General features: G+C 43.4%; 1 protein-coding gene across 7 annotated transcripts; it reads right to left on the bottom strand.

The window, feature by feature from the left end:
- Window positions 1-203: 203 nt before the first annotated feature.
- ZFAND6 (zinc finger AN1-type containing 6) lies at window positions 204-49,686 on the bottom strand. Of its 7 annotated transcripts, XM_054588976.1 has the most exons (8): window positions 48,699-48,838; window positions 34,457-34,558; window positions 33,042-33,103; window positions 13,507-13,677; window positions 12,123-12,231; window positions 10,980-11,080; window positions 3,299-3,412; window positions 204-1,143 (listed from the first exon to the last, which is right to left on the bottom strand). In XM_054588976.1, exons 4-8 carry the CDS (start codon window positions 13,658-13,660, stop codon window positions 995-997), a joined length of 627 nt encoding a protein of 208 aa, XP_054444951.1. In that variant the 5' UTR covers window positions 13,661-13,677; window positions 33,042-33,103; window positions 34,457-34,558; window positions 48,699-48,838; the 3' UTR covers window positions 204-994. The 7 variants fall into 7 exon arrangements, with proteins under 7 accessions (XP_054444951.1, XP_054444935.1, XP_054444900.1 ...); XM_054588960.1 differs by lacking the exons at window positions 33,042-33,103; window positions 48,699-48,838 and adding an exon at window positions 38,581-38,960; XM_054588925.1 differs by lacking the exons at window positions 34,457-34,558; window positions 48,699-48,838 and adding an exon at window positions 33,227-33,440.
- Between the last annotated feature and the right edge of the window lie 4,557 nt (window positions 49,687-54,243).

Below are 54,243 nucleotides of genomic sequence, written 5' to 3'. Positions count from 1 at the left end.
TTTAAAGAAATATTGACATCTTCAGCTCATAGGAATGTAAGATCATAATATATCATCGTGAGATTAGTCACAGACAGATGTGAGACGAACAACAGTTCTCTTACAAAATTAGTGAAGTAGAAAACTACAGGACACAGAATCAAAACCAACTACAGGAACAATAACAGAGAAAAGGCAATCCACAGAATCGTTAAGGTTGTCCTTTTTATTTAATCAAAGACTGGTGGATAAACATAAATACAGCACAATTACTTCAGATCATTCTTCATATTGTACACACAGACAGATGAACCTGAAAGAAACCTGCAGTCAGCAATGAAATGCATACAGCTTTTCCTTCCCTTGCTCAAAAAAAAAAAAAAAAAAAGAAAAAGAAAAAAAAAAGGAAAAAAAATTAAAAACACACAAACTTAGAATCTCATCAGCACACTCTCTCCTGTGACAAATGATTCAGACATAAATAGTGGGTGCAAAGAAACTATGTGCTAACATATGTATAACCTTTGTTAATGAAAAAAAAACAGAAGCAGCCATAGTGATTAAGATACATTCAGTTACTGGTAACTAGCTGTGCCCTACAGGGCATTATCCAAAGAGAGATCGTGCTGCAGAGAAAAGCTATATATACACACACAATGAGAAAATAAACCGCAAGATTAACGCATGCATGTTTAATACTGGAAAAATCACAGCCCTCCAAAATTTCTCCCCATTTGTTATAAAAGCCCTCTGCACTCAACTAAAATTAAAATGATCTTAAAAGGATAATACTTGTAAAGTTTACTTAAGTCTTTTCAGCCACAGAAACTGCAATGGAAATAATGTTCAGAGTCATTTTCAAAACAAAAACAAAAATCTATTCTTCTGATGACATGCATGATTAAAAGGTCTATGCAAGATACAATGCTCTACATTCCCAATGACTAGGAAAAAAAAACCTCAAGTCAATTTTTAGTTTGCAGATGGTGAAAGGATTTTGTATTCCAGCAGGAGTTCAAATCTTCTGGATCTTTTCGCCAACAACTACTGGATTTTCTTTTCTGATTTTCTCAGCAGCATCGGCTTTGTAATTGTAAGAGCAATTGTGTACATCTGAGTAACGGTGTACACCACAGTAAACATTTCCACACCGGCATTCAAACCCTGAAAGTGGATTAATACACAAACCTGAGTTGGATGCAAGGTCTAAATATTAAGTGCTTTAGCATAATTAATGTTAAACAGATCATGTTATTTAGGGCAACAATCTAAACCATCATTCTAAACAAGCAGTTTCGCAACCCAAGAACATTCTACACATTCTCAAAATTCACTAGCTGACAGCTTCCTACCTTGTACCTGGTTTGTACCGGAGCAGATCGCAACCACTTCTCTGAGCTCGAGTGTCCTTACCTATGGCATGGCCACTTCCTTCCCATCAAAAACAGATCACTAAATTGAAAATGTGAAACATTTCTCAAATCCAAATACTACGATGTTGAAAATAGGCTTACTGTCAGAAGGCGATCTTCATATTTAAGAAAGATGCAACGAGCCCTCTGACCGAACTGTTACAAATGACACGGCGCCCATGCCAGCTCTGTTTGGCTACCATCCCATGGAAGGGCGAACAGACTCTGCCTGGTGATTAAGACCACGGGGTCTAGAGTTAGGCCATCTGAGCACAGACCTCTTACTGACATACCTGCAAATTACTTAAGTCTCTCTGAGCCTCAAGTTTCTGCAACTGTAATTTTAGTTACTGTACGGATTAAATGAAGAATGTAGTAAGTACTTACCACACAGTAAATACACACAAACTCTACTTAGTTTAGGAAAATGCCCAAAGTTGAAGACAAAAGAGAAGTGTAAGGAAGGTGGGCAGTCTGTACACAAAACTGGTCCTGCCCTCCAAAATGAGGATTTTATGGTGTGATGAAATTATTGGAAATGGGACACAGGAAATCAGTATTTTAAACATTGACATGAACTGTAAACTTCCTTTACCATATTTTTTTATTATAAAACTGTATCTGTGGCTTTATAATAACAACTAATGAAGAATGAGGCCAACAATAACCCCAGACTGATAGACTGGACAACATGAGAATTAGTAAATCTCAGCCCTCCAATCATAAAGTTTCAGAGATTCTGAGATTTAGAAAGACTGTATTTGATACTATGTATGTATATTTTCAAATGTTTTTTTTTTTTCACGTTTGGATGGGCCAGCCTTAAACATCTTTGATGTCAGACTGAAATCTCCTTTCCTCTTTACCTCCAACCTACTCCTTAGCCAGAGGAACCTTCCTAAAACATCCTTTCGCTTAAAATCTTATCTGTTCTTTTCTCAGCCCATGCACTGTATTCAGCACAATGTCTGGCACATAGTAGACAATAAATGGTCACTACTGTAGCTGCAACTGCTTCCCCGAAATTCTGCCCCCAGTTTCCCCCCGGCCACAGCACTAGCCTGATCTCTGCTTCTGTCTGCCTGCAGCGTCCAACACGCTCACATACTGTGCGCCACAGCTACCTCCCCACTCCTGCCCTGGACACGCCCTGTTCTTTCCCTTCTCCAAGTTTTCCTTCAAAAGCTCTTCTTTCTGGCTGAAATGCCCGTTTCCATCAGTTGTAAGTCCTGCTAATTTTTCAAGTCTCAGCTGAAACATTCTGCCTTCATGACATTTTCCTTGATGGGCCTCTTCTCTTCTTCTCTTATACAAATCAATAATCACTTCCCTCCCTGAATTCCCAAAACAATCTACCAGACGGCACTTCCTGTGCTTCCTTTGCTAAATACCCAAGTAGCCTCTTGAACACTGCCTTTCTCCCTCTCTTAGTAACAAAGCTGCCTGCCGGCTGTTACAGCAGTCAACCTGTATTGATTACTTATTGTGCGGCAGCACAAGGCTGATCGCCTTACATGTGTTACCTCCCTGAACCCTCACAGCCACCTATGATTAGCCCTTTGTATGAAGCCTCACAGCTCGCCAAGGGCTTAACTATTCCCTCTGACACAGCTTCCGGCTCTCTGAAGGCAGGAGCCACATCGCTGCCCTCTTGCAGCATCTGGCACACTGACCTACCTTGTCTAATACTCTCAAACTCAGCTGAAATGATTTTTTAAAAGAAAACTATTCATTTCACTTTTAAGTATATAATTAAATCTACTTTTATTTCTTTAAGAAAATTCAGAAGCTGAAACGTATCCAGTATTAACTCATATGAAAATAGAAACAATCTTACTTGAAATAGGAAGCCAGGAATTATTTTAAAATGCAATCTTAAGTTTGAACCATTTGACTTGGGCCCTTACCAGTAAGTCCCACTTTCTTCCTACACATGAAGCAGCGATTCTTTTTCTGTTTTGGTTTCTCAAGAGACTTGCTTTGCTCTTCAGATGGCTGCTGTGCCGTATCTGATACTGAAGCTGACAAAAATAGGAAGGTGGTAAAATTTAGTTATTCAGTAAGCGACATTTGGGTGGTGGTTGTCCCCCACCCCCACTGATTCGTTATTCACAGGATAACTGAAGAATTTATTTAATTATGGAAAGATTTATTTATGTCACATTAAGTTACAAAGTAATTTACATAACATGACCCTTTGGTATGTAGGAACGTACGGAACTTATGTACAGTCATGCAGAAAATACACTGACATGTTCACAGTGTCTCAATTTTCTAATTTTTACAATACTTCTGTAATTGATCAATAAAAGGCATGCACACACACACTTAAAATACTACTTGCATATCGTAAGGGAGTCTGTAAGAAAATGGCCCTATGCAAATTTCTAAGTTTTGCTGGGGTCAGAACGAAGTACGCTTCTCAGAAAAAAAAAGGGGAGGAAAAAGGCTGACACCAAGGTTCAACAGAATACTAAGTATGGTTGAAATTTTCAGAATGTTTCAGATAAAATCTTAAAATGTTAGAAATAAGATAAATTGATAAAATTTAAAACTACTTTCATGGATGCATGTAAGCAGTGAAACCAAGGCCGGCTGCACCAAGACTCAGATCAAACTACTGCCCTGGCACTACCGTGACCCTTCCTGTCACGAACTACCCCAGGCCTCCTGGATGCTGCCGCTGGACGCCACCTCTCATGTGACCTGGCAGACAAGACACTGGCTCTAAAACAGTGACTTGCCTTGGACTAAGTTCTCAACGCCCCCCATTTCACCACAAGTCCTCCTCTTTTGGAACCTACCGCGTGACCACCCTCGAGGCCGCGGCCGGCCCCTCTACCCGCACCGCCCACAACTAGCCCAGAAGGCCTTCCCCGGTCTCCCTCACGTCCCCCGGGCCGTTGTCTTCTGAAGGCTGCGCTCAAGCGGACTCGGCTCTGCAGCTTCCCTCCGCGTTACCCTGCAGCCCCAGGCCACCACCTGGCAGCACCCACAAGCCCCTCTTCAGTCCATGCTTCCCACCTGGTGACCTTAAAGTGAGAATCTCCCGAGGTGCCCTCCATTGTTTAAATTTCCAGACTCCCCACTAGCCCCAGGCTAATGGCCAGGCCCTTCATGGTTTTCTTGTCCTTCTTCCTCCAGCCTTGTCTCTCGCCTTGCCTCCTGCGTGCTCCGTGCTTCCGCCACACTGAAGTACCTGTCCTTTCCCTGAATATATCAAATTCTTATCTATCTTTGGGCTTCTGTAAAAGTTGTCCTTTCTTTGGGGAATACTTCTTCCACACCCTTGTCCGTTTCTTTACCTACAACGTGATTACTGCACACCCAGACATTCTGAAACTAGACGGGAGACAGCTGTACTAATACATACATTTTATTTTTGAAACAGAATATGGACACATAAAACCCTTCATTTTCTCTAACTAAATATCTTGGAATGTAAGCTGTCCAAGGGCAGGGCTGCGTGTCTCGCTTATAATTTTATCCCCAGCCCCTAGAACACTTCCAGATAAGGCTGGGCTGTGTGCAAAGAGCTTGGAGAAGGTTTTGCTTGCAATCCAACAAGAATCTATTATACTTACTGTTTCTGAAATCTGTAAGTCCTTATATCTAATCTGTTCTCCCAATTACATTCAAATAAACTAATGTAACTAACATTTTATAATGGCAGTAACACCACCATCCCAAGATCACACTTTTACCAGAACTGGCTTGCTCCTGAGACACAAACTCTGAGTGGCTCCTGGGAATGGAGCGGGGAGATGACGCACTCACTGCTCGGCACACAAACGCTCCCGCACACCACAGAGGCGTTCCACGGGGCTTCACCTGGAGATTCGTCTACGTGATTCCCTGCAGATGAGGTGGACGCGCAACCTTTCCAGAGCTGGATCAGGAGGCTTGAAAGCCAGGGTTCCCATGTGAAGCCGATTAATGTCCACCACATCCCCACAAGACTAAAGGAACCCCAGCTCATCTGACACTATAGGCAGGTGGCCTGAAATGGTCACCACATGAATTCATGGGCAAGATGACAAGAGTATTCTGTCAAAATCTCTTGATTCCCAGAAATAACCCGTTTCCTCAGTTTCTATGTGAGATTTAAGACTAAAACATGCCTAATCAAACTATGTTATGTGAAAAGAAACAATTCAGTCCCTGAAAAGTGCCATTCAGTGGGTTGTAGGCTAAAGGACCATACTCTCACTGAACCTGAGGCCAAAATAAGAACGGTGTCCTCAAGACAGGCAGTTTTTCATATTCTGGAATGAGAATTGGAAGGAGATCACCTGCTTGTTACTGATTAACAGCAGGAGGTTGCTGGTGTTGCAGCCACGAGTCCTAAAGGTCCATTTGGGAAGCCGACGCAAGGGCAGTGTTTGTGAAACAAACCGCAGCACAGCACTGGCTGATTTAATTTTTAATGAGAATTGCAAGGAGACAAAGTCCACCGGCCTCTACTTTGAATATTCTTCAAAAAGCACCAGGCAGGTACATCAGTTTCACTGCCCGCATGGAGCATCACATTCAAGAGGAACAAGGCCCTCTGCTCTGGGTCCTGTAAAAAGGAAGGAAGGGAAAGGAGGCGGGGGGAAAGGGAAAGAAAGAACGAGAGAGAGACAGAGAGAAGAAGGAAAGGCAGGCACAAATATGCTGATGAGTACACACAACTATTTGGCACTACCTCTGGGGGTATAGAAACACACGGTGATGAATGAGAGCGAACATCAGATGCCATGAATAGGGAACTCCAAACATTATCGCATAGTACACACAATATCTATGTAACAAGAGCACATACCCTTCCTCCAAAGGTTGTGACAAGCCTCCTCATCAAGGATCAGACTAAGCATTTGGGGGCCGGGGCCTACTCTGCTCACACTGCACACCTATGACAGAGAGCAGCTGCCCAACAGAGACTGAACGAACACACAAATTTCCGTGACCCACTGGGATAAAACTCAGTTCCCCTCTCTGGACTGCCTTCGCTTACCTGCAAAATGAGGGGCTAGACCAAATGTTTTATGTTACTTGTAGCTCAAAAATTCGTAACAAAATGAGAAAATTTTAATATTCCAAAGAAAAATTAGCCGGTATGGTAGCAGGGTTCAAAAGAAATGAGTCATATATTTAATTTTATATTTTCTAGCAGCCACGTTAAAAAGTAGAAACAGGTACTACCCTGGCTGGCTAGCTCATTTGGTTAGAGCATCATCCCAATATGCCAAGGCTGTGGGTTCAATCCCCAGTCAGGGTACATACAAGAATCATCCATGGAATGCACAGATAAGTGGAACAACAAAGCGATGTTTCCCTGTCTACCCCGCTCCCACCAAAAAAAAAATAAATAAAAATAAAAAAAAAAAGAGAGAATTTAAAAAAGTAAAAACTGATAAACTATATATTATCATTTAAAAATGTAACCAACATAGCCACATTAATGAAATACTTCATTTGTTGTGTGTGTGCTTAGTCTCGAAAACCCAGTGCACATGTTACACTCACAGTGTAGCCAGCAAATATGTACTAAATGTCTCACTTCAGACCAGCTCCCTTGGGAGTGCTAGACAGCCACACAACGCCGGTGGCCATCATCCTAGACAGAGCAGCTCTACTGAGGTCAGTTTCTATTCGCAGCTGTCAGGGCAAAAACTGTTAAATGAATCGTAAAACCCAACTTTGTGTTTTCTTAAACCACCACTTTCGAAACGGCTCTCTTCCCTGAGCATCAATTACAACCAAGGAGCTGTGGGATTTTCCACAACCTGGAGCTTTAAAGACCCTTTCCAGCTTTCGTTCCAACATATACTTGCCTGAAATGGCCACTCCAGCAACTTCTGCTGTCACCACCTATTTCCCAAATTTCGTCTTTTCCCACCTGTACGCTTTTGCTCTCACTCTCTTTTCCAGCAACAAGCCCTCCTCGCTGCGCCTGTCCTTCACGTCCGCAGAATGACACAGCAGGAGCCTTCTGCACCCGGCTTCTTTCATTTAGCAGGTTCTCAAAGTCCGTCCCTGCTGGAGCACGTCCAGGACGTCGTTCCTTTTAGTGGCTGAGTACCAGTCCTGTGCGTGTGGACACCAGTTTTGTCCACGTATCTGCTGACGGCCATTTGGGCTGTTTCCGCATTTTGATGAGTATGGACAATGCTCTGGACATTCTCAGTCAAGTTCCGGTGCGGCTACCCTCAGGCCAGCACCATGAGGTCTGGATTATTGCAGCCTGTAACTCAGTGCTCCACCAACTTGGTTCTACTTTTTCTAGACTGTTTTGGCTATTCTTACCCACTCTTTAAAATCAGAATAAATCTCGTTTTTAATCCATACAGCTTTCCTAAATTAGTCCAAAGGGACTATTTCTGATTGTCTGAACCACTGATTCAACAATTCGAGACTGTGTGGACTCAGGAACCCTCGGAGTGGAGTATTCCACTCCCCTCTATCACTCCATGCCTGATAAATGACCCAGCTGTCCTAGAATGCTTCAGTGACGGAGAGCTCACCACCTTAAAATGGGGCTTCGTTCTATTGTTGAAAAGCTGCAAGATTCTTACTGTTAACCTCCTGTGTTTCCCAAATCAGTGCAGCATCACGAGTAAAAATATCCTTTGTAATTTACCAAGCTCACTTCATCTCCATTATTTCACTGCCTAATAACACCCTATAAGGTGGACACGGTTCTTAGCCTCCTTTAAAAGTTAATGAAAATAAGGATCAGAGAAGCAGGGTGTCGAGATTTGAAAACAACAGAACCTCTGAATCCAATTCCACATTCTACTTACTAGGATCCTGTATCTGAAGGACTGAGAGGTTAAACAAAGACTTAAGCATATTGTTGAATAGGACAATCAAGTATGACAGTTTAGAGTGCACCAAAATACTTAGAGGTTTTTTTCCTTGAAGTTAGTTTTTGTAAATGGCATTCCTAAGTGACACTGTGTAAGATACTGCTACTTGTTAAATTTAAAACAATTAAATGAGAACCATGCTATATAATATGCTAAATCCTCGGTTAAACATGAGAAAAATGTTTCAGTCATGAGTACAAAATGAAAGCGGTCCCGCCCACCTGGTGGCAACAGATGCTAATTATAAGCAGATCACCCACAGGGAAAAAAGCTGTTTCAATGACACTATTCTGAGAACTCCAATAAAAAATGTTAGGAAATTCTGGCTTAGGCACACAGTTGCTACCCAGGTATACTCTCCTCCACCTGGTTAGTCTTCCTAGTAAACTATATCTCCCTTGAGGGATGCAAATGGAGTAATGAGGAAAACAGGTACCTGGGTAGGTCACCAAACCAGTTGATCCTACCCTGGGAACAGAGAGCGGCTCGATGTGGCATCAGGAATACACATCCACTCCCCAGCCCAGGAAGCAATACAAACCGCTTCCACAGCCTAGAGTCATGTGCCTGGGCTCCAGTTCCTGCTGAAATGACCACGGACTTGAGCCAAAGACCTTTTCTCCCTCTTTTTGTCCATCTCCTAAATAGGCAGAAAAAAATGTTCTGCCTTTGTTCCTGTCAAGTACATTTATGTGTTATGATGGTATGAGTCTATATATAGATTCACACCTGTGTGTGTGTGTTTTATAATAAGACATTCTTAATTCAAAAGTATAAGCGAGATATTTTTTAAACCTCGGCTAAGAGATTTTATACATTGAAAATGAATCCTCTCAAGTGCAAATGAAAGTTACACCAGATTTTTCAAAGATTCTGCTATGCAGAAATGATGAATGCTAATTTGTGAAATACACTTGAAAGTTAATACTAGGTTAACCTAAAAGCCACTACAAAGAAGCTTTTACAATTTTAACCACCACTGTGCCCCTCTAATTTCTCTTAATACAGCGTCAAGACCATCTTTTGTATTAACGTGCTCAGGGATAAGTACAGAAAATTCTATTTTCCTCCAAACACAATGAACTTACAATCTTCACTCTTTCTCAGACTTGTCCAACAATGGGTATTGTATTCTTAAGCAGCGTACTTTTTTTTCACTATCCATAATGTAAAATATGTTCCATTGTGAGACATAAGTAGCGTATTCGTGAGTCATGGCCTGTGCGGCTCCTTCCTTATTTGCTCTCTCTCAAAACAGCTACGCAGCCCTTGCTTCCTGAAACTCCCCCCAGCATCCGCGGCCTGACACTAAGCCCGAAGATCTGGATGACTTTTCTCCCCTTTGCTGACTCCCCGGTCCACCTGCTCCTCGTGCTCTGAGCCTCTCGTCAACCTGTGCCGAGGACTTCCAAATCTCAGACCTGACACGGATCGCATGTTTAAATACCTACTATTTACCCACCGCCTCCAACTGAGCTCTTTACATTTTGAAATGCGATTACTTTTGGCTTACTCTAAGACCCTGCTAAGCGTTATGGCTGCTCTCAGTCTGTCTACAGCAACCACACCACCGCCACCGCCCTAAAACTGACAGCTGTAGCCCCACCCTCATCTCATTTCCCAAGTCCAGTGGATAACTAAATCTTGGGAATTTTTCTATTTCTGCTTTTAAAATATCCGTCGTCTCTGCCCTTCCTTAAACGTTTCTGGTTAACTAAAAATAAAATTATTCACTTAATCATATTTATGAGTTCATAATAATATGTTGGGTGAACTACTAATGTTCGCCACATAGTATATTTTCCTGCTATAGCAAAATTGGCAAAAAGGCTCTTCACGCCAATTACTTTTTGGGCATGAGGTCAGAGCAAGGACTGAACCGGCCTGACTAATTCACACTTCAATGAACTGTAGCTGAGACTGACAGACGCCTCTGCCGTCACCACGTGGACGCCGTGCTCTGCGGAAGGCTCCGCGGAAGACTCCACGGGCCAAGGCGTCTTCTCTGCGACTCCTGCCACAAGCAAAATGACCCTCTGTTCATCCCCGGCCTGTCTTTCCAGAGCATCCGTCTCTGATGAGCGCAGTTTCATGCAGTGGCAAAATATAACTCCTTAAGCCCAGGTTACTTGGCAAATACCTCCTCTACTTTCCCATCTGCTAAGAAAGCCCACATAGTCCAAGTCTTCCTAGGTCACCTGGACTCACATGATGCGGATACAAAGAAAATGGGCAAGAATAAGAGATACCACCTGTAAATACAAGTAACCAAATGTGATGTTGTGCTTCAGTCCCAGATGGGGAGAGAGGGTGACTGCCAGTCAAGTTAAACAGTCTCTTAGGAAACCTGAGTCAAAAACAAGAGACTGCTCTCAAACCAGCAGCCCCGGTTTGCTTGGAGAGGAAATACTATTTAGATTAAACTGACTGAAATAATAACAGATAATGTGACGCGACCACTCATTCATTTAAATATATTTCTCAAACTAAACAGACTTTGAAGTTTCTAAGTTTATGGTGATGGCATAATTTTATATATGTGGGAAATGGTTCCCAATATTTCAGTTCATTAAATACTTGAGGATATTAAAATATTCTGCTTATAAAGAAAATAAATATAAAAATGTTAAAATGTTAGGCACATAGTTTAAAAAATATATGCACCTAGGACAGTGCCTGACCTATAATATTGAAACGTTAAACAAATGACAAAATATATGCTAGTTCATATGCAAACCTTGCAGGTCTTCTGTTTCAGGTATTGCTTTGTCCGCAGATGTACTGTCCACTTGGGAAGATGCTACAGATTCTGATAAAAGTGACTGATTTGATACAGGACTAGAAAGCAAAAATATTCAGATTTTAAAAGATCATCTCTATGCATGAACAGTCCCTAACGTGATATAAGGAAAAGTTCAACATATCTAAGTAGATCATTAAGACAAGAATTAACACAAAAGTACTTTTTACAACTTAAACCACCACAGGTCTTTGTAACTGGAGACAAATTTGAGCCAGAAGTTTACTGTTTTGGAAATAAAGCCACAGTATGTATCCTTTGTGTGTGAATTCATGTAATGAAAAGTAGCACGATGAAGACACACGTAAGGAACCCTAACACAAAGCTGTAAACGACATACTGGCAAAATGGAATGTCTCCTCTCAGGAAGTGGGGAAAAAAAACTACGGAGCTCTGGCCCGGTAGAGCGCTGACCCGATACGCCAAGGGAGCCGGTTTGATCTCCAGTCAGGGCACATACAAGAATCAACCAGTGAGTGCATCAGTCAGTAAGTGGTAACAACAAATTGATGTCTCTCTTTGAAACCAATTAAAATTTTTTAAACAATAAATAAACTATGCAGTAGTAACGTGGTATTGGTTTCCTAATGGTAGGATAAAAATAAATAACTATTCTGTATTTTCAGGCCTCTAAATGATGTAACTTTTTCAAAGTTAAAAAGAAAAAATACACTACAACACAAATAATGTAACTACCACATCATGATATGAAAAAGAAAACTTGTGACAAGACTTTTTAAAATGAAATACTAGTATTTGCAGAACAGGACTATAATTAGAAGAACCTAGGCATGCTCCAAAAGGATTTCAGCGGAGGGTTAGAATATATGAGGAGAAGGGACAAAGGGAAAGCTATCTGAAAAGGAAAGCTGGGACTTAAAAGACAACCCCCCTACCCCCACCTCAATGCAAAAACAAACAGAAAAAGCCTATTCCAACTACTCAGTAATGATAATGAGACAGATACGATTTTAAGCTAGTTTGCTTTGCACAGTTTTCCTTAATAGGACTGATCAAATACGGAGCATGTCCTGTACTTTTCCTTAGCTCTCCCATCCCCACCGAGAGACCACACCCTACCTTGGCTGCAGAGGTGAAGGGGTGGAGTCTAGCGCTGACTGGGCTTCTGGGACGCCGCCGTCTGTGCACTGAACTGGTAGAGATTCCGACAGACTACTGACAGAAGTCGCTGCAATGGTACCACATTTCGTATTAGTGATTCTGCACTCTGGGCAGTCCAACACCTTATCTAAAAAAATCAAGATCAGTTTTCCACAAAATATAGTGTATGAACTTTGTTGTAACTATATAATATGTTGGGTCACTTCTTTTAGTTAAAGTTTCTTCAATACTACAGTTTTCCGGTGAAAATACATTCATTTTAACCATGAAGGAGGAAACCATATACAAACTGTGTATATTAGTAAACTAAACTTCCATTTCTCAGGACTGAGTGTTACCAAACCCTTTAACTCACAAACATCTTCCAGGTACCAGTAGAGAAATGAGATATTTACAACAGAAGTCATTTAGTACTGAGGCAAACCTAGGTTCAGAATTAAACGCTGTGCTCAGCATACTAGGCTGCATTATTTTCCCTGGTCTTCATAAGCAGATATGTAGATGATGATTTAATTTCAAAAATAGTAATTTATACTGGTTTGATTTTAGCCTTAAGAAAAACTGGAGGAGTTCTGATGAAGTGGTTCCAGCGTTCGCCTTGCACATGAAGCAATGACAAGAAAGCCTCCGCACAAAATTTTAAATGAACCAAGTACCAGTCTGCACGTTCAACGACCATGGAAACCTACGGCCTCAGGCGTGAACTTACAGGAGGCAGATGCTGGAGGAGTGCTAGTTATACTTTACTTTTGCAAAGCTTACACTTGGAATCCTCACCATCCTCCTTACTCAACTGCGGATGCTTTAAAGCCATCCTCAATTCCGGGAGAAGCCTTTGACTTGAAAAGGCAGAGCACTCGGGTGGCCGGGGCGGGCCTCCTAACCCCGAGTCACACGGCCGTGCCCCCGCTTCGCAGCGGGGACGCCGCCTCTGAAGCCGGCCGTGGCTGTTCGTCATGCACGCTTTCCTTCCACAGCTCTTCTGCCTGCCGAAGTCATCCCGTGTCAAAGAACCAAGGCCCCCTGCAGCCCCACTCCCTCACCTTACTTTCTAAGGGAGCTCTGTACATCTGAAGGACGCTTCTGGTAGCACGATAATGGAGTTTCACAGCACAGCAAGTAAGACTATGCGATGGATTTACGGCAGTTATTTTCAACGGGTAAACATACTCTTACTCCTGTCTCCCTACCACTGATAACCACCATATGTAATGAGACATTTTATTGCTGTGAACTTAGTAAAGTGAGTATAATGTTAGAGCAGAAAAGGGTGTCGGGTACACTGTGTGATCCAAGTGTATCTCAGTTCTGAATAGTGCTGCGTTTTAGCCAAATTACTTACCAGGTGGGCTGATTCTATCATTACTGCTATTCTGTCGTTGAAGATGTTCTTTGTAGCACACTGAGCACATGCCGTTTGTGCGAGGGTTTCCATAAAACCCGCAGCCAGTGGAACAAAGCATAGGCACTTGGCTGTGATTAGTTTCTTGAGCCATGTTCCTCTGCTGCACACCTGAAATTTACTGAGAATTAGCAAAAAAGGCACACACTGCAATCACACATTATCCACATTTGCTTTTTACGATAAAGACACACCCACATATACTCCCCTCTAAACCCTCCAGGCAGCTATCTCAAGACTGTGGGCTAAGGTAGGGAGAGAAAAGGTAAAAACTGAAAGAACACAAACAGGGCTTCCATCACTAACGCACTGTGCACAGGCAGATCTGCACCAGCTTAGAGAGGAAACAGAACTGCTAGAGAAAGGTTCCTGTGCACAAGATTCCACTCCATCAGCTGTTAAGGAAAACCCTTTAGGTCCAGTTCAGTCTGAATTCCTGGTGGTAAGAAACATACATGGTAAGTTTTGCTATGTTATACTATTAATTTCTGAACATTTAAACCTTGGTCCAAGTTCATGTGTTAACTTGTACAATTTCTTCTTTTTGAAAAGCATTTAACATAAACTAAGTATGATCAGAAAAAGGTACTGGCACGATATGAAGTGTATATACAATATGTGGACAATTAGAACAACAGGAGTACCTATTAATCATCAAAAAGGACGAAAAAGGACATATCAAGGACGGTAAAGCGAATGGTGACCTTTTCTGATCTGCACCTTTTCTGTACTTTTAAGACTCTCTTAGATGAAGATGCTACTTTTTAGAAGTATTTAAAAGTTAAAAAATCTCAGACAGAGGAACTGTTTGGAAACCACATGAAGGCAGAAATCAATTAGACAGATGGAAGAAGCCAACGTGCAATTTCTCTTACAATCCAAGTGGCTCTTTCAGCCAGAACAGCGTGACAGGAGGTAAGTAACAGGCTCTTATTTGAAAAGTTCCCAAGTGAAATGAAGGTATGTGTACATTTAAGATGAGCCTATGTTCACGGATCTTGAAAAATGAGAGGGCCATGTTTTCCCCCTGAGGTTGCCTTGACCTGATAAACAATGAAGGAAAGCATTCAAATTACCATTAACACATTTTCCCCCACACTTAACCTATCAGGACAGATTGTTGGGGGGTGGGGGGATCTCACGCAGATTTCAGAACCAAGAGTAATAATGCACTTGACTGGATTACAAAACAAAGCCGCAAGCTTATCATGTCCCTCTAAAAAAAATGCCATAAAATCGTTAAGAATACCTAGATCTTTAGCCTAAGAATACAATTTGGGATTTCTTTCTTATTTCATCATGGCAAGTCATTTCGGGCTCCAATCTTTGCTGCTGTGATAGGTATCTGCTACCTTAGGTCCCTACCTCTCCTCTAGTTCTGTAGTAACAATGAGGAGGCAGAAAAGCGAATGACAAACGTTTTCTGGATTTGTCCCCAAGGGATAGCGTGCTTGTCTGTTTTGAGTATCAGGGCAAAGGCTCAAGGTCACGTACGCAGCTGGGAGGCGATGGCACTGCGACTCGCGACAGGCAGTCTGGCTCCGAAGTCCACGCTCCACACCAGGGGTTCCCCAGGTGTGCGCCAGGGACCCCACCGAGGCCAAACCGTGTTCCCACTAACACTAAGCCATTCGCCTTTTTCACTGTGGCAACATGCACAAAAGCAACAGTGGGTGACCGCCTGAAGCCTGACCTTCCTGATCCTGACCGTGGCACCAAAGTACAGTGTGCTCGCGGTCAAGTTAACTTTATTAGCTCTCCACCCAGAACACACACGGCTTGTTAGTGTTTTGCGTGACAAACGGGGCGGTACGCAGACAGCCCTTCTGCTGCGCACAGCAATGTGATGGCTGCGGGAGGAAGCAGCGCTTGTGCACCTGTTCACGTTGTAAGCTGACCAAATCATCTTTGTCATGGAACAAGGTTTTTATTTCTAAAAAGGCCGGCAAACTAGTTATTCAGACTTGAGTATACGTCAGACATGTTCTCAAAAATGAGCAAAGTGAGCCTGTCATCTCAAGAAAAACAACTCACAGCACTTAGGGCCAAGGACAACATTTAAGTGAAAACGACCCTGGCAAGTGCCTCCCATTTCTAGAGGGTTTCCGCGAAGACCAGAGGCGATGCTGACGGCATGCGAGCAGCTGGCACTACACCAGCACTCGGAGGGCCAGCGCCAGCCAGTGAGCCCGTGCTTCCCAAGTGACCAGTGTAGAGCGGTGCAACGTGGTTCACGAAGGGAGACTCTGTTCAAAGTGAAAGACGAATGCATTTCAAAGTAATGGAGCAAAAAGCTTTTATATAGTTCGAGCTTCTACACTGCATGTATCCCTTTAAGAAACTACAAATTCTTTTAGTGTAATACCAAAGAAGAACAACCTTTAATATCTTCCTTTCCCAGCTACACACATAGTAGACACTGGTGTTCCTTTGTAGCATTGTAACAAATTAAATATAGAGGCAATTAAGAGAATTTGGCTGTTTGCTATTAAGCCAGACTTTTGGAAGAGATTGGCAAAAATATGCAACAATGCCACTTTTCTCACTAAACCAATTTGGTGTGGGAGGAGTAGGTTATTTTTCCATAAAATATTTTATAATAAATTATTAAATATTCTGTAACTGTTCTCAGCTTTAATTTGTAACATGATAAATATCATTAGCTAGAACCCACATAAACACAAGCTCTTTAGCGTACCCAATAATTTTAGGGAATATAAAGGTTCTGAAATGAAAACGGTGGAGAACCCACTGCTGTGAACCCTGCAGGACCACCTTCAGGGGGCAAAGAGTGATTTCTGGTGGAAGGGAGCACACACCAAAACACTCTTATTCTTTATGTCTAAAACATAGGTATACATGTAATACATAAATCGGAATACAGCGTATCTGTAAAAATAAAATTCTACGGAGGTGGGAGTCTAATTAGAAACAAACTGTCTAACAAGGCTCCTGAGGAGGGCAATAAATAAAAAAAGACTGTCCAGCACCAAGCATTCTGTGCTGCCTATTAGTGGCATTAAAGTGATGTACGACAAGAATCACACTGGCACCTTAGTGCATGGCTGGCAATCACATGCACCCAGAGAAGAGAAATATTCTATTTCTATTAAAACTCAAGCAAATAGCCAGATTAAAAGTACAATATGACCGCCAAGTCGTCGTATGTCACAATACCCGCTTCTGAACAGTAAGATTAAAATGGAAAAACTGGCAACAGTGGCAATTTCCCAAAGCCAAACTGCCCTGCACAGCAGCAAATTAACAATGGTTTTCAAAGTCAAGAGCTTTCTTATTTAAAAAACAAACAAACAAACAAAAACCCCTATTATCCTGGCAGGTAAAAAGCACAAAGGATTTCACAGCTCCGTGAAAAGGGAAAAGCGGGGGACCACCCTCACTTACTCATCTTCGGTCCTCCAAACGCACCTTTGCCCTGAAGATTCGGGGGAAGAGCCAACTCACAGAAGGGCTCCCGGGGTTACGTGCGTATGCAGCGCTGGGCACGGGCAGGTGTGGAGAGGCCGGCAGGCCCGCGCCCTGCACTGCACGTCTCGGCCAGCAAAACCAGCGTAGGGCCCCTCAGGAGGGAAACAGCCCCTTAGCTGCTGCGCTGTGGGGTTACAAAACCACAAATCCAAGGAGGGACGTAAGGTGACCAGACCAACCAAAAACAGATGAGCATGGGATCATTTTTTAAAAAGTCTATGAATTGCAGAGAATTCAGAAAACGTGCTTTCATAATCAAAACGACAAACCCATCACCCTTTCTACCCCCTAGGAGAGCACTTACAGAACTTAAGTTAGGATCCAAGCACTGTTTTGTTTTATTTACATTATCGCATTTAATTCCCTCCAGAATCCCGATGTTGGTGCTATTGATACGCCATTTAAAAAACAAGGAAACTGACATTCAAAGAGACTTTTATAACTTGCCCAAAGTCCTATACGCAGTGAGCGGCTAGGTTTTCCCCTTTGTCTAAAAGATGGTGACTTTCAAAGTCCACCCTCTTACTTTGTGAACATTCATCAATTTTTATTCTTTTTATTTAAAGATAATTTAAAATTCCACTCATTATTCAACCTTAAGATTTTATGCAGCTTTAATTAGTTTTACCAAGCTCTTGAGAAAATTTGTTTTTCCTTTCAGTCTTTTTACCTAAGAAATTCTCATTAGCATAAAAATTCAAGAACAAATATTTTAAGGCTCCAAAGGAAATTCAGCCCTGGCTGGTGTGGCTCCGCGGACTGAGCGCCGGCTTGATTCCCAGTCAGGCACAGGCCTGGGTTGCGGGCCGGTGAGGGATGTGTGAGAGGCAACCGCACATTGTTGTTTCTCTCCCTCTCTTTCTCCCTCCCTTCCCCTCTGTCTAAAAATAGATAATTTTTTTTTAAAGGAAATTCAATACCCCTTTCTAACTGAGGAATGTCACATGAAAATCCCCGATTCCCAGCCCCTGATGGCAGCGGACTCATCTCTCCAGAACCACAACCCGCCAGCCGGCCCCCGCAGCCTGTCCTCCCCTGTGCAAGGCGCCGCCAGCTCTCAGTCTCCTGACGCATCTTACCAGCGTTGGTCCCTGGTTCCTAGGTGACTCCCTATGGCCTTTTCAATCTGGAATCTTCATTACCTCTGGAAGCTTTCCCTCCACCTCCTGCCTTTCTGCCAACTACGCAGAATTGGCCCATCTTCCTTGTTATGGATCTTTCCATATGGATCTCCCAGAAGAGAACTAAGCAGAACTTACGGTACATCCTGCCTTATTATTACTTTTTTAATACAATCGGTCAAAACAGGAATGCTCATCCTGGTGCAGATGTTGAGATTAGTGTTTCCTGGAGGCGCATGGGAATTTCGCACGGTTCTGAGCATCTGGCCTCCACCTATCATGCGGGCAACACGTGCAGGTCCTGGGGGGCAAGGACCTTTGCAGAGGTGGCCGAGAACTCCATGGAAGTTCATAAGGCACACAGGTGAGAAAGGACGACTTGCTACCAACCGCCTGGGACGAAGGCTACTCACGCTGACAGAGACAGAGGACCTGGGTTAGGATCCTACAGGGTCGGGGTGCTCTGTGGTCCTCTCTGTACGGCAGTCCCCAGGCCCCTAGGCCAGGTTGTCTTTCCTGCTGCTTCTTGAGCTGGAGGATAAAAAGGCATGAGGAGTCTGGCCACCGTGAAAGTCCTAACACCTTTGGGGCACTACACATTCTTCCCCAGCACATGGTAATTCATCATTGCCAACACACTAGGCTATACGAAGACACGCCTAAAGGTAAATATACACCTCACCGCCCCGTTATTGCTCTAAGGAAGCCCTTCAGGGACCGGAATGACACGCCGCACAGAAGCGGCCCCTGCGATGGCCCGCGCGCGTTGCCTCCTGCCCACAACGGTTACAGCGGGGCCGGCAGCGTTTTCTGTGAGTGACCACACAGCAGGTATTTTAGGCTTCACAGGCCAGACAAGCTCTGCTCCAACCACCTGACTCTGCTGGGGCCGTGCAAAGGCAGCTACCGACAACAATAAACAAATGAGCACAGCTGATATTCTCCAGTAAAATTATACTTACAGCCAGAAAAACCTGAATTTCATGGAATTTTCACATTATAAAAGGTCACTTTTTTGACACCTCCCCCCACCAAATATTCTCAGCGTATGGGCTGAACAAAACTACGTGAGGGGCCAGAAAATCTGCCCACTTCTGGAATGAACAAAGAAGTGGCTTTGATGGGGCAGGCTGGGAGGACGTGGGACTCAAGCACAGTTCCCTGTGGGATTCTCCCACCCGAAGCTGAGTGTAAATTTTAAGTATTATTTGCTCTTGCCAAGTCTCACCTGTCTCTTTTAAATGTATGTTCATCACCTAACAACAGCAAAGGATACGGAAAGGCAGGACTCATTCAAATCTGTGTGCCTAGGTGCTGTTTTTGTGGAGAGTTGTAGCTACAGTGACAAAAATGACGGTACCGCGCTTGGTACAAACCCTCCTCTATTTAGCACACGGCTTTTTACTCAGCAAGACTAAATAAATGCAGGGTGTCTTAAAAATTATAAAATCATTCAATCACTGAATCTGAGGATATCTATACTCCAGACACTGAAACTATGTCGGCCCGGTGTGTTCTCCTTCCTCACTCACCTCCCTCTCCCTTGACGATTAGGTTATCTCGCGCGGCCTGCCTTCCCTCCGCTGAAACGGACTCTGCGGGGGCAGGGGCGCAGGCCGCTTGGCTCCCCGATGCTTGAACTAGTGCACGGCACGTGGCGGGCCCGCGGGGTTTGCCCAGCGCGCGGGTGAAACGGCCACCTTGCCAGCCCTCGCCCGCGAGCGGTCAGGTACTCACCCCAAAGCAAGACACTGATCAGGCTCTTGTGAAAGGACATGGGGCTGCTGTCCGAGACCCTGACTCTGCTGCCGGCTCTGCCAGCAGGGCTGCGTGCTCCACGCTCTGCCCTTCACTCCACTCCGAGGGGTTCATTCTGCAACTTGCCCAATTTAGCCGAACATAGTAACTTCACAAGTCAATTAAGTTGTAGTCAATTTTGTGTCCTCAAACTGACCCCAGTTCCATATCGCATGCCTTAGGAATTAGACAGTTATCATCTGCACAAGGCAACCCATTATGCTTTTTTTGCAAAAGGGGGAAAAACCCACTCAAAATTTTCCCATTGGTTTCCATATTCCTGACTTTCATTCACTTTTCTTTTCAAAAAGACAAACATAAACTAGGATCTGAAAATACAAGATCCATGTACAAAACCCTTCATTTTAGTCCCTCCTCTTTGCTCCTAAAGATTATATTATAATTCAACCATGCAAACTTTGTGACTCACCTCCAGTCTGACCTTTAAGGGGTCTCCTCTCCTAAGGCACCTTTTCAGCTTAGTTTCCAACATTTATAGATAAATGTCTCTCCCTGATTTCTTCTGTTAAACACAGGCACCCTCTGAATTTCAATCGCTTCTGTTCCCCCTGGTATTTTGTAGAACACTTTTATTCAAATAACTGGATTTACTATTCACACCTTTATTTATTTATATAATGCTTTATGTGCCAAGCACTGTTCTAAGCACTTTATAAGTATCAACTCCTTTAGTCCTTACAACGATGCCATAAAATGGGCACTGTGGCCGCCGCCACTGCACAGACAAGGAACGAGAGGGTAAGCCCACTGCTCAAGGTCACGCCGCTCCCAAGGGAGGGAGCTGCCGGAGCCCATGCTCTAAACCGGCGGTTCCCAAGGCGCAGCTGTGCGCCCTGGAGACCCCTGCGGTCTGGCCAGAAGTCCAGGGGCCCTAAGCCGTCTTGATAAAAACAGGCTTGCGGGCTGCCTGTCTCCCCGTGCTGACTCGCCACGCGGCCTGTGTCCCCACCAGGGAGGGGAGAGCTGCAGCCCCGGCTCAGATCAAGGCAGTCGCCACAGCCTCATCGCCACACTCAACCAGAAGATCTGCCACTGTCACTTAGGAATGGCCTTAGTACAACAATAACATTGTTCATTTTATTAAATCTTGACGCTGATGACACTTCATTGGACAGGTATTGTCCTCTCTGACGTATTCTGGGACACAGGCAACCAGAGTCGAGTCTTCCGTGTTCCTGCTTCTTACCCACAAACTGACATCCACTCCCGGAAGGAGCTGAGCACACAGCTCCTACCCCGTGGCCCGTTTCAGGGCAGGGCCAGCTACGGAAAATACCCCCCAAACTCGGAGGAAAAGCACAGACAGCTACTTGTAATAGTCAACATCATCCTTCAACACGAGCACTGCATGAATAATACAGTCCGTAAGGAGAGAATATAAAAGAGAAAAACCATACCTAATACAGAGAACAGTTAATTAGTTTCTTCAGGGTTGTATGCCCAGTGTTGTAGATTATGGGCCGGTACATTTTTTCTCTCAAGGGCCCAGCAGTAAATAGTATAGCCTCTGTGTGCCATGTGGTCTCTGTCGCAAGCGCTCAACTCCACCGTGATTATGAGAAGACGATGCCAGAGTTCATGTAAGTGAAGGGGCAGAGCTGCACTTCAACGAAACTTTTATTTACAAAAGGAGGCGTCCAAAATGATGTGGCCAATTTCAGATCAATGCTAGGCACATAGGAGGTACTCAGGTATATACCAGACGGGTAATTAAATGACTTCAAAATTATTTAATTAGAATATTACTGAGACACAGCGAAATGATATGGCTGTCCCTCCCTTTTACTCTCGTCTGCCACAGCTCTTTGTTCCAGGTGCCTTCACACGCCTACTGTGGGGCCCACTGCTCTACCCGCACTATAAGGTGCTTATGATGCACGGTTCTGCTCTCACTCATAACAAGGACAGGAATATTAGTGTGTGATTTTCATGTATCTGCACAGATAGCACATCTATTTCCCAAATTATAATAATCCTTATCCATCAGCCACAAAAACACAAAATGCCAAGAGACACCTTTCATTGGCGTATATATTTTAAAACGCCCAAAATGTTTATTGTGAGATATTCCAGAAGCTGATTTCTCTTTTTTTAGGTAAGACATTTTGCCTTGAGGAGAGGGATAAGAAATACATTGTGCAAAGAGGCCTAAGGGTACTGTCCTCCTCTCTGCAAACCTGCTACCCACAGAGGCCAGCACGGGGGCCGCCGCCGAGGCCCAGTGACAAGGGCGAGCTGACTTAATCGTAAAGTCAACTCCAATTACTTAGATGGTGGCCCTCAGGGTCCCCACATGAAGACAGGAGTGATACCTGTCTTTTCTACTTCGTAGGACTTGAGGAAGATCAAATGATGGTAAAAAGCACTTCAAACCCCTAAAACTACAACAGAAAGCCCAGGTGGCCTTTTCAGGTCACGCACCTGCAGTTCATCATGGCAGGGAGAGCTGCGAAGTACCAGGTATTTAATAGGAGCTGCAGTCGTAACCCCAGACTCCTTATCCTCAACAGTGCACAAGGATGAGGACGTAAAAGGCCTCCTTGCCCCACACCAAGAGGAGCCATGGCCTGGGGGACTTAACAAGTGCTGTTTACTAAACACTTCGCTACCATTTTTTATATACCTCTTATTGTTCTGAAAAGGGCTTCAGGTGACTTTAAAATGCACGCGGTATGACAACAACAGAAGTGAGCAAAACTAGTCAATCCAAGGAAAAATGGTAGAAAAAATGAGAGGTCAGGTATATTGTCAATAAACAAAAGACATGCCCACAGGGAGAATCTGCCCACTGGAAGCCATCAGCTGACTCCACTGCTGTGAGCAGATGTCGCAAAGAAGGGTATGTATGACTAGTAAAGGTGTCCCAATATTCAAAAGAAAAACCAACTACTGGCAGGTACGATGAACCTGGACTCCGATAACACAGGGGCACCTCATGTGTGGCTTAGAAGCAGAACACCGTGTGATATGGCCAACCACGCCTGTGAGGCAGAACAGTCTTCAGGCTATTTACTGGCACATCTTTCGGTATCAACCAGTAGTATCAGGACCAACTCCAGTTATCAGAGTCAAAGATAAAATCTTAAAGCACATAAGCGTGTGCCTGGACTTCTGTACGCTTGTCACTTAGGCAACCCTAAGTGACAAGCATACATAATTGAGGTTCTTTCTCATGATTGTGCATATTCTGTTCACGATTGCTGAGGAGATGGCAGGCACGGAGAGAAAACTGAGATGGTAGACGGGGTCAAAAATATCTTGTCTCAAGCAGAACAGTATGGTATCTTTTTGGTATTATTACACACTAAGTTTTGTACAAGATTTCATTTGAACGAAGGAGTTCAAAGAGCTAAAAGCGCAGGAAACCTCGTTCTAAGTTCCTGATGAGGAGTGAACGACGCACGCTCACCAAAAGCCAATCAGGCGGGGCCGACAAACCAACACAAACACTGGACGGCGATGTCATGAGGCCGCCAGCCCCGAGAGGCGGCCACCGCACCTCTGCACTCACAGGCTCCGAGCGGCTTCCCACAGGTCACCGTTTCATCTCTGGTTCTCCAAACCGTTTCCCAAAATTTAAAACATCAGATCAGAAAATGACGTATCTGGGCACGTATTAGCAAGCACGGGTTGAAAATGCTACCCTATTATTAAGCACGAGGCCCCGTCCTAGGCACTTTGTGCAAATGAGCCGACCGTATCTGTGTGACGGGTAATCCTGCCCCCCACCCCTACTGTTGATCCCTGAAAGAAACTGAGGTCAGACGCGCCCATCACGGCCTCCTCGCTAAGGTTCCTGTTTAATGCAACCTGCACCGCCTGCGGCTCTCGGCTCTGGCTGCCCTGTGCGTGCCACGGGGTAACACCTCCAGTCAAGCTCCGTGGGCCTGGGCGAGACCCTGACCCGTGGGCAATCGGGTGCCGGGGTGGGAAGGAGATACAACACTGGACATAAAAGGGTACCAAGGATGTATACTTCCTGCAATTCCTTAAGATCTGTAATACATCTTCGCCCCACTTTTTCTTTCTGTAGTTAGAATGGGTATCTGTTCCCTTGTGCTCTGGTCCCCAATTAGAAACCAGTAAACAGTGAATTCTTTGAGAACATAAAAGCATGTCTGCACTTCCTGGTATCGCTCCCCACCATCTGCAGTGTCTCTAAACACACAGTGAGAGCGATTATCAGTGCTCGAGCCCAGACCCCTTTTAGCTGCGGGCGGGATCATCCCAAATGGAGGTGGCTCTCTGACAGCAGAGGCACTAGGCGATGCCCAGTCCTTCCTGGGGGACCGCAGATGAACGCACCATTCATACACTGCCCCTCCTGCAGAGGCGCTTCTAGACTGGAAAGCGCTCTGGCCGGGAGGGTCAGTAGGGCGGAGCGTCATCCTGTACATCACAAGGTTGCGGGTTCAATCCCTGCTTGGTCCGTGCATATATGGGAGGCAACCAATCAATGTTTCTCTCTCTCCCCCCACCCCCTCAAATGAATAAACACATCCTTGGGTGAGGATTTAAAAAAATGAGATGTCCTCTCTAAATAAGGAGATTGTAATATTTTTCCTTTAGAGCTACTGAAAGGTTAACCCCTGAACCAGATACCCATGGAGACTTACACACTGCTGTGCATCTACTGACCGATCCGGAAAGGACAAAAACTGGGCAAACTGACTCCCTGGGCTTTCCATGATTTTTGACCGGAACTGCACACGTCCCCTGCATTCCTGCCATGTACCTCTGACTACCTTCAGCCTATCCAGTCCGTGCATATTCTTCCTATGCTTTCTAAATGTCTCCTTATTCCTGATCCTGTCTTCAGCCAACACATTTGTGATGTTAAAGAAAAAGCAAATTCACCTTAATGCAAAGAACATTCCTTCCAGTCCACGCCTCCCTAAATAGTAAATAAGATCTTACAATCCTTTACCCACATGCTCATCATTTTGATCCCTGCCAATGTCTTATATTTTAATCAGCCCATCTGTAAAACCATGCATTCCTCCAAGGGGAGAAAAACATCCCCCTAGGAGTCTTACTCCTAAATCTATAAAGAAAAAAAATCAAAACAAAACGGGAAAACAAGAAAAAAAATTAGACACACCCCCCCCCCCCAATCAACTGATTCCTGAAGTGTTTTTAGTACGGAGAAAAAAAGGGTAATTCTTCTTCTTCAATGGTTATTTATTATTTTCAAGGCACTTTTAAAAAGCAAAGGTTCCAAGTTTAAAAGAGTCCTCCTGCATTTAGGGAACAAGAGTTCCTTTATTTTGAAGCATATGCCCTCTGTGATTAAAAAGAGCTATTTTTTTACAGTAATTATAACTTAAATTATTCCCAAGGGCAATTTTCTGTATTAACACCTAACATCATATTTCCAAAAATATTTTTATGGTTGTTTGCTCAATATATTAATTTAAAAAGGCTGAAATTGACTGTAAAATATACAGCAATCTAGGGAATTATCATCTTCTGCTTCACAACAAGATTACTTATGTGGATTCCACTGCCTAATATAATTCTGATAAAAAGATGCAATAACTAATGATATTTAGTTTTTAAGTGTTATTCTCAAAAAGTCTTCATAAATAAAAAATCTACCACCCACTCCACCCTCAGTATTTTAAATCCTCAGTATCTCTCAGTCTCTCACACACACTCACACGACCCTAAAAAAGTACCTCATCGTGCTGACTTTAGGCGTCTTGAGCACTTTAGATTGAAAAATGTTAGTTACTATGCCCAATTACATAGGGTTACAGGCTTAAGTCTACTCACACAGTTGAGGTTGATGAGCAAACGGCTGTCCTGTATCTTGAGACAGACATTAGCTTCCTGCCTTCCCTATATCCTCATAAGCAGTTACTTAAAGTCTGAGTTTTATGCAAGAAAACATTTTAAAGCCTTCAGTGTTTTCCTGCAGCAGACTTCAGATTCATTCCTGTAACACATTTAACACGAAACAGAGTTGAGATGGTTAAAAGTGACTATGTACATTTTAATTGTCTAAAATCTAAAGGATTACTTTCACCATGACAGCTATGTAAAAAGGGCTGCTGAGATACAATTAAGAAATAAAATCATTTCACTTGGTATCTGACACCAATGTGTAAGACAACAACAGGTAACTTCAACATATAGGTTTGTCTTCGCCTCGTCACAAGCGAGGGGAACAAGGATTAATTTTTATAATCATAGGTATGTAAAGCAAGTATACTAGGTATTTTTCTATTTTTCTAAGGTCTAGCTCATTTATTTAGCATGAACAGCTAGACGACGACTAAGGGATAACTTTGACAGTCAAGGGAGTGACTTCAGTGTCCCAAGAATACCCCCGGGGACCTCCGGACTGCGGAGGACGAGGTTCTTGGCCCCTACGTGACAGGAGGGGAAACGCTCCCAACAGTCACTCTGGGTTACAGCGCGCTGCCCCAGGTTCGAGCGTCTGCAGCCCCGTGAGCGCTGCAGGCCAGCCCGGTGTTAGGGGCTGTCTGGAAAAACAACTGCATGCAACCTGACGACCCTAGAGCACCCAGGTGACTACTTCTCCCCTACAAGTACAATATCGGCCTCGACTGCCATAGCAAATTTTAGAAAAAATTTTAGGACTTTGCAAACATAGTATAACAACATGGTTTAAAAACACCATGAGAAATAGCGGCCAAACACTGGAATTCACAAGTGTTTCGAGTATTAGGCAAGGCTGAAGCATTTATTGCACCTTTGCTATTCCCTCAAAGCTGACTAAAGGTTTCAGGGCTCATTCAAAATAATTCAAATGTTTCTCTATAATCTACTTACACTGTATACGTGAATGATTTTAAAACATCAAGACCTCATAAAAGTTGTAACTTTACAGAGTAATTTTCACACAAGTTAAAGCATTTGTCCAAGAGCCTGTGATTCAGTGGAACTTATTAATATCTTCTGATTTTCACTGGATCCATCTTGGGCTGTAAAACAGAAGTGTGCTCCCTGTATAATAACTAACATCTCATGAGTGATTCCGGTAAAACTGCCAAAGAATGTTACAATTCTTTGTGGATCAAAGTGTCATGAAGAATAGTGTATAATGGGTCTCAAAGTATATCCCCACAAATTATTTACTACCAAAGAAAAAACAGTAACTTCTAAGTGGAAGAATCTGGCAGACACCACATTCACCAAAATATCAAAATTAGTATCACTGACACCCGGCCAAGTGGACGGGTGCCTCCTGATGTGATGCACTCAGAAGCACATGGCACTCAGGCAGCATTTCTGCCAAAACTACATTTCCTAAACTTGCTCACAAGGGCACATCAGACAAACCTAAATTGAAGGAGATTCTGTAAATAAATGGTTGGTCATCTTCCAAAATGTCAATGCCATAAAAGACGAAGAAGAGCTCAGGAAATGTTCCTGATCAAATGAGAATGGAGACAGAACAACTAAATGCACTGAATGACTGCGCTGGGTCCTGGACCAGGAGGCAAACTACAGTGTCACTGAGAGAAGCAGAGAAACCTGCACACGGGCTCCATCATCATGTTAGGGAGCTGCACTGTGTCAGGGCTACATTTCCGTGGTTTGGTCACCGAAATGGCCCTGAAAATATGAGAATGCCCTTATTCTTAGAAGACAGATACCTACTAAGTATTACATGGTAAAGGGACGTGACTCATTCAACTTATTCTCAAAAAGTTCAGGAAAAAATAGCATCACAGGGAATGACTGAGCAAATATGGCAAAATATTAACAGCTGGTGAACTTTACCAAGGGGTATATGGAAGAATTATTTGTCTCATTAATGCAACTTTGTATAAATTTGAAATTATTTCAAAACAAAACCTGAAAAAAAAATAAACATTTGAACTTGAACATTCTAGGGTCCGAATACCTAGCGAGGGACCCACACTTCCTGTCTTATCTCCATACACTCAAACGCCAATCCAACAGCGATCAAGACTGGTTTGGGATGACCTATTTGATAGATTCTAAGAAACAAGTGTTCGTGTTTCAGACATCCACCGCGAGGGCGAAAGGACGGCGCGGGACTCAGTGGCTCGGAGTCAAGGGCACGTCTGCCTCCTCCCCACCTCGTTTTCCACTGCACCCCCCCCCCAAACGCACTGCCCTCACAGAGGAGAGGCCTGCTGCTGTTCTACTGGGAGCACAGCAGGAGAGGCGTGTCTTCTTGCTAAAAACTCCAAATTAAGTTCATTTCTGTTTTTGCCAGGTAACAAAGCACAAGCAAGGCAAGAAATAATGAGTAACCAATAGCCAACAAAGAAAACAGTACACAACACTCAGAAGACCAATGAAAAGCCACGGAAGCACAGCGACTCCGGGGCACCTGGAGAAGACACGATCCCGGCCGCTCCTCGTGGAGAGGCGTACACACAAACGGGTAACCCACAAGCACTCTGGGGGCCGAACACCAGGAAATAAAGAGAGGAAAGAAAAGAGGGAGAGAAAACAGAGAGGGAGACTATGAATGAAAGAAAATATCCAAGATTTTCCTATCTTCCCTTCCTGAACGAAGAAGGAAAGCTTCACATTTAAACTAGAGCAACTGTCCCACTCCTGGGCATTCACACACACTTCCGCACGATGACTTGTACTCAAATTTTCCTAACAGCCTAACCTGAAGGGGCCGAGAACGGGATACAACCCGAATTCCATCAAATGGTGAATGCATAAACAAATTGTGAAACTGCCACACAACTACCACTCAGCAATAGAAAAAAAAATAAACTGCTGATGACCTTGACAATCTGGGTGAACCTCCAAATTACCACACTAAGTGAGAGAAGATAGATCTAAAAGGCCACATTGTATGTGGTTCAGTTCATATGAAACGCTACGAAGAGCACCTCTGACAGAGAGCAGACCCCGGCCCGGTGCAGACCGACTCCAAAAGGACAGAGAGGCTTTCTGGGGTGACGGAAATGCCCCACATCATGACGACGTGGGTGGACTTGTCGTAACTAAGACCACACACTTCACATTAGGGATTTTTACTGCAGCAAATTTACCTCAATAAAGCTGAATGAAAACAATAAAATAGGAGCGAAACAGTCATTTTGATTCAAAATATGACCCAAGAGTTTTACGTGTGCAAAGTAGAGGATAAGCGTTACAAGTCAGAGGTACGCCAAGAAGAGCCATATAACTGATGAGTTTAAGTTTCTGCAAGTTATCCGTTTCCCTAAGAAAATATTTTATCTATCTTAAAATAATTTTCTAATTGTACTTATTTATAAGCAGAGAAACAAACTTTTCCCTTTCTTATCTTCCCTACATGCACTTCTTACATCATTTCATACCTTGAACATTACTGAATTGGACTGCTTTTGAAATAACACATACTATTATTTTATAATAAGCATAAAGCATGGAGCTCAAAGATGTTCATCACCAATTTTTAAAGTTACATGTATGTGTGGGGGAGCTTATAATTCTGACAAATTCTACTAAACATCACTTGCTAGTGCTAGATTTTAAAGTGTGACTGACATTAGGCAATTTGCTGCATTTCAGCAAAAGCTCCCTCCCAAATACAGGCAGCACAGCTCATTCTTTTCATCAGGGATCACTTGGGAATGTTTCCTGTTCTTTGGAAAATACAGAGAAAGCAATTTTTCCTGCACTTCCTTGCTCAAAGTTATGTTACAAAACAATTCGTGTTCCCAAATAGTTTTCAATTTTTCAGTTGAGAACTTGCTTTTTTTGAAGGTCCTGTTCTTGAAAAGATCAATCACCAGTAACCACATATAAAATCTAAAGATTACCTTACAGTAAATGGGGTAATTTGACGCTAAGACTTCTTCATAGAACTTCAGTGAATTTAAAAGTATTTGTAAGAAAAATTATAATTAATCGAAACATTTTACTTCTTTACCACAAAGTTAAAATGCTCAAAACAGCTTTAAAAAAAAAAAAAGCTTTCAATTTAAACAATTTTTATCAAAGTCGCCAAGATAAAACATCCCAAGACAAACAGCAGAGCTGTGAGGAATACAAAAACCCGACACAAACCCAGTCTCAGTGAGTGAGGGGGAGGTCCTGTTCCCCACAACTTTAACCCTGTAGGAATTTGAATGAATTAAAATGTTACTACCTATCTAATAAAATGTTTAATACTGAATAACTGATATGTTTTAAATACCATGTTCAGTTTATTATACTGTTCATTGAGGATACACAATTATTTTTAGAGTATTCAACAACCATCAAATCATTTTTTCCCCCTAAAAATACTCTTGCATTTGTCCTGGTTTAACAGTTACCTTGCAGAGAAATACTCTCTGTTGCAAGTGGGATAAATATATATATATATGGAAAAAACTACGTACAAAAACGTCACTTCTTAGAAACAAGGCACGTGCCAATTCCCAGGCCACCTTCCCGGCCACAGCGAGGTGTGCCACTCTGAGAGCGCTCGTTTCAGGAGCCACCTGTCGGGCGCAGCGCCGCACCTCCGGCGCCTGGCGCACCTGTACAGAACAGGCTCTGAGTTCCTACACAGTTCTAGGCACTCAGATGCTTATATGAGTTAACATTTGACTTGCATTTATCCACATCACAAAAACTCTGAACCTCTAACATACCAATCTCATCACCCAAGTAAAAATCAAATCTGCAGTCTTAGCAATCTTTAATTTTAAGATCAGTCAGGGAATACTTTAGCAGTGGAGAACACACTTCTCCAGTTTAAATTAACTCCTTCCTTCCTCCCAGGTCATCACACAGCCAGGAGTAGATTAACCTATTACAACCTAAAGACAGTATGCCAGGTGACAAGTCCGTGTTCAAGACTTTCTAATTTGTGCTATATTCTCTTCAAGCATTTAAATGGTACCCATAGGTCATTTAAAAAAGGCATAACAAAGACTCTATGCAAGTACAACCGAAGGAGTCTCTTTTTCACAAAATTAAAACATCCTACATGTATATTTTCATTACTTCTAATACTGAAAAATAACTAGTAATTTGACCCATTCTCAAGTCTCCCTTATTTAGGAAAAAAAAGTTGAAACACAGTAGCTCTAAAGCTACTTAAGAGTCAACAGCAGAAGCTGCATTGATCTGATTTCAACATTATATGCAGCGATTCTCAAATCTGTCTCACCTGATGGTGCACATAACTAATTACTAAAATTCTGTGGCACGCCAAAAATTATAGGTTGTCGATTTGACAAAAAATAAATATAACTTTAATTCATTCACATCGGACCACTAGTGTTGTGTTGGCTGTTGTCATTTAAAAAAAATCCTTACCCAAGGATGTCTACTGACTTTAGAGAAAGAGGAAAGGAAGAGAGAGGAGAGAGAGAGGAGAGAGAGAGGAGGGGAGAGGAGAGGAGAGGAGGGGAGAGGAGAGGAGAGGAGAGGAGGGGAGGGGAGGGGAGGGGAGAGGAGAGGGAGGGGAGGGGTGGGAACACCGACTGGCCGCCTCCCGCCCAGGCCCCACCGGGGGAGGCCCGCAGCCTCTCAGTGCGCAGAACAGCACTCCAACAGGCTGAGCCACCCCGCCAGGGCTGCTGTCATTTGTTTACTTGACCATCTAAGGGAAAGGAGGTCAGTGCCCCTGACTAAATAGTCAGGGACTGCATGTTTTAAACATTCTTGTGGCGCACCGGGTGAAAATCGCTGTGACGCAGGCATCACCTGGGTAATTTCAGGTTCCTCTGTTAGTGGCACCTGACTCATACTGTTTGGCAGGCCGACATCGGCCATTCCAAAAAAGCTTTTGTCTTGTTTCTTTGTGTAGTTATAAAACACAAAGTAAACTGCTAGACACCATACTCTTTTGAAGCCACTTAGCATTCAGGGAAAAACTGTTTCCACGTCATCATCAATGCGCCCTGTTTCTTTATTGTTCTCCTTATTTACTGGTCTTATATCTGCTGGATGAGAGCCAACTAGCTCCAACACTGGCCTCAATATATTCATTGCTAGGAAGTTAAAGTCCCAACGACCTGGCTTCAAGTCAGCCAGAACCAAGGACCAAAGAGAGTCTGACTCAAAATTTCAAAAGATAAGCAAGCTTAAAATGTCCGAGTCTTCCTGAATTGATCCTTAAACATGGATTTCCCTACATAACCTTTACACCAGGTTTTCTCAAATACATGGATTAACAGCATCAGAAAATTGCACATTCCTATGTCCAACTTCATACCTGTTGAAATCAATTTCTGGAGGCTGAGCCCCAGGCCGAGCATGCTCCTGTAAGTTCCTGAGGGATTCTCAGGTTCCAGTTTGAGAACAACTCCCCTAGATACCTACTGGAAAATGTTACTTTGACACATAACACAGTAAGTATATATTTATAGTTAAAAGAAAAATGGTTTCAAATTATTGCAAATGTGATGATTTTAGAATAATTTAGGTCAACTAAAATTAGGTCAAAGGCTGCATTTCAAAAGAAACCTCTCAAAAACACAATGTTTCCCACTATAAACTTTGGAAAACCACTATTTAAAATTTTAGCAAGTGCTTTTGGCTGGCTAGACGTAAGAAAACCTGGTCAGCACTAACTATACTAGCTGCCAGGGAACAAGTGCTTTTACCTTGTTGCATTTAGTGATCATGACAACTGAAAAAAGGAGAGTATCAGGATAGAGATTCGCTATTCAGATCCGGGGGCAAAAAAGTGAGTAGCTACCACAGATTTTATCTTCACTGAAAAAAGATACATTATATACTTTAAGCAATTACCTAAAAATTTGAGAAAAATTATTTAGTATTAATGAAAGCCAAGTAATACAGTCTTTTCAAATTATGTATTATTTTATTAACATTTAAAACCTATTAAATGCATTGTTATTTTGTACTTTTATTATTTTAAAAAACAGCAAAAGATTACTTGAATAGTAAAATATGCCAAATTAAAAATTTGAGGAGTATGGCATTTCCTGCCTCTAAAATACTTTAATGGTTAAAACCAATGAAAAAACCAAAACCTTCTGCTTTTATAATGGGCAACCATGGATTTTATTAAAAGTGTATAATTGTATTAACTCCTGACTTTAAGAATGCAACACTTTCAGAGAAAACAACATTCACCTGTATTTTCAAAAGTTCTATCCACTTGATCTTTTCCTTTTACCACCAAGATGTCTTCAAAGCTATAAATGAAAAAGGGTTTTGTTTTTGTTTTTTGCCTTAAAATGTTAGGAGGAGGAGTAGGGAGAAATAGAGAAATATAGTATTAAAAAAAATGAGTCCAAATCAACTGTTTGTAAGTTTACCTCATTTTTCTAGATGAGATTAGCTGCCGCATTTTCCTTTTTCGATGATCTATTTGATGTGAAAAAATGTGCGCAGCCTGTTTTCCTACCTGCCAGCCATTCCGTGGCTTATCTGCCTTGTGTCCCAGGTAGATGCTGCAAACATCTGGATGCAAAAAGGGACACAAGGTCCAGTGGAACTGCTTCTGAGGGAGGTCTGCTGCATGTCAAGCCACCGCTCCAAGTGCTTCCACATTGTGCTCAACTGCTCTCCTACACAGCTTGGTCTCAAGCTTTTATGGAAGGACCTCCACAGCTCTGAAAGTCAAAACTGACCACACATGGAAAACTACCTTTATTTTCCCTACGTTGCATTCTTTTATCTTGTGACATTCTGCTCATTCTAAAAAGTCTCTTTCTTTTGGGATGTTCCGCAAAACTGTCAGAAATGTTTACCTTAAAGTGCTTTCCGACTCAGGCAAAAGGTTTTGAGTTTGCCCTAGGAGGAACGGCGTGGAACGGGGCAGTATGCGGGGAAAGCTGCGGGAGCAGCGGGGCCAGCGTAGGAAGCCACACGGCTCATGGGAGAAGAGGACAGGCTGTGGCCAGGTGCAGTTCAAAGCGTGGACCCACTCATCAGCTAAGGCAACCTCGGACCACTGAGTCAGCCTTTCTAAAAAATGTCTCACTTGCTAAATGAAGGTAACAGTACTTAGCTCTTTTAAGGCTGTTTGGGTACTGCCTCAGAGAGTGTTTGGCACAGAAGTAGTTGGGATTATCATTCACCCTAGGTAGTTAAGAAAGTTCAGGCCCTGGATGGCGTGGCTCAGTGGATCGAGTGCTGGCCTACGAACCAGAGTCACGAGTTCGATTCCCAGTCAGGGCACATGCCTGGTTTGCAGGCCAGGTCCCCGGTTGGGGGGTTGTGAGAGGCAACTGATCAATGTCTCTCTCACATGCTGAAATAAAAAAAATATTTATAAAAAAAATTTTTTTGTTAAAAAAAAGAAAAAGAAAGTTCAAAGGGCAACAAGGAATCCAGAGGGAATTGGAGGCAGAGAAAGACAGGCTTGACCGCACAGTGAAGAATGTGTCGGAGGGAGCCGAAACCGGGAGTGAAGTCCGTGGGCAGGTTGTGTGAGCGCTCCAGGTGAGAAGCCGCAGGCGTGCCCTGTGCTGGGATGAAGGGGAAAAAGGTATATGGACTCTAGAGATGCTCAAGATTCAAAAGGGATAGGAAGTTGTGGCTACCTGGGGGTGAAGGAGGACGGGGACCAGAATGGCCCAGGATCCAGCTTCGATGGCAGTACCGCCCACTGGCTTCGGCAGGAGGGAGAAAAGGTCTGAGAGAGACTGTTGGGAGGACAAAACAAGCAGTTAGGGTTAGGCTGGCTGAGCCCAATGCAGGTATGGGGGAAACACTGGCAAGCTAGACGAATATGGGTTTCCAATGCACACAACAAATCTGGACTTAAGACACAGATCTTGGAACCATTAACACAAGGAACATAGGGGACTGAAGATTACCCAAGAGGTACAGCGTGAACAGTGTGAAGGTCCAAATTCGACAAAATTCCAATACTTCAAGGTTATAATGAGGAAACGTGTGCACAGGACAGAGAGCACAAATAGGAGGTGGCCCAGGCAGTATTATTAAACTAATGAGGAGAGTTTCAAAAAGGAAAAAGTTACCAACAAAAAACTACCCCTAAAACATTTACTGACATCTACAAAGAAGCCATACAGGACATACATCGCGAAGCTGTCAGGTCCCCTTCTGCAGAGAACAAGGAAACCTTATAACTGCTAAGGCACTGGTTCCAGGTTGTTTCAGTTTTACCAACTTACGGCCCGTTAAAAATTTTCCTTCTGTTATTAGGAAAAAAAAAATCACTGCATTCTTTGTGAAAAGAGACTGACAAGAAACTTTAGAAACTTTAAATGCATTTATTATTACCCCCTCTAGATCACTTTTTCTCTATTCTGAAAGAATACAAGAGCGCTATCACTATGCTCATCTTGCCTCAATGTTACATCATTTAAAGAGTTTTCTTCTCCCTCTAGAAAACTGGTTTCTACCTCCTGAATGAAATGTTTATACTAAAAGGAAGCACTAGATACCCCTGCTTCTGTCAACCAGACACCAGTGTAGTAGACCTCCAGCAGAGAAATGATTAAATACAATCATTTCTCAAAGTGCTAGTGTTCCCAGAGCGGGTAAACCTTTACCTTGGGTCCCCATCAAAATGTGGTAATCTACAGCCATACCTGAAATGACTTTCACTAAAACTGTTATACTTAAAATTATCTTCATCTCTACTGGCAGCAATAAAATTAACCTTTTAAGAAGAAAATTAGCCCTGGCTGGTGTGGCTCAGCAGACTGACTGCCAGGCTGTGAACCAAAGGGTCACAGGTTTGATTCCCAGTCAAGACAAATGCCTGGGTTGCGGGCCAGGTCTCCAGTAGGAGGTGCACGGGAGGCAACCACACACTGATGTTTCTCTCCTCTTTCTCACTCCCTTCCCCTCTAAAAATAAGTAAGTAAAATCTTAAAAAAAAAACCCAAAAACTAAATTAAATACATTTCCTCAAATGCAGAACAAAGGAACTATTCATGACATAAATATTTAAGCACCAACAAACATTTTTCAATATTCAAGTGAAAATCTTTCTATTCATGAATAAAGTATTTACCCGTATAAATTCTGACACATCCAGCAAATTTAAATGCATAGAAGATGTATTTCATAAAATTTTTTCAGCAATTAAAAGTGATGTGTTTTAAGGTTTTCTTTTCTATTCCAAATAAAAAAACCAAAGTGTCTAGAAAATCAAACTTTTCAGGTAGGACAAGCAAAATACACATTAAAAAAACCTTTCCCCTGAAACAAACAAAATAACCAATACACCAATATGAGCTCTGAAAGTTAGATAACTGTTACCAGTAAATTGAAAAAAAAAGTACATACAATAAGTTAAATTATTTAAATTGCAAAATGAGCTAGACAAATTCAAGATTATACATGCTCAGCTACTGGTTGCATCAATGAGGTAGAACTTAACCCACGACTTATCATTGCCTCTCATTTTTACATTATATTTTTATTTGTCTTGATTTTTTGGTTTAAAACAACTTTTAAAGTTTATTCTGGAAGAGTGAGTAGTTAACAAGTTCATAACCTGAGCAGTCAGAGCCCACTGCAGTTCACGGACTAGCTGGCAAGAGCCCGTGTAATCAGCAGTTACAGCCAGACAAAGAATGGTCCTAAAGACAAACAGAAGCAACATGTCTCGGACCCCCATGTGTATGTAGCCATCTTTCCTTTATTTGAAAACCTGTGAAATCCTAGGAAGGTGCTGATATACCAGTTTTAAATCCTAAAGCGATAAGATACATGTTCTGTATCTATATTATATTTTAAAAATCAGAAATGCACATATAGTAACAAAGGCCTTTCATATCTGTTCAGACACAGGTAACGTTAACTGGCACTGTCCCAGGCCCCACTCTAAAAATGTCTCAGATATTTTCTTGGAAGAAAATATTTCTTCTGGTATGTGCTTACCAGAAGCAGCACGTACTCAGGAAACCTGGCCTGAACCACAACGCCAGTGTAAAATATTAAGCCCTGTATTGCCTGGACAGCAATATATGTAATAAGTAAAATACCCAACAAGAATATAATCACTCACTCAAGTGGCTAACCATTTTCCCAATTTCCTTCAGATGATTTTAGTGTCCAGAAAATGGATTTAGATCCATCCACATATTGGAAAGTAAAATCTAAATTAGATTATTAGTTTAAGCAAAACTAATCAATAAGTCCCAGGGCTTCAGAGGCACGCTTTCAAAGAACCCTTGAGGGGCTGCCCTTGAAGAACTTCGGAAGCACATCCCGCTGGTGGCACATGAACTGGTGTGCCCTTTGTGGAAAGCAATTTGGCCAATGAAGTGTTCATATCCTTTGATCTAGGTAAGCCCACTCCAGGGGATTTTTCCAAAGCAAATAAATCATTTAAAAAAATTAAAAAAGCAAGCAACCAACAGGAAAATATTTAAAAATTTACACATAGAAGTCTGTTCAAAACAATGCCATTTTAAATGGTGAAAAGCTAGGAACAATCTAAATATAAAACCGGCAAAAAAGCCTAGGTAAAATAAGGTCCCACTAACAAAAGAATTACATAGCAACAGAAATTAAAAACAATTTTAACAACAGATGATAGACATATTGTAGTAAAAAATCTGCACTTCTTTACAATTATGGGGGAAATATGGTAGGGTACAGAAGGGAAGAGGAAAAAGAAAGGGCACCACACAATAATCTTGTGGGTATATGGGTAACTTTCCTTAATTTTATTATTATTACCTTATTTAAGGAATAGATAGAGCAGAAAAGCGTTCATTTTAAAAGCTGTGCATGATTTGGAAGCAGCAGCATAGCAAATACAAGTATTATACTGGCTGAAATGCCTAGCTGGCATTTGGGCTGATTATTCAAGTAAACTTTTATACCTAATGTCCATGAAATCAAAGAACAATAGAAAGAAAATATCTCTAAAGAAAACTTCTGGTACTGAAACATAATACAATTATTTCCTAAGAAAGAAATGTCAACAGATTCATACATACTTTTGAAAAAAAGTTTTGGTAGCCTCCTTATAGGTCTTAGAAATATATATCCCATTCATTTCCTGTTTCAAAAAGGTGTTAATTACTTATCTACACCTCTGAAATAAATAAAGTCTGAATGAAGGAGAAAGCAGTTTTACCTTGTTTTATATAAAATAATTCAATGTTCTTTTTTTTAAAAAAATAAAAGCTAAAATTATGAGTATATTAAAAATGCCAACACACTGCTAAATTTAAAATATTCTGAAGTTAAAAGGGGGTGTGTGCAGGGGGTAAAAGAAGAAAATTAAACAATTGGCATTTCAATTCTTAAAAAATAAAACAAAACAAATTTAAGCGTACCACATTCATCTGTCTTTTAGCAACTTAACACCTTAAGTTTAAGGAAAATGGCATATCAAATCGACCTCCTCAGCATGTCATTTGTAAAAACTGACAAATGCCTGCTCAAACACACAGTCCAAGAGCAGAGCCTGTTACTGGAGAGGATTTTGATTTAAACATTTTTAAAATGACACTCGGATTCTTAACTAAAAATAATTACAGAAGAAAGCCAAGTTTGATTCTCTGAACACCTATTTCCTGTCCAAACAGCCCTTTTGTTCTGCTTCCCTGCTTAATTTTAATTTTCAGTTTGCATCAGAAAACAGCAACAATGACAAAACCTGGCAGACACAGAAGCACAGAGGAGCAAAAGTGTAAAAGTAAGGATTATTAAAAGATGAGAACAAAAATCCTACCAACAAAACCTCCACAATTTTCTGTTTGCTTCACCTCAGATTAACTTCACTTGAAGCTGTACCCAAAGCAACCAAACCTGAACGTCAAGCTCCACCTTCTCTGATGTTAGTGGCTGAAGAGCAAAGTCTCCTCCCTGTTAGTGGAACTGGTCATTGTGATTGGATACGGCTAATATCCATTATTTTAAAGAACTTTTCCTTGCTAGCAGGTTAGGTTAAACGCACTAAAACCCCCTGGCTAAGCTGGTTTCTTAAAGTAACAGTAGGCAACGTTTCAGTTTTCCCATCCTGTGTTATTTGCTTACTCTTTTGTCTGGGTAAAAATAAATAAGCTAACAGCAGTGAAAATGTCACAGAAGCAGCTTTAGTTTGCGGTTCAGTGACCAACTGCTTAGAAAACAAGGCTTTTAAACCTAAATCATTCGATATTTTTACAGAGCCATGAAGGTGAAGTTATGCTTCATAAAGATATACTCCTTTTTCAACAGAGTTCATATTTTGTCTGAAAATTTTAGAACAGCAGCAGAAAATCCATGGCAACATTTTGCTTAGAGGAACAGGACAGTATTTTCTCTAAGACTTAAACAGAAGACCGGAACTTAAGTGAAAATATATAGCGCTAAAATACTGAATGCAAAACATGAATTTCTAAGCTACCTATCAAATTCACTGATATTTATGTTCTCAGTATAGGCAGAGTAAAATTTTCAGTGACATCAAAAACTGATACTCCTACTTAAAAAATGAAGAAAAATGAGACAGGAATATTATTTTTCTATCAGCATATTTACAGGTCTTGACGATGTGTCTTTTGCCAAGCCAGGGACTTATGCACAGCAAACGGATATCTATAAAAGGAAAAGGCAACTTGTTCTACTGGCATGTTCACGTAAAAAGTTTAGGATGGCCTGAGTTGTTTCTTCTTAATGTTATTTTTAAAAATAAGACTGGATACTATTTTGCACCCCACTTACTACTTTAAGGCACAGGCACCCTAAGATGCAGCTAAAGAGTCTGTATACTCTCCTTAAAATACTATTATATTAAATGCTATTTCTACGACAGAGTTTTCTAAAGAGAGTATATGGACACTCTGATTTTTAAACCAAAAAAGACCTCCTGTCACTTTAAACATCATTAAGTCTGCTATGTTTTACTATATGCTTCTTTAATTAGAACTGTTGTTTTAATAGCTTCGTCAAGTATCACTCTGAAGTTAATCATTATCTGATTGAATAACCTTTACTTTGTTCGGTAAAATATAATGTTCACCTCTACCAAAAATTCTGACTGATTTATAAAAACAAGTTCAAAATTAAAGCAAATTAGAGTGGCTCTTCTTAAAATATACCTTAAGTTTACATAAAGAATTTTAAATGTAAATTTACAGGTTTCAAAGTTCAAAATCTCACATTGTTCCTCAAAGAAAATTCATATATTAAACCACAAAGCCAAAAGCTTGTATTGAATACAAACAGAAGTCTTTGGAAGAAAATGAAAATACACGTAATTGCAACTAGACACGAACATGGAGCAATACCATGCAGGAGCCCAAACAGCTGCATAATCTATTATGCCTTTTAAGTGGACAAATTGAAAGAGCCAATTCAGGGGTCTAGGTCCAAGACCCCTTGCAAAGGTTCATTGCTTTGAATGCCCAGCACTTCACGAGTCAAGTTCAGGTTTTCTCCCCACTGTGTGGACACTTGCGAAAGAACACAGGAAGCAGAAGAGGTACAGGAGCAAACAACAGGCACAATACATAATGTGAGTTACAGCATGAAACTTGAGAGAACAGATTTTAGATGGCTCAAATTTTATAGGGCTATAGAAAAAAGATGGGCAAGTACTTAAATCTTAAAATCTGGCAAGGATAAAATCAATAGACAGTGATGAGAATGAAATAAACCTTTGCTCTGACACAATCACTTCAAAGTTAACTACTGGTATAAACAGACACGTGTCACCAACACCAGTGTACCAGCAAGACCGCTCTCAACCCGAACCCAAAAGGAAAGAGAGATACAGATTTAGCTATTCCACACTGATCAAAGATGTCCAGGATCTTTTTAACTGAAAGAAGTTAAAGGTGATAAATATCATCTGAAGGTGGCTTATGGGTCAACATTAAGGGTACTGCATTCTATTTCTAAATCAGCAGCAGAAGAAAGCAGCCAAAAAGAAATAAAAGGAATGCAGTATCATGACCCAGATTATTTAACAACAATATTGCTTCATAGGAACACAGCGTCTGCAAAGACTCCCTGACTGAATGTGACAATACCCCTTTCTGAACATCAAGTATTCAAAGGACTCATTGTATATTCTTTGTGGGAGCTCAGAGGTTTCCCAAACCTACCAACTAAAAACAAGTTAGAAGAGAACAAGGTGTTGAACCACTTGGTCTCATTTCACTTTTGATTTAAAAGGCTCAATGTACAGAATCAATACCTAGATTATTAGGGATCGCTTTCTGTACAAAGAGAGCAGAGTGAAAACTTCCTTAGAATTTTACAGGACTGAGCTCAAGCTATTCTTCCTACAACAGAAATGTATCCTTGGCATCATCCCTGTGCACTACAGGTGGTTTACACAGATAAAAGGACCAGGCCCTGACATTACATTAGAAAACATGACTGTGGTCACTAAAGATCAAGTCTGAAAACCACCAACTAATTAACAAAACAAGTAGTTTTTACAAATATTCCCCTGAAAAATACACACTGCTTACAAACTGAGGTATGTAGTTGAGTGTGCAATTCCTGAGATGTATATTCTAACTCATTAAGGGGAAGAAACACAAGGTGCATATGTAAGTATGGGAAGGTGGTAATAGCCCATTCAGCAAAATACTAAACACAAAAGAAACACTAAGGAAACAAACAGGTAAGAAAGCAAAAACCTATCTGAAAGAAGAGATATCTTTCTATGAGACAGTGAAATCACTTTCGGTCTAAAGGGTCAACACAACAGATGCAAATTAGAAAGAAATAGGGATCACAATATTGAGACCAAAGGAGAGTAAGGGAAAAAAACACCATAATCCTCAATTATGAAGAGTTAATAGTCATACATTTTCATGTGCCAAACAACATACCGAAGTAAGGAGCTAAGCATAAAAAAAAAAATGATAGGAAACTGGCAGACTTTAAGTTCCCTCTCTCCTTAGCAGCCTATGCTATAAAAAAAGATAAATGATCCACACTACTTAATGAGGTTAATTTTTTATACAGCTATCAAAGGAAACCCTTCTTTTCTCAATAGAAAATTTTTTAAAATTATAGTCACAAGCTAACAATTTTGAAAAGCAAAAGCTGAACAGGTAACATTCTCCAATCACTACGCAATAACATTCAAAGTGAACAAAAAAGCTTGTTCACTCATCAAACCTGTCGCACGCCTCCTCCATGCTGGGCACCCCCAGCAGTTGTGGACGCCACAGTGACCTGTCCCCGCCGCTGGGTAACATGCGGGCTGGTCAGAACGGGGCTGTCCAACAGAGAGACGGGAGCCGCACACAATTTTCTATTTTTAGCACCCACATTAAAACCTTAAACAATTAAACTAATTGTAATAATATATTTTATTTAACATAAAACATGTAAAATAGCATTACTTCAACATGTAATCAATATCTCATTGATTTCAATTCAGACTTGCTGTGTTTCAACAGTCAGATGTGGCTACTTAAAATTAAGTAAAATATGTAGTTATCAGCCAGATGATTATTTATAAATTAAGATATATTTTCATCATTGCAAAAGACCCTATTTCTGCTGTCCAACAGAAAAGCCACAAGCCACACGTGGTTACTAAGTACATGAAAGATGACTAGTAAGACTAAGGAACTGAACTTTAGTATTATTTAATTTCAATTAATTTAAAGAGTCACAAGTGGCTGGTACGTACCAGATTGTAAAGTTCTGCTCTAGAGGAAGAAACAGACACTAAAAACAAACCATTTAATGAACTGCAGTTGTTACAAGTGTTTACAAAAGAAATATCCAATGTGAAATGAGGAACTACAGCCAAGAGAAGGACTTAACCTCTGCCAGCATCAAGGGAGGATTCTTCAAGGGAATCAAAAGTGAAGGGGACAGCGTACGAAAAGGTATTTTTATTAGGTGGGGGAGATGGAAAATAGAGTAAGAAAAAAGAAAGAACCAAAATCATTTAAGTTATTTGTAGGAGACGGCTCTCAACAGAATCGAAACAGGACAGGAAGGCAGAGAAGTGGAAGCTGCTCAGCCTCTCAGAGATGACAGAAGTCTCCCAAGTCAGTCTCGTGAGAAAGCCTGTCCCCCTCCCCTCACCGGGTGAGCTCCGGCCGTCCAAGCTGCCCACTCCTAGACCAGGCCAGGCACTCCTGGCCCGCTCCGCGCCGCGCCGCAGCCGCTCCCCCCGTGGGGAAGCTCCCCCCAGCTCCCTGGGGGTCTTAGACCTCAGAGTCACAGTTCCAGGCAGTAACTGCTTGGAAGATGGGGTAAAGCTAAAACTGGTTGCAAGGCAATTTTTACAAAAATGTTACAAAACAAATTCAGCGTGTCATCATTTTTTAAAAATGTCTTAAAAGATTGGAAAAGCTACAGAAATTCCACAAACATACTCAGTATCACCACTAAGCTTCAATGTTTCATCATCAGAGAGACATTCTCAGATCATTTAGCACACCACAGTTCTTTCCTCGCTGGCACTTGTGAAAAATCTGAAAATTCTTTACTCATTGGTGTGTTAATAGCCTATGTTCCCCAACAGACTATAAACTCCATGAAGGCAAAGACCTGGGTATGGTTCATCATTGTATCCTCAGCACTTAGCACAATTTCCAGCTAGCACGGAACAGTGTCTGAAAGAAGGCAAACTGCGCCGCACGGATTTTAAATAAAGTAAACTGTCACATGTCAAAATTTAAGAAACCTGGCTAACACTATGGACGACATTTTTTTTCATTATATGACATGAAACATTAAATGTAGAAACAATACAATCGCTATTTTTAAATTAAAATTTCAAAACCAAACCAACCTGAATACTCTATAGAGAATCAAATAAACTGGAGGGCTAACAAAGCAATTAGCAAAAATCTGAGGAGAAAAACAGAAAGGGGAAGACTTAAAAAAACAAAATGAAAACACATTATTCCCAGTTACTAAAACAACATGTACTGGTATCAAATCATTGGTACTAAATAAAAGGTAAAAAGAACCAAGTATATATTCATGTCGCATATGATGAAGGTAGCTTTATTTCAAGGCAAAAAGAAAAAGATTTTTTAAATAGGTCTGAAATAACAAATTAACAATTAAAAAATAAGGAAAGTTATTTCACTGCATTTATTACGTCAAAATAAATAACATATGAACAGAAAAAGGTAGATGTGAAAAATGAAACCAGAAAAGAGCTAGAAGAAAAGTTATCTGGGTAGAAGAATCCATTGAACATTAAAGTAAAGTAGAAGCCATAAAAAGAAAGTATTAACCAAAATTTCTTAAAAGGGAAAAACTTTCATAGTTAAAAAAAGATACTGTAAGCAAATAAAAGGCAAATGAAGAGCCAGGGAAAATATTTGCAATATGTGGTAAAGGGTTGCTATTCTACAAATATAAAAGTCTAAAAACTGTATCAGATATATAAACCACCACCCAAAATGAGCAAAAGACAAGACCAGAAGATGTCCAATACCCCTATCTCTATTCATCATAATTAATTAAGAAACAGAATACATTTTTATGAAGAGGGAAGGAAAGCAGGAAAGAAAATACTCAGTGTTGGTAAAGATATGCAGGAAATGTGTATTCTCTCGTTTTTTTGGCAATGACTTGGTTAACTTTATACTATAATGCTAGTCAAACTTTTAAGACAAGATTTGGCTATAAAGACAAAAAATGTTCATATGCTTTAACTCAGCAATTTTAAGACAGATTAAATCCTAAGGAAATGAGAAATACAGAAAAACATTGAGCTCTTAAAGTGATCTTCACACCACACTGTAACAGTGAAAAAAGGATAAAGGAAACTCAAGCTACATACCAAGATGACTAGTCATTAAAGTGCTCTCATAAGACAAAATGGTATGTATCCTTTAAAAACCATATTCTTGCCCTGGCTGGTGTGGATCAGTGGATTGAGTGCCAGCCTGTGAGTCAGGGTGTTATCGGTTCGATTCCTGGTTGGGGCACATGCCTGGGTTGAAGGCTGGGTCCCCGGGAGCGGGGTGTGTGTGGGAGGAAACCACACATTGATGTTTCTCTCTCTCTCTCCCTCCCTTCCTCTCTCTAAAAATAAATAAAATCTTACCAAAAAATGCCATATTCTTGATATATAGGAATCTAATGGTAAATGTAATTTACATTCAAGCAGGGATAGAGACAATAACCAAACTAACCATTTGTGATGACAGGTTCTATATGAAGCAGTCAGGGAAGGGGGTCTGCAAAGGCACTGCTGGAGGAGCGACATCTGAGCAGAAATATACCTGTTCCAGGCAGAAGGGGCAATTTTAAGCAAATAAGTTGGCAGGCCCAGGCACAGGTCAGCGTGTCAGGGGGAGAGTAACAGAAGATCTGTCTGTGAAGCTGGCAGTGCCAGGTTGTCTAGAGCAGCACCATCCACTCAGCAGCCACAAGTCCCACATGGCTACCGTGCATCTGAAACAAGGCGAGCCCAAGATGTGCTTTAAGTGGGAGATACACATCTGATATGAAGACGGTCTCCATAAAGAAAAGTATCTCATTAAAAATGTCTTATACTGATTACTTGTTGAAATCACCATATTTTTGGTTAAATAAAATATATTTCAGCTGCTTTTCTCTATTTTTGTAAAGGTGGCTATCAGAGAAGTTTAAATTATGTGGCTCCCACTGTATTTCCACTGGACATTGCTGGTCTAGCGTATAAGCGCCACAGTATGAAGTAAAAATTTTATTTTCTCTGTTGAGATGGATCATATTTGAGATAAGCTTTGAAGGAAGAGGCAGCCTAATAATGTTTAAATTCAACTTATAATAGTTTAGGATATGAAGAATACACACAGAGAGACTGCGGGTATACCTGCCAAAATATTAATGATTATTCTTTGTAACTTTCTATTCCTTCTTAAAGTAAAAAACAAAAACCCACACACACTGCCCTTATAATCAAATATAAAAAGGAGGTTTTCAAAAGCAGAACAGCCCTTCCAAAAAAAACCCATCCTGATTATTTGTCTGCAAGTTACATATACTGTTAAGAACAATTTAAATCATCTCTCTTCTCATGTCTTTAAATAAAAACAGGTTATTCAAAGCTATGCGTGAACTCCTATTACTTACATACACACCCCATTTTCAGGAAGTTAATGCTGCTGCCATATTTGCCACAGCACTGCAGTTAGCATGATAAATAGAACAGACTGCTCTAGAAGCACACCTTGGGGCACTTCCAAATCTGAGGCTATGGAAGTAAGAAGCACTTACATGTGTGGATAACATATACTGATAAATACCCACGACATATCTCTCTCCAAAAATGTTCCAAAGGACACACCTAATCCTTTTCCTTAAACGCCCTGCTATTTGATAGGTGCTTTCCTTAATCAAGGTCAGCAAAATTGGAAGGATAAACTCGGACAGTTTCTTTCACATGAGTATGTTGAGGCACGAGAGAAATGTTCAGGACAGGCATACCTTGTTTTATTGCACTCTGCTGTATTACTCTTCATAGACTTTTTTTTAAATGAAGGCAAGAACCTCCACCAGCAAAAAGATTATGACTCACTTTATTGCGATACTGGTTTTATTACTATGATCTGGAACTGGACCCACAATCTCCTATGTACGCCTGAATTATGCTGGATTACACAGGGTGGGAAAGGGGAACACCAAGAGTGATTTATGTCACATGCAATCAAGTGTTTTTCTTTTGTATTTATTTTTACATTGGAAAAGGAGATTGCAAATAGTGCCAGGCTTCTTACAATGCAATTTCAAAGGAAAAGATTCATCATATACAGATGAACAAGGAAATCTTGGTTTCTCGTGCAAATAGTCAAAATCTATGAACTTAACTAGCCATTATGGTTATAAATCTTCCATTAAAACGTAAAAGAGAATCCTAAAGTTTTACTCATTTTACTTCTAGTATTTCAGTCTATTTCACTCCTACCTAAAACTTTCTCACGCAGTCTATACTACATACTCCAGAGAGGCTTTTGCACTTTTGTACCAGGAGACAAGGAACAAGTAATGTTCGTGGGATACAGATATTAACAGGAGAACAAAATAAAAAACATAATCTAAATGTCCACGATTGCTGGAAGACTGACACGATACTGCACAGCAGTGAAATGACTGGACTACAGTCCCACAGTATTTTCATAAAGCTCAAAAAAAAAGCAAACAAAGATTTGCAACTACGTGTGATGGAACTTTTTTTTTTTTTAAGGCACGGGAATGAGCCCTAACAGGGTAGCACGGTTAGTTACAGCATCATCCCTATGCACCAAGGTTGGGGGTTTGATCCCGCAGTCAGGACGCACACAAAAATCAACCAATGAGTGCATCAGTATGTGGAACAACAAATCGATGTTTCTTTCTCTCAAGTCGGATGGAAGGGAGGGAGGGAGGGAGGGAGGGAGAGGGGGAGGAAAAGGAAAGGCAGGCATGCAGGCAAGGGAACGATAAATACAACATCTACCAGACTCGATGGGCCAATTGCCTGGATAGAGAGGCAGGATGGATGCGAAACACACACACACAGATGCCAGTTTCGGTAACGCTCCAGTTCTTACCGTGGGGGAAGAGTCACGGATTTCTATCCTGTTTCACCTCTTTTTACGGTAATGTTACATACTCTTTTGTGGCACTAAATATGTTTTTGAATACTTTTTCCTGGCTTTACTGCGGTACACCTGACATGCAATAAACTGCACATACTTGAAGTTTAAGATGGGATCAGTTTTGACGCTAGGAAATTATCTCCACAATCGAGATAAAAAGTCCATTAACCCCGAAATTTCCTCCTGCACCTCTGCGATCCCTGCCTCCCTTAAATGATTCTTTACTTTTTAAATTTTTACCACAGATTTTTACTACAGAATAGTACCCAGTGCGTTCCTAGAGCCATCACCCTTTTTTTAAAATATTAAGTTAATGTGTAAGTCCACCAACAGTAGAGAGTAGTGACTGAAAGAGAAACAAACCACCTGTGTGGGACATTCAAATGTGCACATCTGGCAGGAAGAGGACACCCCCCCCACACACCTGGATGACGAGTAACTCAGCAAGTGTCCAAAAACTGGTAACATAATTATTACATAACGAACCTGAAAATTCAAAGTTTATGGTATTTTAGCGTGGTGGCCACCGGGTGAGGCATGTAAGTGCAGTCGTCCCTGTGCCGTACACCTGGCACGCATAGTGTGTGCCGACTAGTTTAATTTAAAAAACCACCAAGTTTTTCAACAGTTTGTGCTAGTGTACGTTGTAAAATCAAACCCCGAATCTGATTTCGGAGACGAATTTAATCCTGCTTCTCCGAGCAGGCAAACGCCTAAGAACCGCCCCGGTTTTGCCACCAGGCAGCTTTTTAAAGAGGGAAAAAAAAAAAACTTCGCCCTCAACTTGTCCACGTCGGGCGACAACTTTTTAGTCGCGAAACGCAGCACGATGCGGCGTCTCGACCGCGCGGCTGTCCCACCACAGCTCGAAACAAAGTCCAGGTCCCTCCACGCACAACCGTCCTCCGTGCTTGTCTACGCAGGTGGACGGAGAATTGAAAATACTAGGTCAAGTTTGGGGAGAAAGTGCAGAAACCCCGGACCGGAGCGGGACGGACTCCGGCCCCTTTCCTTCCGCAAGCGCGGCAGGTGGGCAGGTCCCGGAAAAGCTGACAGGGAGCTCGGTGACAGGGACGTCCGGGACCCCCGCGCGCCAACTGCCCCGAACGCGGCTGCCGGGGTCCCGCCGGGCGCCCCCACCTCACCCACCGCCCCGGGACCCTCGGCCTCGGCCCTCGGCGGGCACCCGGCCCAGCCGCCACCTGCCGCCCACCGTCCGCTTCCGGTCGCCGCGGGAGGGCCGGGCCGCGCCTCACGAAGGGGGAGGGGTGGGGGACCCAGTGCCGCCCAAGCCGCTCCTCACCTCGCCTCACCTGGCGGCGGTCCTCTCCCCCGGACGCGCTGCCCGCCGCCGGTCGCCGCCGGTGAGTGGGGACAGGTGAGGCCGCCAAACTCCGCTCCCTCCAGCCCCCTCGCCGCCGCCGCCGGCCTGTCGTCCGCTGTTTAGTAAACTTTTCTGTTTGGTTGTTCGGCCTATGACGCAGCACGGGGAGCGCTCCCGATTGGCCACTGCCTGGCGCTGACGCGGCGCCCCGCCCCCCGCAGCCTAATTATTACCGGCCGGACGGCCGGCAGGCCAAGGGCCGGGGGCGGGGCCAGGGCTCGAGGTGCACGGCAATTGGCTGCATCCAGGCAGGGGCGGGGCAGTGAAACACTCTCCACCTTCTCCTCCCCCTCCGTTCCCGCCGTCCCGCCCCAGCGCTGCGGCGCCTCGAGTCCCGGCTTCTCCCTGTCACCGCCGCGGGAGCGAGGTTGGGGGTCTGGCGAACAATCGAAGGGGCTGGGAGGTAGGCGCAGGTGCCTTTGCCACCGCTCAGGACCTGTGTTTCTCGTGAAGACTGAAGCTCCAGGAAGAGTCACGCTCCACCTGCCAGTTGTGCAACAGGGATTCCGAGTGAGTTCCCCCAGGTGCAGCCCCGCGCCCCGGACTGTGCAAAGTCAGAGCTCGGGGTGCGCCCTGGAGGGCAAGGCCCTGCTTGCTCCCGAGCCAGAGCTTGCAGAGAGGGGCGAGCCGGGAAGCGCACATGCACACATGTGGCTCACACTCGGGCAGGGCACACGCGCCCCACATCCCTGGGTCCCCACTGCTTGGTCCCCGCACCTCCCAGCCGATCGGGACAATGGCTCCCCGAAGATCCCTTGTCGTCGGGCTTAGCCCAAGCAACAAGTGCAAGATGAAGCTGGACGTCATTTCATTGTTACCTTGAGTGAGCGGTTCGGATGGGACAACAGGTAGGAGGCAGGCCGAGTCCCTCGAGGATCCCATTTGTATTTTTAAATTTCATGTTTTGTTGATCATTAACTTTTTGCATCCATTTTGATGATTTAAAAATATAGTACTAAATTGTTATTTATCTTGATTACTGAACTTTTTGGTGTCCTTTTGAATTTTAAGCTGATAGGAACTCATTATCCTCATCCTTGGGCGGGTCTCACTTGGGGTTTTCACGTGACTGAGAGCGCAAAGGTCAGGTGTCGTGCACTCCGCCTTTGGGATAGGAAGCAGTTAACTACAGAGGAGGAGACACAGGCCAGAAGGAAGTCTTCAGAGAGGAGGTGGCTTTGGCACTAAAGAGTGCATAAGGCTTAGCCCTGCTGGGAACCGAAAGAGACAATTTCCTGTTCTGCTAAAAAGGCTGGAAAAGGCAGTGCAAGTTTGACCAGAGGCATGGTCAGGAATTCACCTGGGAAGTTGCTGTAAGCAATGCAAGGGGGACCCGTGGTAAACTGCAGGGTACTTGCCCAGGGCCTAAAAATATTGAAATGTGTTTTTAAAGGGCATCCAAATTTAAATGTAAAAAACCTACAAACAATGGACCAACCCAACAAAATAGTATTTTGCCTGGGGATGTCATCTCTGCCAATGGAGACCAGGTTATAATGGAGTTTTAGGTTCAATTACTACAGGTCTGAAAAGCCAAAAATTGTGACTGCTTCACACAACAGATGGGTGATCTGGGGCAAGGAGTTTAAGTTCTCTGTGCTTCAGTTCATTGTCTTTAAAGTGGAGAGGATAATATTTTGTTCATTAGGTTGATTAAAGGAAAAACAGTTTATGCAAGAATGCTTAGCACAATGTCTAGCACAAAAATAAGTGGTCAGTAAATAGTAGTTATAAATGTTATCTAACTAGTCATCTGATCCAGTCATGGCTAAAAGTAGGTGCTCTTTTGCAATAGATAAATGGGTAAGGACACATGGTCAGCAAGCAACTACTAACAGGAACTGGCAAGCAAAGTACTAAAGCTGCTCAGCCTGGCTAGTAAGCAACGAAACGCAGAGCGACACAGCAGTGCGATGCCCCGCCTTGCCTCCGAAAGGAGAGCATGGCTTCAGTGACACTTAAAGCTGGAAAGGACACAATGAAACAGGGACTCTCGGGTTGCGGTCCACCGATACCAGAATGCAGTCGTCTTCAGAATTGTATATGCACCTACCTCTCTGCAGTTACAGAAATACACAAAAAAGTGTGGGTACAGCTGGGTGGGGCTGGGGACAGGAGCCACTGGATTTGCCAGCCCAGAGGTTCAGAAAAGCCAACGCACCGGTTTCCCAGAGAAGGGGCGGGGGTGAAACCCGGGATTCTGATCTTGGCTGCTGCCAGGTAATGAGGTGGGCTACTGTAGTCCACACACAGGTGGTCAGCCCCGGAGGTGGAAACCCCAGCACCGGCCCTGGGAGGCCTGGCAGGAATGAGGCAAGGCCAGTTCAGGGTCAAGGGGGCAGAGGACTATCAGATACTGGCCGTGGCGCCTAGGCAGCTTCGAGAGCCCCCGCGGGCTGGGGAAATGAGAGAGGGCTGGGTTCCAAGGCCACAGCGGCACTCTAGGTGGGTCCCTGGGGTCTGGAGCAGGGAGGACAGCAGGGGAGATCTGAGCAGGGAGCATGTGGCCCATGTCAGGCCCGTGTTTACTCAGCCCACTGAACGGAGGCGGAGACCATCCCTAACCTCAGCCGTGCTCCCTAGGGCCTTGTGCCAGCTGCTAAGGAGGGAGCCCACCTCGCAGAGCCCGAAGCCGCCCTTCCTCCCCCAACAGGACTGGCCTGGCTGGGGAGCTGCAGCTGAGTCAGCGGCAGCAGGTGTGTGTGGATCCTGGGAGCCGACGCTGGCAGGGCGCCAGACCAGGGAGGCAGGTGCTCGACACCACGATGCTTCTGTGCAGCAGTTAATGCCTCTGTCCCTTAGCCCTGACCCAGAGCAGCTGCCCTGGAACACGTGTGGGCCAGCACATGCAGCAAAGCGCACAGACCAAAGGGCGACCCGCTGTCGCTGTCAACCCAGGAACTGACTGTGAGCAGGAGCAAGGCCAACCCTGACCCGGTCCTGAGCGAACCAGACTGCTGGTCACCCTAGTGCCAGAGCCCAAGGATCGGGGCCCTGAGGCAGCCGAGAGCGAGGAGAGGCCTGCTGGCCCCGAGGCGGAGCCCCGGGCCCGGGCCCTGGAGTCCGACCGCTGAGACTGCTGCAGCGCCAGTGTTCGCTCCCAGCGGCCCTCGGGGACCACACAGCTGGGTGTTTGGGCAACCGGCCCCTCCGACCCACATTCCTCCAATTCCTGTCCGTTAGTCACTCTTACAGAGAGGAAGTGCAGTCAGGAAAAGCACAGAAGATAAATAACCCTTGGTATGGGTTTGGTGTCTGCTTCCAGTGTCCCCTGGGTGCGTTGTTCTCTTACCATCTGGACGGTACATGCTTATTGCTTGGTTGTCTTTCCTCATTCTCCTACAGAATCTCAAGTCCGGTGACATCACATCCAGCACCTTCTAGGGACTCGGGAAGGGTTTAAGGAGGAAATGCAAAGTTGCGGTGCAGCTGTAGCGGAAGACGGGCTGAAAGGGTGGAATGAGCGGTGATGGTGATCATTCTGAAAGATGGCCAGTCACAACGAGAGGACCAGAATAGATGCTGTAGGAAGTCTGGTTTCCAGCACACACACAGGAAGCTCTCTGACAACCACCTCCCCGCCGTCCCGGGGGGCCTCATGTTGCTGGATTTCCTGACCTTGTTTAGGGGCCTCCCCACCAGCTGGTCTGACTGCCAGGTCTGGCCCTCACCCTCCTGCCGGCCGTTCCGCCAACACCCGTGGCCTCCCTGAGGCCCTGGGCAGGGCACTGAGGCTGACCAAACAGGGATCCCCGCAGGGGTGCCTGTGTCCCAGGGGAACTCAGCCCACATACACCAGACATGCTGTGAAGTGTCACATGTGGCTGTCTCCTTTTGGAGGCCGAGGCGTGACCTTGCAGGCCGAGGCCAGGACATCAAGGGCAGCTAGAGCAATGTCATCCCTGGCGACCTGGGCCCACCCTGTGGCTCCTCCTTGAGTCTCCTGCACCTGCGTCCTCCTTGCTCACCTCTCCTGGCTCCGGGCACATGTCCAGACGTGACTGTCACATGCCACCCACATGTGTGTGCTCCACTTGGCTCTCAGCCTCTCATGCCAAGTGACGCTGGCAGCTGACTCGCCCGAAGTTTTACTCATGCCAACCCCACCCTCTCCTGCCCCACTGACTCTGACGCTCAGGTTGACCTGCGCCGATCGAGTCGTTAGGCATTTGCCTGCTGCACTTCCTCTGCGCAGGGCCGCGCTGGTAAACAAGGCCAGTTCCTGGGGCTGACGGCGGGGGAGGGGGAGGCACAGCCAGGCACCGAGACCCAGTGTGCTGCAGCCGGGGACAGAGGTGCAAAGCTGGGGTAGGGAGAGGCGGCAGGCTGTGCCGTGATTTACGACCTCACACCTTGCCCATCTGTCCCCTGTGCGCACACATTCCTCAGCTCATCCAGAAACGAAGGAAATGCCTACCATGTGCCAGGTCCTCTGTGAGGTCCTGGGAACACAGTGATAAACAAGACCGGCTCCTGGGCTACTTTGGGCCGAGGACCCCATGCGTCCTGCTCCTGCCGGCCCCTCTGCTCTCCCTGCTTGGCGGGTCTTGGTCCCATACTCCCCTCCTTTGCCAGTCCACCTTCTCCAACCTTTAGACCTCGGCCCAAAGGCCACCTCCTCAGGGAAGGCTCCCCTGACCCCTTGACCAGTTTAAGGCCCCATTATGATGCTCTCATAACCTGTCATTTTCATTCATAGCACCTGTCATTATGTATCAATTAGTGGAGCTATTTCATTAATGTGGGTCCTCCCAATCACCTCCGCCAGAGTCTCATTTCTTACAGTGTTTACACGGTCTAGCACGTGGTAATGTGTTTGATAAACACAAATAGAATAGATGGATGGATGGATGGATGAATAGTTGGTTGAATGGATGGATAGGTGGATGGATGGACAGACGGCCTGAGGCAGAGTGACACAGGGACCAATGAGGAGACGAGCCCAATGGTGGGGACAAGAGATCAGTCAGGGAACAGCCAGGGCAGGAGGTGGGGGGTGGAGGTTGCAGATTCCCGGGACAGAACCTGCAGGGCTTGGCCACTGGTAGTTTTGGGACCGAAGCCAAGGGAGGCGCCCAAGGTGGCAACCAGGGTTCTGCCTCAGGGTGGGGGAGGCTGAGAATAAAAGCGCGCCAGGCTGGAAGGTGGGAACGAAGGGATGACCTGCTGAATTCGCCGGGATCTGCTCAGGCAGCGCAGTGGGAACACTGAGTTGTTTTTGGCCACTGTGAAAGCGAGGATAACACAGCAGTCCTCGCCCGCGGGGGATGCACCCCATGTCCTGCCGCGGACGCCTGGGACCGTGGACAGTACCAAACCCCACATGCTGCTGCGTTTTTATATATGCGTTTATGATAAAGTTTAACTTAGAAATTAGGCACAGTAAGAGGTTAACAATGGTAACTAATAATAAAATAGAACAATTACAGCAATGTCCTGTAGTAAAAGCTTTAGGAATGTGCTC

The sequence above is a fragment of the Pteronotus mesoamericanus genome, unplaced genomic scaffold (assembly GCF_021234165.1).
Source record: "Pteronotus mesoamericanus isolate MK-2021 breed Mesoamerican mustached bat unplaced genomic scaffold, CSHL_Meso_final contig_1242, whole genome shotgun sequence".
In the NCBI taxonomy this organism is placed as follows: Eukaryota; Metazoa; Chordata; class Mammalia; order Chiroptera; family Mormoopidae; genus Pteronotus; species Pteronotus mesoamericanus.
This window is presented reverse-complemented; position numbering and strand designations above follow the sequence as displayed.

Bases quoted from the DNA above. Each gene is read 5' to 3' on its own strand.
- ZFAND6 (XM_054588925.1), bottom strand. From the start codon at position 33,258: ATGCGGCAGCTAATCTCATCTAGAAAAATGAG. The intron at 33,104-33,226 runs GTAAACTTACAA...TTTCATTTATAG, and splicing joins ATCTCATCTAGAAAAATGAG to CTTTGAAGACATCTTGGTGG. The intron at 11,081-12,122 runs GTAGGGTGTGGT...TTTGCTTTCTAG, and splicing joins CCTTCACCTCTGCAGCCAAG to TCCTGTATCAAATCAGTCAC.